This window comes from Terrapene carolina, unplaced genomic scaffold (assembly GCF_002925995.2).
Source record: "Terrapene carolina triunguis isolate 2854851 unplaced genomic scaffold, T_m_triunguis-2.0 Scaffold374, whole genome shotgun sequence".
Lineage (NCBI taxonomy): Eukaryota > Metazoa > Chordata > Testudines > Emydidae > Terrapene > Terrapene triunguis.
In genome coordinates, this window is record NW_020664725.1 from 5181422 (window position 1) to 5253510 (window position 72089).

Consider the following 72089-nt stretch of genomic DNA (forward strand, 5'->3'; position numbering starts at 1 on the left):
CATTAAGCATCCTCCTGGTTATTGGCTCCTGGAGACAGTCCCTCCAGCCAGCTGCCCACAATCCAAATGACCTCTGCTCAAACAGTTATGTTAAAGGAATTGTCTGGACTGAGTTTCTGAGGCTGCAGAGTTCTCTACTGCACGGGGATGTTATGAAGATAGATACATTAAAGATTGTGCAGTGCTCTGATACTACAGTGATGGAGGCTGTATACAGAACTGGATGCATTTTGGGGGGCGGGGGGGGGGGCAAATAGAAATTTAGCTGAACATTTATTTTTGGGAGTTCCAAAACTATTCATGAATTTGGATCAAATGTGACAAATAGTTTTAAACAGAAAAACCTGAACCATCAAGAAGCCTCAACGTTTCATTTTGGCTTTTCATTTCAAAACAGCATTTTGTTTTCAAATTTGGCCAATTTAAACACACTCACGGCCCCCAAAAGAGGGTGAAAAACACCTGAAAATTTTTCAAATCAAAATGAAACACTCAGGGGGAAAAAACCATGATGACTTGACTGAAACATTTTAGTTCACTAGAAACGTATCGAAAACCCCCAACATTTGTTTTGAGTTGACCTGAAACATTTCAGCTGATTCGAAAACCCTTTTTTTTGATTCAATGAAAAAAGATTGTTTGGGTTTGAATCAAAATGGATTTTTTTTTCCAGATTTTTCGATTCAGCTGCCGAATTCAAAGTCAGTTATTCACTCAGCTCTAGCCAGATAAATCACTTAGATACACTGAAAGAACTTGAGCTCTTTGGTCCCAAAGCACAGAACTCTACCATTTGAGCAAAAAGGAGTTACTCCCTTAGCAGGCAGTAACAGTAGGAGGCTGTCATCCTCTGTGTACCAGTAGAGGCAGATGCAAAGCACGACTTTACAAACATATTACACAAGCAATACACTATTGGCAGCTCAGCCCCATAGCAAATGCATGACTAATTCCATCCTGTGCAGATAGGCAATGAAAATAAGTGGTGGGGAAAGCCCCTTTGCTCCCAGAGTATTGGGAATGTGGAGGAGGTAGAAATGGGAAGGCTGGAACCCACAGGTTGTTTTGTCCTTATTGCCTGAGCCAGACAATGACTGTAATTTTACATTTATGAATTCATATTGGGGGATTGCTGGCTAGGTCTGTAATTGCCTTCAGGATTACTCTGTATGAGGGATAGGGAGAACATTCCCAGTGTTATTGGATGTCATCTCACTGCAGACTGAACAGAGGGAAAACATTCCGAGTGCAGCTATGACATATCTGTGTGTGGGAGGAGAGGCTTTCAAGCTACAGTCTTCCTCTGCCGAGACTGTTACAAAGTCAGCTGGCGCTGCAGATGCAAATATGCCGAGAACAAGATGTACAGATGTGCTGGGAGGCAGGGACCCAGGCATGTTGGCATCATCAACAGACCTGGATCCTGGCCAAGGTAGACAGCAATGAAGACACAGCGAGGTTCATAGATCTGTGCAGCAAAGCATATTTTTATCAGAATTCACACTACAGTGCATCATTTGACATTTTGGAGTCCTGGCTTCAGCAGACTGAATTTTATTTGGAGGGAGGGAAGACTCTTCTTATTAACGTGCTACATATTCCCACAGCAATGATCAGAGGCTATTGTAGGCCTAGTGAATCGACTACTGGCCTACACATCAGGAAACCTAAATTGTATTCCTGTCTCCGCCACTGATCTGCTGTGAGACCTTGGGCAAATCATTTCATGTCTCTGTGTCTGTTTGCCACACACACTCTTTATCTGCCTAGAGCAATATGAACATGCTACTATTAATAAATAATACATCTTACAATGGTTATTTGCATCTATATGCCAGCATGAATGGGAGCGTTATATATAGTTAGATTAAGTTTAGAGTTGGTTTTACTGTTGTTACAGAATATCATAGTATTTTTCTCCTTTTAATAAAGGCTAAATTATGTTGGAGCCATGAAAATTCCTAATATTTCATTGCCTCTAATTCCCTCCATCATGCCTATATCAGCCCACTTATCCTTCCAGCAGATGAGTTTTGGATGCCTTTCTTTCCATATAGAAGGTGTCTGTATTAAATTTATCTTTAGACTGGATTACCATCTCCAAGGGCTAGATCAAGGTATAGGCACTGGAGACCTGTGATTAGGGGCCCAGCTCTTGGTGTCATGTGATGAAGGCAGGATTTCAGAAGTGAGTTTCTCCCATGTGGGTGCAAAGAAATGCTTGAAAGTATGATCCAAATCCCTGACCAGCTCTACTGAGTGTCTTGTGCTAGAATATAAAGGAAGTGGGCCCAATTCTGGGTTCCCATCTGTTTACTTTACACTGCTATACTTTACACTTTACAAAAGATGGCTTAGTTGCCCACCTGGGAACCTGGATGCAGCCATATCAAATTCTAGAGCAGTTATACCTGACTTCTTCAGGATGGCACTGGGTCTGGAACAGGGTGGCTCGCCCCATGGACTGGAGAGCCTGGGGCTAAGCCAACCCTGATTACAAAATGAGCCCAACCTGAGATTAATCAGGTGATTCCAATATAGAAAGAGCAGAAAGCCCCAGGAGATTGGGGGGTGGGTAATGTTAGTAGGTGCTGCAGGGAACAAGAAGGTGTTGGAATTAGCTGAGGAAAAGCAGGACAGAGTGAAGAATGCTCTCCAGGCAGGGAAACCAGGGGAGAGAACCTATCCAAACAGGGAGAGACTGGAAAGACCTGTGGAGAAGAACAAATTCTGGTGAAGGAAATCCTAGGAAGCAGAAAGACAGTCCCTCAGGGAGGTGGGGCTGTGCCAGGAAGAAACTGGGTTGAAGGCTGTGTGTGTTTGTAGTCTGTTTGAAAGATTGTTATTTTGGATCACTGGGGGGAGGGGGAGATAGAGACTGAACTAGGGTTGGAATCTGGAGGGCCAGTATGAACCTGAGATGTAAATAAATGGGTCCCCTTGTGGGGGTGGTTTGAAGTGTGAGATCTTAAAGGAGCCCTGAAAAGGGGGGAAATGAGGGTGGGGGGTGCTGTAGAGTGACCTCTGGCCATGAGAGGGGGCTCAGGAGCTGGCTGCCCATGTTACAGGGTCTTATGGTCTGTGGTTTGGCTCCTCTATAGAATGCTTTGCTCTCCTGATAGAGATGGGCAGTCTCCCTGATGTAGTGTGTTCACTGCTGAGCACTAAAGAGGTTGACTTAGGTCTTTGCCAGGGATGGGAACACTGATTTCAGGAGTAGGGGAGTAACTCCCTCCTACTCCTTAAATGCCTACTCATTTCTGGAGCTGAGCTTTCTGTGTTTCTAAACTGTTTGCTATCCTTTCATTGTTACTTACAGTTTCAGCAGCATCTGCCTCTAGCCAGGACCAGAAATGACTGTGCTGGAAAAGTCTGTTCTCAAGTCATCAATAACTCACCCACAAGCAGCAACATAACCAAAATCTCAGATGAGAATCTGCTAACCTGGGAGGTTTGGAGAGAAGAGAGTTGTGCTCCTTTTGAGGATGCTCTGGTACTCGATTATATTGAGGTGAGAATGCCCAGTGATGGGTACCTTGGAAATTATTCCAGCCATCCTAACCTTTTGGGAACTGAGCAAGCCCTATCTCAAACCTCTTGAGGTTCTCGGATCAGTAGTTCCAGCTGCCTGTCCTTTGGAGTCCCATGCTCTATTCAGTCTACCATCCTGCAGTTAGGACAGTCAGTTCCCAGATCTCTTTGTGGGGTCTGAGAAGGAACTCCACAAAGTCTCACCCTTTAGGAGATGGGAGCCCCTATTAGAAGTCAGCTGGTGCTTCTAATTTCATAAATGAACGTGCTTAAGGTCCTCCCTAGTCCTTCACGTGCAGTTGGTCTGATCTTTCTGGTGCTTTTTCACTGTAGGATGTCTGTAGGGATGTGGTGTGATTTTGGGGGGGGGGGGGGGGGCGGGTCTGAACTACACTGCTGCTGGTTAATAGAAAGAGACTGAACCATGGTTGCAAAATGAAACCTATCCTTGACAGCTAGCATTAGCCTGCCCAGTGATTCAAGGAGCCAAACTAACATTTGAATGCTCTGCTATCTTTATCTCCAGGGATGTATTAGGAGATGGATAAGTTCCACTCGCAAGCAACAGTTTCTGTGTCATAGCAGAGGCTGTCATGTGCCAAAGGCCAGGTACATGGTAATGTTAATGTCTGTTGCATTTGGTAACCTCCCATCTATAAAGAACTGGCTTAGGGTCAAATCTTTTCCTGAGGTGCATTCACAGCTCCTGTCAACTTTGGTAGGGGGAGGGAGGGAGACACACACGCGCTAAGGGCAGAAATCATCCCTGACTCTTCAGAAACCTCAAGTGCCCTAGGGGATCACCGGTTCCTGTAGGAAAAGACAACTTCACTATGGGAATACATTGCATTTTGTTCCCTGGTAGCATTCCTCTTTTCCAGTTGTACATGGCTGTCACTGAGGCAGAAATTTGCCCTATGCCAGTGCAAGCTGTATGCACCACATAAATCCCGTAAACGTGGATGGGTGCATAGGCTTGTGCATGGGGTGGAAGTCACACAGACTGATCTAGCCCATATGGTGTTCAAAATGGTGTCCTCTACCTCTTCCACTCTCACTCTGTCTCTGGGACCCCAGAGAGCGGCACGACATAGCATTCAATACACAGACCTATCAGCCAGCACTTCTGAGTCCCAATCCCAACCGTGCAGTGGTCTTTCCTCTTTAGCCCTGGTCACATCACTTAGTCTGTCTGACTCTATTTCCCCATCTGCAGAAAGGGAAGGCTAAATGTAGAGCACCTAGCATAAATACTACAGTATTAATCAAAATTGAGTGGGTGTAGATTGTAGTTATACCACTACTTCACAAGTGTTGCAAAAATTAATGCTTGTATGCTGGTAAGTACTGTTATTCTTTTAAGGTGAAATTCACCTGTGTGCAGAGGACCATCACAAGGTCTATCTGCCACTTGAACCCTCATGTTAGGGACCTTTCTGGAAAATATGCTTTAGTCAAACATAAGTTATAGGGCTATTAGGAATAACTGGATGAAATTCTCTGGCCTGTATTACACAGAAGGTCACACTAAGTGATCTATTGGTGCCTTCTGGCCTCAAAACCAGGGACTTCAGTGGTGCTTAATCTTTGTGCTGGGTGAATTTCACCCCAAATCAACATGTATTCAGTGGGCACTACTGCCTCATTGATGAGGGAAACATAGTTTCCTCAACATTTCCCCCCCCCCCCGCCCCCAATGCAATTCCTTTTGACAGTTATTTATGTGAACTATGTATGAATGACTTAGCTGGAAACATTCATCAGTCTATGGTACTTTTGAAATATTAATGTATTTTTATTGTGAATTTTATTTCTTCTTTACAGTCATTTATGTGCTGCTGCTGGGCCAGGGGATTCTTTCATGCATTTATAAATGTTAGATTTTGCTGCATGGCCTGGAAATAAATTCTTGAAATGGTTCCCTTAAGTCCCAAGTTGCTTGAAAAACTGCTGGGAATGTTCCCAATGGCTGCTGATGCTGTGGAAGGCCAGAAGCTCGCATGCCACCTGGTATAACTGGGTTTTTCCAAGAAACTGTCATAGGCCCTGCATCTAAAATAGCATCTATACAGTAGGAGTGTAGTGTTTAATGGATGTAGACTTTTTTTAGGAACAGGAATGTGTCAGTTAAACAATTGTCCTGGTTCTTGGAGGCTCCCAGGAATACAGTGTGCTGGGACACTCAGTTGAGAAATTGCACTGAAATTCAGCTACATGCAAGAGAAGCTGGAATCTGGCCACAACTGGCCAGCTGAGAATTCTCTGGGCAGAGCTAGTTGCTGTCCCAATATAGCAGAAGGAGAGGAGATAGGGAAGAAGAGTGTTCTGCTGCTGCAATTCACAGCAGGTGTATGGTGCACAGCCCTTAGACTGATCTAACTGATGCTGGGGTGGGAGGACATAAGTGGCTCCCTGATGACCCACCCCCCAAACCCTTCCTATACCAAATGGAGCTGGTACAAGAGACAAACTGGCCTTTCTTCTTAACAAGGAGATGGATGTCTTGGGAAGTGGCAATGGGACATGGAACCATGCCCTCTCTAACAGATCTCTAGTTCAAATGAAGCCCAGGTTAGCCATAAGTGACCCTTTCCCTATCTCTGGTCAATGTCTAGTGACCTTAGTGCAGATCTCAAAGAGCCAGGCTCCATGTTCCAAAAACCACCACCACAAACTGGCACTAATGGCAATAGAGAAGCCAAGGATTTATTGGTCAGGCACTGTAAGCTCATCTATGTACGCTACACCCATCACCGAAGTGTCTGGGTTCCTTACAGCTCTCTCCTGGCTCTAGACCTGGTCCTGTCCAGTCTCCTGGATAAGGTTGGGACCTACTGCCAGTGCAGTGTGGAGGAAGCTCTGTCGCCATGTTTAGGACTGAAAAGCATTGCCTCTAGAGTCTATCCTCTGGAAATCATCTCTGGGCCAGCTATCAGGGTGCCAATTAAACAGCTGCTAAATCTGTTAGTAGCTTTTGTTTTATTTCCCCCCAAATCTGTAGAGTGGAAGGCTAATGAGCCATTGCATCAGTAACGTAAAAATCCAGTTCTGCCTGGGAGTATGCATTGCTGTCCTCTGAACTCATTGGAGTCATGCAGATGCCTGTGATGGGGGTGTATAAACCCCATGCTCCTAGCCAAGTGGAAGGAAGAGTGGGGTTGAAGTGGAGTCCGGGGGGGTAGAGGACATAGAACTGCTGACTCGTATTGTGTTGGATGCTACTTGTTTAGGACACTGATACCACTTACGAGGCAAGGCTGTTTATGACCTGATGGCAGGGCTGAGTCACTAAAAGAACCAGACCCACTGCAGCGTCTGAATTACACCTCTACCTCGATATAATGCTGTCCTCAGGAGCCAAAAAATCTTACCACGTTATAGGTGAAACCGCGTTATATCGAACTTGCTTTGATCCGCTGGAGTGCACAGCCCTGCCTCCCCCTCCCCCGGAGCACTGCTTTACCGCGCTATATCCGAATTCGTGTTATATCGGGTCGAGTTATATCAGGGTAGAGGTGTACTATAAAGAGACATCTGAGGGGGAAGGCCCTGCCACGCCATGCCCAACCATGAGGGGGTTTGCTGACTGGTGAGTCACTCTCTTCTCCAGTGCCCAAGAGCAGAAATTTGCAAATGACCAAGCTATGTAAGGCTAAGTCGCCTAGGGTAGAATGTAGAGCTGGAGTCAACTCCATGCCCTGCTGGGTTTAGTGGTAGTAAAGTGAAAGAGCTATTGAACATAAGAACGGCCATACTGGGTCAGAGTCGTCAGACCAAAGGTCCCTCTAGCCCACTATCCTGTCTTCTGACAGTGGCCAGGTGCCCCAGAGGGAATGAACAGGTAATCATCAAGTGATCCATCCCGTCGCCCATTCCTAGCTTCTGGCAAACAGAAGCTTCATCTATGCCCATCTTGGCTAGTAGCCATTGATGGGCCTGTCCTCCATGAACTTATCTAATTCTTTTTTGAACCCTGTTATAGTCTTGGCCTTCACAACATCCTCTGGCAAAGAATTCCACAGGTTGACTGTGTGTTGTGTGAAGAAATACTTCTTTTTGTTTGTTTTAAAACTGCTGCCCATTAATTTCATTGGGTGACCCCTAGCTCTTGTGTTATGAGAAGGAGTAAATAACACTTCCTTATTTACTTTCTCCACACCCGTCATGATTTTATAAACCTCTATCATATAGACCTATATTGGCTCATCCTTCTGTCTGTTTTGGGAGAAGGATGTCTGAGAAATGCCAACAGGGAAGAAGCAAGGTCGAGTCCCATCCCACCCCAGCCTTATGGGAACCCGAAACCCTGGATCCAAATATCCCTACACAGTGGGGGTGGCAAATCCAACCACCGCTCCAAATTTAGCATCTCTATAATGCATCGGATGACAACCTCAGAGCCCAAGAACCCTGGGGTGAAAACCCAGCTCCATTGAAATTAATGGGAGCTTTGCCTTTGACTAAGTCATTGATGCCAAGATTGCACCCCTGGACTCCAGGGTGTACATATTTCCTTATCTGGATCAGAATTTTTTGTCTTTTGAGCCTGTTTCTACTGGAAAACAGTGCTGCAGGATAATCCTACTTAGGGAAGGGGTAGGAAGACAATCGTCCTGTGATGAAAACCCTGCTATTCTTGAGAGGATGTAGCAAGGGGATGAATAAAATGCAAAACCCAAAGCCTATAGAGGGGCCTTAGTGCTGGAGGACATGCAGCTGCCTCCCACTCCGTTTTCCCTTGGTCCTGATTTATGCCTCGAGAGCAGACGTTTCCACCTGCGTCTTGTTAGTAGTGGCTTTCCTCCCCAGAGGTGTAGCTGAGCTGATAAACCTTAAACAGCAACAGAGAGTCCTATGGCACCTTCTAGACTAACAGACGTATTGGAGCATAAGCTTTTGTGGGTGAATACCCACTTCGTCAGATGCATGTCTGACATCAGACATGCATCTGACAAAGTGGGTATTCACCCACGAAAGCTTATGCTCCAATACGTCTGTTAGTCTATAAGGTGCCACAGGACTCTTTTTGTCACTTTTTACAGATCCAGACTAACATGGCTACCCGTCTGATACTTGAAACCATAAACAGTGTAAAACGGGGCTTAAAAATTTAACCAATGTACATTGTATGTAGCACCTGATGGCCTAAGGAAAAAAGGAAGGATGGTCCCGTGGCTGGGGCAGTAGCTGGGCTTTAGGACAGCTGGGTTCTGTTCCCCGCTCTACTACAAACTCTGTGACCTTGTTTAGGCCCAGATCTTCAAAAGTATTTAGGTGCCCAACTCCCAGTGAAAACATCTACATCCCTTTGATCTGGGCCTTAGTCTGTCTGTGCCGGAATTTTCCATCTGTAAAATGGCAGTAATACTACTGTCTATCTTACAAGGGCATTGTGAGGATAACTACAATACAGACTGGAAGGCACTCTATATGCTACAAGAATTAGGTCCATATAAATACCTTCATATAGACAGGACACAGAGGTGGAACCCATCTTATAGGAAGTGGCTAAAGAGCTGGAATAGGTTGGATCCAAGGAGCAAGTCAAGGAGGAGAACCCAGGGTGAGCTGGAAGTGAAAGTTTATGCAAATAAAGTACCCAGATGAAAGAACCAACAAACTTGCTCTTGTCAGTGATTGCTTTGAATCCTGGCAACTTAGGGAGGAAATTCAATCTATTTTCATAAAGTTGTTCACATTATTGCACTGCTGCTAATGCGTTTTTGTCTTTGTGCTCATAAACATTGATAGCTAGACAGCCCTAGAGACCAAAGTCATGGCTTATCCATAGAACGTGTTCTACGCAAACAGTGCAAGCGTACACACCCACACAATGTGCCTCAGCCCCGGGCCATAGGGACACCACTACGGCTGCGAGGGGAGCTCATGCTCCATTCGCTTCTCTGCTGAGTCAGCAAAACAAGGGTCCCATAGGTGTTGAGCATGAGGGGGGTTGAGTTAGGAATTGGACTAAAACTAACACACTTGTGAGTGACCAAACCATTAAAAAATATCAAGTTTAGATCACTGTTGTTTGGCCTGGATTCATACCAACGGTCCTGTATATCTTTAAGAAGAACTGTCTATTTCCCTAGGTTAACATTAGCTTCTCATTACCATATCAAAGGCAGTGCAGGCAGACTCCTCCACTTGTTCCTTAGCAGAGGTGGGTGGAACACTGGGAGTTCTGATTCTCAGAGATTGCTACAGAAACTTTTTTCTTTCCCTGGTCTGCTCACGTTCCTGTCTTCCGAGTTTCACTTGGAGTTTGAGGATGGAAGGAGTCCCAAAGCACAGAGCAACCTTGAGCCAAAGAAGTTGACTGCCACTTAGTTTTCAGTCACTTAGCTGAGATTCCTGTGAGCTTCATTGAAACCTCAGTCTCATTCAAGTGCATTGAGGGATATGGGAGTTGGAAATGATGATCTAAGAGTCCAGTGCTGATTCTTCTGACCCTTCGCCCTCCCCCCCCCCCCAATATGATGCCAGGTTAATGGCTGACAAATGGGGAGTGACATCCATAGTTCCTGGATACCAAATTGCATAACAAATTAAAATGCCCCCTGAGGGCACCCGTACTCTCCTATCCCTGTGCTAGATTTGAAGCTGCAGACAGATGCAGCTGACTCAGAGCAAGCTATAGATCCTGTCATTGGTGCCCATGAAAGAGACAGATTTGAACAATATCCCTTATGGGTAATAAGACAGTCTATTCTCATCAAGGGGGATGTGTGATTGAGCCTTGGGAGAGGGGGTGTATTGCCCATCTCCACGAAGGCTCACAAAAATTTGGCCACACCATTTGAATTCTACAGGAACCAGAATAAACCCAAACTGGTGTTTGTGATTGATTTTTGGAGACTTTTATTTTTTATTTTTATTTCCTCAGAGCTATTTACTTTTACCAAAACAATGTTCTGTAATGCTATTTTCACCTTCCAGCAACTAAAAGTTCCATGATCTCCCACAATTTCAGCCCCATAAATGGCTCCCTGAGGCCTTTACAAAATGAAACACACATATTGGCATTGGGGTGCACACCTAATAAAGCTGAGAGATGAGATCGATCCAATATTTGGCACAACCCCATTGCTATCACTTATTTAATAGCATGTAGCCTCAGGCAGCCAAAATACCCAGAGAAAGGGTCAGATTCTGGGCTCTTACTGGTGTAAATTGGGAGTGACTCCATTGAAATCAGTGGAAAACTCCCTGAATTTACACCAATGTAAGTGAGCAGAGAATCAAGCCCAAAGAATCCAAACTTTGTTCGTATGCTTCCACATCCAGTGGTTAAAGTAGAGAAATGGACTCTGAAAGGCCATTAATGTGGATTGAAACAGGACACCTAGCTCTGACTGTATAAGACAATGGGGTGGGTGGAATTGTGGGGCAATGTGACTTCCTCGAGCCAGGGATTAAAGCGGGAGCTGTGCTAGTCCATGCTCCCATTCATTTTAACTCCTATCTCCTCCCCCCCCCGCCCCGCAACCCACCCCATCACTGTTTGTGGGCAAAGATGAGTGTCAACACCACATAGCACCAGCAGATGGCACTGCCTGTTAATCGCTAGAGCTTCAGTCTCTGGACAGGGAAAAGGTGGGAACCAGCTCGAAAGATGGAAGGTTTTTATTTTAACTGTCTGAAAAGCAGTCACACGTCGCTCATGCAAAACAGTGTGAATTAGGCTGGCCGGTCGGAGTCCAGTTGTAGGTGGGAAGGGGCCCACGTCCCAGAAAGAGCTCTATCATTGGTCCGCTTGTCGGCATTTTCAGTAGACAGCCCGAGGACTGGATGGGCCATCGAGCCTGCATCCCACTCTCACCTTTAAAGGGGGTCCCTTCAGTTCAGAGTTGAGGTGTGTTGGTGGGGGATGTAATGGGGCAAGCACGTCTTCATGCTGCACATGCCCTCTTGGCTCTGTGGATATAAAGGACCCCGCGCTCCACAGCAGTCTGTCTGGCAGCTTTCCCTAGCACGAAAAGTCATTTCAAATTTTATTGAAAGGTTTTTTAGAAAGAAGCAGAGCTGATGCCTGTGTGAAGGTGACACCATCCTCAGTGCTGTGCTGGAAACAGCATCCGGAGCCATGTCCTGGTCCCAAAAGAGGCAGAGCCAGCGCTCCATCCCCACTAGGAACTTGCTCTCTGAGAACATAAACAACTCCTGCCACAGAACAAAAGGGGAGGCACTGCAAAGGTAAGTGATTTTATTTTACATAAAATCTCATAGGATTAAGAATGTGAGGTCAGCTGGATACATACATATCCTGTCTGTGAGATTTCTGGTGTGAGATCTTGCTTCACCTGTATCAAGACTTCAGGAGGTTCCCGCTCCTTTGATACGCTGTCTGTGACATTCCGCCTACCGCAGAGGAACTGCCTCTTTCTGCAGCATATCTAGCCAGGGTGGGCTGGCCTCTATCATCAAAAGCCAAGGGTCACACATGCATAATGAAAACTATTCAGTGTTAATGCAAGGAATGTGCAAAGGTTGTCTTTAATGAACATTGATCCCTGCATATACAACACTTGCATTCTTCCTGGTATGTGGCGGGGGGGGGGTTGCTCTACTCGGGGCCTGTTGGTGGGAAAGCTCTGTCTTCTGCACCCATGGCTTTCTTACTCCCAGGGCTGATGGTTCCAATTCAATGTAGCTGCCATGGAGAGGGTGGGGAGGTTATGATCATGCAGGGCAATGCTCAGGTACTGGAACTTGAACTAGTCTGATGGAGGGATTTTGAAGGTAAAGGTTGATACCTTGAATTCAGCCATGTATTGAATGGTAAGTCAGTGCGGAGAGTGGAGCGCTGGGCAGATGGGTTCTCCATGGCCTATGTTGCTGCGTGGATGGGTTACTGCGTTCTGCACTAATTGTAATAAAAGTGGGCAGCCTCTACAGAGCATTTCGGCGACGAGCCATGGTGATTCGCACACTTGCCACCTCCAGGTGGCAGTCTGAATCAGACAGGAGGAGGCAGTGTCCTCTTGCTAGCTGTAGATGGGGAAAAGACATTTCATAGATGTGGTATTTTATATATCCAGAAGCTGTGGACCATGTTAATAATCTGAAGGCAGATGCCCTCAAAGGAGGCCGATTTTTACAGAGGTGAATGCCCAAAAGTATCCGCTCCACCCTAACTCATCCAATTCCCATTTGCTTTAAACCAAAGCCTCTCCTAAACTGAACTGTGTGGTTAGGTCTCCCCACGAATCATTTCCCAGTTGCTTCTCAAATACCTGGACCCACTTCTTCTTATCCAGTTGTTGATGTCTCCCAAACATGTCTAATTAATAGGACTGTAGGTATCATTGCTCAGTATTTTTTCCAATAGGCTAAGTTTGACTCTAAATGCGGTAATCAGATCATTTAGGCCCCAAACAAAGGTTTCTGTAAGCTAATAACCTCATAGTTCATGCATCCCATTTTTGATGGCATCATAAGGAAAGATATGGACCTAGATGGTAAAAGGAGGTCTTGCTGTGAAGAACATGCCCAGCAGATGTTAAATCTCAGAAGGGACAACACTGATCTCTTGTTTTCTAACAGGTGGGAGTTCTAACTTCTAGCCTAATAATAACCAGAGATTTTTCATTAACCGTGCTTTTAAAACCTCTCTGGAAACAGCTTTGTTATTGGTGGTGCATGGATTTAAAGAGTCCTCCGCAGTGTTTGTATCCCAGACATCACAACGCTGGCCTAGTGCATGAACGCCAAGAAGTGCAACTGACTAGTCTCATTGTCTAAGCAGTGTGAAATGCAAAAAGTAACATTCTTTCACTTTTACTGGTCCTAAGACATTGGTAATGAGGCTGGTAAGGAAGTGAGTTTAAGTACATGATTTTGAAACCCGAGTGACCCTCTGATCCACGTTTACTGAGCTTTATTTAAAGCTGCGAGTATTTCCTATTGATTAGTGTGGCCAACACTTTTTGAAGTTTCAAAACTGATACTATTCCAGGCTGGCTGTGGGTTGGATAAGAAGGGGTTTATGCATTGCACACTAGAGTGGGATTTTCCATTTTGCAAGAAATTCCAAAACTTCCCCCCAAAAAATTGCTCTGAAACAGAACACAAATATTGAAATTTCCCACAAACTGAAATTCTGGGGGGGAAATCATTTTGGATCAATCAAACTGTTCCATTTTGGTAAAACTGAAATGTTTCATTTCAACTTTGACTTTTTATGTTATTTTATATAAAATACAAAATTTTAAGCAATTGAAACCAAAGGTTGTTTCAAAACAGAAAATGGGAACATTACATTCCAGGATTTTTCCTAAATGAAATGTTGTCAAAATCAACACACTTCTGCAAAATGTTCTGCTTTTAATGAATTGGCATTTTCCAAAGGAAAAACATTTGTTGGAAAATGTCCGACCAGGGCCAAATTCAGGATTGATTTATAAATAAAGGCACTCGCCCTTCCACTGTTTGTTTCTCTTAGACCACTTACCAGCTGCTACCAATGTGTAAGGGAGTTTCAACTGGTATAACTTACATACAAGATATAAGAAGATGTAAATGAAAGTAGGGTGGGGGTTCTTACCTTGCACCATCTTATACATTCCCTGGGCCTTTAGCACGTGCCTCATGCCAGCTTAGACTCCTATGCAACTCCCTTAGGCCTGGTCTACACTAACCCCCCAAGTCGAAGTAAGGTACGCAACTTCAGCTACGTGAATAACGTAGCTGAAGTCGACATACCTTACTTCGAACTTACCGCGGTTCAGACGCGGTCCACACGGGGCAGGCAGGCTCCCCCGTCGACTCCGCGGTACTCCTCTCGTTGAGATGGAGTACCGCAGTCGACGGCGAGCACTTCCTGGTTGGATTTATCGCGTCCAGACCAGATGCGATAAATCGAACCCGGAAGTTCGATTTCCAGCCGCCGAACTAGCGGCTAAGTATAGACCAGCCCTTAGACTCACACCCACTTGCTAATGTGTAGCTTACAACTCAGCACATGTCTGAACTTGGCCTACTGCATCTGAGTGTCAGGGAAAGTCTATCTAGCTCCATCCTGAGCTCCCTGTAGACTGACTTATACTCACTTGTGAATTTGGCCCTTAGTCCCTGCAGGTCTCACCTGCTAGAAAACAAGAGATCAGGATTTCCTTCCAGAGGTAATATCTCCTGGGCATGTTCTTCACATCTTTCCTTATGATGCCATTGAACCTGGGATTAATGCACATGACATTTACACTTTGGATGAGGGAGCGCTTTTTTCTGGTGCCTGCTGACATTTGGCAGCAACAAAGAGGAGTTAAACAGCACAAGGGAAATGTGTCCATGTGGACTGGGAGACTGAGAGCCAGTTGCCCGGCAGCTAAGCTCTGACAAGCAGCAGTAGCACACGCCCACACAAAATTCTCACTGCTGGCAAAACCAACAAACCATGGCCAAGGTTTGGGAGGTTTGCAAACAGAGCAAAATGCTTTTCCGTCCTGCCTCAACAATTTTGCAGGGGAAAAAAAAGGGAAGTTGGGCATGGGGCGGAAGGGAACAACGCAACTTTTATTCATTGCTGCAAACGTGATGACATGATCTGACTTTCCCCTGGAGAAAATTCCTGGTTTTGCTCAGGGGAGTTTGCAAGTTCGGTGCGAAAGCAGCAGGAGGGATGCTGCCAGGCACGGCGGAGGTGTGTCAGCAGGGCTATGTGGGGACAGAATGACTGGAATAACAGTGAGTGCAGAAGCTCAGGCGCGACATGCGTTGAGAGAGACGCATGTGAGCCCAGGACTAAAAAACGAAGTGGGGCTCTGGGGCTAGGATTGAGGAGCTCAATGGGGAAGTTGGGCTGGTGTGACTTGTTCTGTGGCTACCCTTCAGTCTCCAGGCCTCAGTCAGACACCTGCAACTGGCCTGACATTTGCTTGCCAGAAGATAAAATCTCCTATTAAACCTAGTGGGACTGCTCGTGATATTCTCAAATGAAGGCTATACAAATCAAAGCCAAGAAAGCAAGCTGGCCAGGGGGAGCATGGGGAACGTGCCTCTTGATCCAGCTGGACCAGAGGGAACCCCCGCTGCAGGGCGAGTCCTTGTGCAACAATCTGATAGTTGACATGCAAAAGACAAGCTCCAGATAAATCACTCTCTCCCTCTGCCTCCTCCCCCTTTCCACTCCTTGATCCATCCCAGAAGAGAAACCCACTATGCTTTTCACAGCACTGATGAACACACACGAGTTCTCTGAAAGCTCTGCAGCGCTCCAGCTACTGCATTTCCCCTTCCCTTCCCTTTTAAGATCTGCCTTTGTTTGCATGATTTAAAAAAAAAATACCAGCACAACAGAGGAGGGCACAGGAAACGGGGGAGCTCAGAACCTTGCAGACAGACAGGGGTGCTGCATATGCATTGGGTGGCAGACACGCACAGAATTAGCAGGGAGAGCAAAGACCATGCAGTTGATAGGGGAGCACAATATCCTTTGCATTTTGCCAAGGAAATGAAGGAGCCTCTTATTTCCCCCAACCCCTCCCCAGACTGGCCTATTCTGTGCAAAGACGTGGCCCAAACCCCTCCCTCCCCTCGCTGCTTTCACTCTCAGCCACCTTTCCCTTTCCTGTTCATTCAGAACAGATGATGCTCCTGATCACATGTGCACAGCTCTTCTCCCTCCTCCCTTCCCCGGCCCTTTAAGTAGCTTTATTACTCGGAGAATTCATTTGTACTACACACTGCCAGAGAGAGGGAGCAGGCAAAGGGAGGGAGATTTAACAGGCAAAAGTAGCACCATGGTCTGGGGAACCATGGCATCTCTGTCAGAGCCAGCAAAGGCCTGGGATGGCTAGGGGCAGAGGACGTGTGCACTTAAATCCACAGCACAACATAAATGTTCTGTAATACCAGGCAGGAGGCGGTAGGGAGGGAAGAGCCTGGGATAAGAAGACCCCAATGCTCTGGTGATGGCATGGACCGGACGCCCTTCCAGCGACTGTTTTTACCTTCCTCCCAGCTCTGTCTCCACCGGGTCCCCCAAAAGCATGAGGGAGCAAGACTGATGCAGAGCCATTGTTAGCAAGTAAGTTACCCTATTGTTTATTTGCTTCCCATCTCTCTCTCTCTCTCGCTCTTCTCTGGCTGCTGCCCAGAAGGCAGGAGGACTTCAGTGGACCGGTTCCTCGGTCAGCCAAGCACAAGGATGCTCTACCCAGCCGCGTGAGGGAGACAGCGGGTAAATAGGTGCTGTCTAACTGCCAGGCGACTATTGGGGAAGATGGGAGCCGGATTCTGATCTTGGACACGCCATTGTCAGCTTTGATAAGGGTGTTGTGAGGGTAAATTGTGAGGCACCCCCATACTATGGTAATCGACATTGTATAAGGACCAGAGAGAGAGTTGCTGCCCAGCCCTGGAGCCAATGGAGCGACTCTGGGTTTGCACCTGGGGTTAAAGGTTAAACTGTAAATTTAGGGCATTTACTGTTTCATTTGGGGTTCAAAGAGCAGATGGAGTTTAGCTTCTGCTTTGTTGTTGTTGTTATTAAAGCGAATCTTTGAAGTGCATGAGGCTGCTTAGTGCCTGGGGAATCCCAGTTGGTTCTGTGGACATATGTGGCCATGCCGCATATCAGGGTGGCCTATTTGTCAGCTGTCTGAGGTGATTGCCCAGGGCACTCTGACTCCCCCGGCTTGGCAGTTTTCCAGCATGCTGGACTGACCTAATGTCCTAACTTTTATTCAATCTATTTTTCACTCCTTGGTGAACTGAGTGTCATGAGCCGCCTGGGAACCGGCAAAGCTCTAACACTTCTGAGCCAGTTCCCAGCAGAATCATGTCTTAGGGCTAATCACAGGACTGACTGATCAGCAGTCGGAGCCAGCTTGATTTGTTTGGGGTTGACCCAGGGTGGAACGTCAGGGCCAGGGTCTGAGCTGGCCTTTACTGCGTTGGTTAATTAGTATTATTATTCAATATTTGTATTACTGGAGCTCCTAGGGGCCCTGGTTATAAACCAGGACCCCACTGTGCTAGGTGCTGTACATACACAGAACAAAAGGGTGGTCCTTCCCCTAAAGAGCTGACAATCAGGCTTCCCAGCTCTGAAATCCTGCTAGCAAACAGAGCCTGCGCCCTAGATAAGGAAATTATTTTGTGCTAGGACTGTAGTGGAACAAGCTTGAGGGTGGGGAGAAGTGAAATTGGACCTTCGCACTAGCTCTCCACCATGAATTGGCCAGTCCAGACAGCTAGAGAGGATCTAAGTAAGTTTCGTGTCATTCAGATAAGCGTGTCTAGAAGTGGAGCAGGCTGTCTAACTTCTTGGGCTCAATTCTCCTCCCCCTCGCCCTGAATTCCATCAGTGATCCCAGGCTCAGAAGTCTTCCAGCCCAGTTGCGCATCCCCAGGAGCTTTGAAGAGTCCAGAGAAGCAGGCAGGATTCTAAGTGCTGATCCAAGCCAAATCTCTGAACCTTTTAACGTTAGAGATAGCCCTTTCCTGTTGGTCTAAAGAGCTGCCTAGACGTTTGCAGTAAAATCTGAGTTCCATCTGCACCTTGACACTTAACCAGCTGTGTAACCTTGGGCAGGTCACTTCACCTGTCTGTACCTCAGTTTCCCCCTCTGTGAAATGGGGTTAACAGTACCATCCTATCTCACTGGGGGGTGGGATTGCTTAGCCAATTCATCTTTGAAATCCTCAGAAGGAAGGTGCTGTAGAAGTGCTAAGCAGTGGTCATATTATCGTCTGTTTTCCAAGCAGGAACAGGATTATATAGTGACTCTCGATTACTATTGGGGATGGGAGAATTGAATAATATATGTGCTCAACAGCAGAAGTATTTGTGCCTGGGTTTCCCCATAGCCTGGGTAGGGGAACGCCTTAACCCGGTTCTCTTTTGGGGCATCCAGAGAACATGAACTGCCAGTAACAGGATGATGGTCAGTAACTCATGATGAGCTGGGAGATGGGGCATTGGCAGCCCCCCAAAGACATCAGAAGGGCAACAGGCATTCCCAGAAGTAGATAGTGGGACAAGTGTATGGGAAGCGGAGCTGCTTCAGGGAGAGCCCAGCCCTGGGGAGAGCCACTTCCTTGGAATAACGCTGGATCAAATAGGCTTATTTTCAGGTTTGGTTTATGGGGAGCCAATCATCAACTGAATATTAGCGAGTCAGTTAAGGATCTCTGAACATCAGCTTATGCATGCATCCCTCATCATACTGTGTTTTATTCACACTCTCCACTTAGTTATTTTGTACTAATTACATTCCCCCATCCACCCCTTGCAATATTTACACTCCCACTGAGCCAGTCATTATACCAGGCAATATACACTCCCTGGTCTTTATATTATGGTAACTACATGCTCTCCGGTCATTATTTTATATAAAACAGCACTTGCTCTGTTAATTCACAGGCTGCTTGCGGGGTCATTAGAACAGCTCATAAAGCATTTCCCAGTCTCTATCTTTTGTGAAAAATACAATTGTTTTGTTTTTCATTAAAATGTTAGCTCCTTTGCTGTATTTTTATTAGAGTAACCTCAGTATATTTGTAATACACCCACAAGTTTGTATTTTACATATGATTTTTCATGCTTTAATTCCTGCTGGAAAAATGCATTCACAGCCCCCTCCTACTCTCCACAAAGCTGGCATAAATAGAAATAAAATAACAGATTTTATTTTTTTAGTTTATTCCGTTTTTCAAAAAGCTAGCAGTAAAAACAGAATTTTTAACCCCTAGCAATCAAAATAAGATGTCAATTTGTTCTGTCTCATAGAAGGACAGCGGTCAGATTCTCTGCTGGTGTGAATGGGCTTGACTCCATTAAATCTGATGGAGCTGCAACTGTTTACATCAGCTGTGGATTTGGCCCCTAGTCTAATTAGGCAGAGGCCATTATTGGTGTAAAATTTTCTGAAGCAGTTCTGGTGAAAAAGCCCTATCTAATTTAGTGGGTATGAGATGCTGTAGAAAGCTCTATAGAAATTACTCTAAAAATCTATAGGATTTCATAGAAAATGATTACAAGTTTCGTTGAGCAACTGAAATTGTCTATAGTAGGAGTATAACTCAATTAAATTGTATATAGGATAGTTCAGAAAACCTTTCTGCCATTGAATCACTGTTTGGTCTTGGGCCAGGCATTCTGTGCCTCCGTTTTAGCCATCTGGGACGTTGGTTCAGTACTGACTTAAGAGTAAGCATCACCTATTCAACAATCAACACCACTTCCCATGGCAACGTGGGCAACTTCCATGACCACATGCACTTGGAATTCCCTTGCTCTCCCATACCAATACCAATCAGTCCTGACCCTGCTTGCAGGTGAGAGCTAAGGGGCTCTTTGCAGAAGATGGTGTGAATACAGATCATTAGCTAGAGCTGTATTTGTACAACTCTGAAATCCATTGGGCATTCTGTATGAAGATAATATATGATCAGCTGAAGATATGTGATCAATTGTTCTTCATGTTCACTGAAGGTAGGACAAGGAGTTATGGGCTTAATCTGCAGCAAAGGGGATTTAAGTTAGATATTAGAGAAAACTTTCTAACTCTCAGGGTAGTTAAGCTCTGGAATAGGCTTCCAAGGGAGGTTGTAGAATCCGCATCATTGGAGGTTTCTAAGAACAGGTTGGACAAACACCCGTCAAGGATGGTCTAGGTTTACGTGGTCCTGACTCAGCGCATGAGGGTGGTCCCTTCTCCATGGGGTACAGGAGATGTTGCCTTTCTTTTTCAAAACAATTTTCAGCCATACAAGAAACCGTGAGGCTTTTATTCAGTGGAAGGAAAGGAGAGAGGGCCAGTGTTCAAGACACTACCCTCAAATTTGGGAGTTCTGGGTTCAAGTCCTTGCTCTGACACAGGCCTCCTGTGTGACTTTGGGCAAGTCCTTTAGCCTCTCTGTGCCTCAGTTCCCCCTCTGTCAAACGGGATGTATAGCATTTCCCAGCCTCACAGGGGTATTGGGAGGATAAATGCATTGAAATGGCGAGGTGCTCAAACACTATGGCAATGGGGCCATATTGGAACCTGACTGAGGACAAAAGACCTCTGGAATATTAGCATGCTGATCATCCAGTGTTGGGCAGAGGGCTAGACAAACAGGAAGAATACCGACAAAGAAGTGTAACTACCCATAAACTTCGTCTCTCCCCATAGTCTGCCAACTTTCTGCCCAGAGAAATTTTCTTACCACACATTTTCTGAAAGACCGAACAGCCTGTGTTACAATATTCCTAAGCATAACAAACTCTGAGCAGACAAGCAGTCATCAACCTGGCTCTGTAACAAGCAGCAAAGCCATCTCATTTCCTTTGGTAGCTGCCCAACTAATCAATCAGCCCCCTTTTTGTTTCCGTGGGTAGGTATCTCCTGCAGCCCCAGTGGGATTTCATTGTAAGTCGGCACTCAGTTTTGTCAATGTGTTAGAAAAGTGATCCTGCCAAGCTAATGAAAACTCAGAGGAAATGAAAGGAACCTTGATACTTTGGTGCTGAGTGAGATTACACTTTGAAAAGGAATTATTGGGCAGGAGGAGAGAGAGAGACAAGGTAATTCAGCTTCTATGCTTTGAACCACATGTTTATCACTGAAGTGCTGTCAGTTTCCCTCCTATATAGTTTTTCTTAAATGTTTTGCCTTGTCTATTAATAACAACAGAGTAGCTCTTACACAGTATTTTTCATCCATAGATCTCAAAGCACTTTACAAAGGAAGCAGGTCTCATTAGCTCCATTTTACAGATAGGGAAATGGAAGCATAGGGAAAAGAATTGATTTACCCAAGGTCGGTCGGGTCGGTCTGTTTCTCCCATGTACTTTCACTTAGGTGCCACAGACAGATTCACCCTCATGAAGTACAGGCAATAAATGAAATAAGTGAATGGAAAGCTACCTTCTTTCAGGGAAATAAAGATCCATTTGGCAATAATCATCTCTCTAGCCTGCATCCACTACCCAATAGATTTGCAATGGCCAGCCCTCCCTAATGGCATTCCTCCATTCCACCCTGGCTTCTGCTCAGTTTGCCTTCTGTGAACTTTTCTGTTTCAATCCATTTGCCTGCAGATCTGTCTGTTATCTATTCCTGGTGATAGGGATCCACCTCTATGGGCCTCCTTCAGTCAGGTACTTTAATTTGATTGCTGTGATGTAACAAGAAGGGACTCTGCATCTCAGATTGAGGGCTATGGCTGCATTCGATGTGGCACAGGCAGAGGGGCAGCAAAAGAACAGATCTTTCAGCAATAATCATTCTATCGGAGTGTTTATCCAGCAGTCTATTACTGTACCTGACTGACTGCCTGTCCCTCTGCCCTGGCCTCTCTCTCAGACTCCATTCCTGTATTGTTATTGTGCAGCCTGGCTTCTACAGCTTTGAAGTGATCAAATTTAGAAAGAGGCATAGTGCAGACAGGTGCAGCATCCACACAGCTCTGCTGGTGCACCACAGTCCTGACCTGCAGAACCCTTTGATATTCCAGTCCGGGGCTCCACGCAGCTCTGCTAATGCACGTCAATCCAAACCTGCAGAACCAGCCCTCTGCTCCCATGCAACTACCAGAGCGTCTCAGTCCTGATCTACATTGCAGCTCCCCGGCCCACTATTCCAAACCCCTCTGGAACAGAGATTGGCAGTTCTGCTCCCTAAGGGGTGGTAGTTTTATAAATATAAACGTCTTATTGTTAGTGGACAGACGGTTCACATGGCTGTGGAAAGTTTTGAACGATATGTTTCTGTTAAGGAAAAACCAATTTGACTTACCATTGTAATAAGGTGACAAAAGGGATTTGTTTCGATTTTCCTTCTGTTTTTATGATTCTCTGGATTCTCACACAATACATTGCCAGATTATTATTATTATTATTTATTATATTATACAAATAATTCCCACAGTGCCTAAAGGCATCAGCCATGATTAAGATCCCACCATGCTAGCGCTGTACAAACACCTGGTAAGGAACAGTCCCAAAGGGTTATGAGTCCGACTGCCAAGACAGAAGAAAGGGTGGAAGAAAGGAAGAGGTATAATCCCCACTTTATAAAGAGGGAACTGAGGCACAAAGAGATTAAGTGATTTAACCAACGTCACGTAGGAAGCCTCTGGCAGAGGTAAAAATTGAACCTAGCTCTCCTGAGTCCTGTCTCTTTTTGCCTTAACCATAAGGCCATCCTTCCCCTCCAAGAAAAATGTTAAAACCTGTCCCTATTGAAGTTAATGATGAAATCCCCATTGCCATTAATGAAATCTGGATTTGACATAAATTCTTCACAAGAAAAAAAAAATTAACCCTGCTAAGAAAACAGAAGTCCGCTCTTGACTTTTTGGGGGTGTTTGTTTCGGGGGCGTGCAAGAGGTACATCGACTCTGTATGGAAGCAGCCATGGGAAAACGATACCCTCTGAAATTCATCTAAAAGCCATCTCGTTCTATTTCAGCAAACCTAAGATCCTTTCCCTTAGTGCCCCCTCCTCTCCTCAAGTCTGGCATCTGCACAAAAGCTGAGCGATACCGAGAAGCCTGATAAAAGGCCTCTTTGCCGAACTGATAATGCACCGACTCTCATCTCCTTTTGCAGCAGCTCCAGCAGCCTGTCTAAAAGGAGCATGTGGCTTTGTACAAAAGTGACATTTTTATTACCCTGGCCTTGTTTAACCAAGGACAGTAAATGCCAGTGAAACATAGTGGTACCTGTGACTGACCATCAGAGGCAGTTCCAATCTCTGAATCTACTGCTAGAGAGAGAGCAGTGCTTCACAAACTGAAGACTAATTCTCCCTTGCCTGCTTGCACTCAGTTACCATTAACCAGGGGGGATGTGTGTGCATGGGGAGCGTAGTTATGTCTGTGGAATAAAGGAGGAATTCAAACTTATATCTGTACTGTTCTCCCTTTTTGCTATATGTTATGTTGACAAATGGGCGATTTCAAACCTCTGTGGTCAGGGGAGGTTCCCTACAATTATATTTGCCTAGTTTTATAAATAGAAGTAGCGTTAATCCCCCATTTTACAGATGGGAACTGAGTCTCTGAGAGGGGAAGCAATTTGCTCAAGGTTACAAGTCGGTCATGGACAGAGCCAGAAATAGAACCCAGGTTGGTCTCTTGATTCCTAACCCTGTGCTCTAACTGCTAGATCATGCTTCCTCCTTTAAGAAGAGAAATTAATCTCCTACATGAAGAGGACTGTGATCGATTACTTGTATCACTCAGCTAGAAGAGACTTAAACTGCAACAGAGGAAATGAAGATTAAATATTAGGACAAATTCTAATTACAGTGAAATGGGCAGTACAGTTCACCTGCAACAGGCAACACTTCTGCTTTGAGGGCTCTCTTTTAAGTATCCCCAAGATTTCCCGAACAATTTCACGTGACCTGTAGTTAAAGACCAGCTGTCCTAGCAACCAATTTTTGCCAGTCCCCTGGGTGCTTTTGCTTATGGCAGGTTTCAATGTCCTTTCATTAACAGCTAGTCTCTCCAGGCTGTTTTTCACGAGACAGGGTTGCAGGGATTTTTGATTTCTGACCAGATTTTGATCTTTTCCTGTCTTGCATTGTATAGAATCTAATCCCTCATATCTGTGTCTTGGGCTATGCTGTGCTCTCTTTCAGTGTCACTGACAGCAGAATTTCACTTCACATACCCTTAACAACTAAAACTATTGTCTTTAGTACAGTTTCTTTTTTGACTGAAATCATGCACAAATTTGCCTACAAAGTGGACACTTTTTTTTTTCCTTTCCACACCCCTCAAGCAACCAGAACCTGTTTTGGTTTTTAGGTTTCAATAATTAGGTTTTTAGATTAATAAAAAAAAGGGGGGCAAGCAAAGAAAGAATAAAGGGAAAGTCTCTATCCAGTGTGTTTCTTCTGCACCTATCTCCACTGCACTGAACCACTGTTTCTATGCAGATTCTCCACTGACGTGCACCTGCCACTGGCATTTACAAAGGGAGGGTAAACGGACCCTGCCATTCTGACACCCACACTGGGCACAGATGTCAATGGACACGCATTATGCAAGGCGGCAGAGAATCAGACCTGACGTTGCAAGAGAGTTAAAGGGGCAGTACACAGAAAACATTAGGCTAATAGCTACATAGCTCACTCTGCCACCAGTCATCACCAGGCAGGCTCTGCAATGCTGGGTATTCTGATGCTTCAGTGCCGGGAGGGCAGGAGAGTTTGGTAAATGATGGCAGAGGAGAAGTTGGGTCCAGCTGCCCACTGGCTATAGCTGCAGTAACAGTATTTCTCTTCTCCCCCTTTGCAGAGGGGGACACCTGGTGGCAGTAACATCTCCCTTTCATGTGCTTCCTTCTCCCGTATAGGAAAAACTCTGCTGAGGGAGCCAACTTGCCATCACTGGGACTAGAACCCAGGTCTTCTAGACTCTCAGTCTCTTGCTCTAACTACAAAGGCAGGTTGTTATCTTGGCTCAGGTGACTAGTCAATCCCTGGCACCCATGCTGTAGTGAACCAGTAGACGTGGCTCCATCAATAAACTCTGGCTGCTTTTTGGAAATGCTGATTTTGGTTGATTTATGTAGCTTTGATACAAGGGGTAAGAGAAATTCCCTGCTGGGAATTGCAGAACTGGCTGCAATACAGTGGAAGCAGAAATTCGCTGCCTCGTTTATTTGTCTTTCTGCTTCCTTCCCACCCACCCTTAATACTTTTTTATATTGAAAAACTGAAACCACTTTGCTCAGCCTTAAGCTTTGTCTTTCCCAAGACACTCTTAATTGTATCTCTGTACCTCTTCCCATTCGCAGATGCATAAGAAGATTAAAGATAGAACTGTAATAGATTTGGTTAGGTTTTAATAAGATTTGCTAAGGACACTGCAGAGAGCGCATATCATGGAGAATGTTGCTACTCTTTCTCTTTGATATACTGACGGCTTCTTAGGCAGCTCTGCACAGGAAACTCTTTCTCTTCCCTGAGTTTGAAGATGGAATTCTTGATTTTCAATAGAAGAAATAGTTTCCATTAAAGAAAGCAATATCTACTTTATAATTTTAATGTTCGGTGAAGATGATTTTACATTGTAACCTGACAGGAGTGACGGGCGCTCATATCATCCTCTGTTTATAATTAGTCAAGAAAAGATTTTGACAAAGACCATGGGCCTTTTAGAAGAGATCTAAGAAACTAGATTTTTCAAAAGTGACTAGTGATTTTGGGTACCTGACTTGAGTTGCCTTCAAGGGCGTCTGATTTGCCGAAGGTTGGTGTTCGGCACTTTCTGTAAACCAGCCCCTTCAAGGTCTCTTAAGTTGAGCCCCCAAAAATTGAGGCACCAGAAATCACTAGTCCCTTTGGAAAATGTCCAAATTGTCTTCACTTCTCATCCCTCCCTGCCTTGTATAAAAGAAGCCTAAAGAGCTTTTATTTAAAAAAAAAAAAGTATTGACCCAAATCCGTAACAAGGTACGTGCAAACTTACTACCAAGGGAAAGGGGCCATTCAAAGCAAGTAGTTCACCACTCCTGCTTCACTCCGTTAGCATTCTCTATAAATGAGGTCATGATAAAGGTGTTAAATAATTACTTCTCATTATTTAACCTTAAAAGAGGCATCAAAAATAATACCAGAAGAAGGGAATGGCCCTACCAAAAAGCTCCTCTCATGCAGGATGCACTTGTGCCCAGCATTCTATGATTAGGAGACAAAGCGTTTCAATATGGTGTCAATGTTGCACGGTGTGCTATCACCCCTTTGTGTAATCTGACAGCAGCACTGGTTTGGCAAAGCTATTTTCCCGATGTCTTAAATGTTGTTTCCTTTTACCCTGCCCTAGCCCAACTATGGCTGGAGATTCTAGGATCTTCATGAACCAGGACATGGAAATTGGAGTCACACCCATGGATCCCAAGAAGTTTCCCAGACAGCCGCGGGACTATGTCCCTATCGCCACTGACCGAACCCGTCTCCTGGCAGCAGAAATCAAGAAGCCGCGCCAGCGTTACATGGAGAAGAGTGGCAAATGCAATGTGCACCATGGAAATGTCCATGAAACCTACCGGTACCTTAGCGACCTCTTCACTACTCTGGTGGACCTCAAGTGGCGCTTTAACCTCCTTGTCTTTACCATGGTTTATACTGTCACATGGTTGTTTTTTGGGTTCATTTGGTGGCTTATTGCCTACATCCGGGGAGATCTGGACCATCTCGAAGATGAGAACTGGATCCCCTGTGTTGAAAATCTCAGTGGATTTGTCTCCGCATTTCTGTTTTCCATTGAGACCGAGACCACAATTGGGTACGGCTACAGGGTTATCACTGAAAAGTGCCCCGAGGGCATCATACTGCTCCTGATTCAGGCTATTCTAGGCTCCATTGTCAATGCGTTCATGGTAGGGTGCATGTTTGTCAAAATCAGCCAACCAAAGAAAAGGGCCGAGACCCTCATGTTTTCCAACAATGCAGTGATTTCTATCAGGGATGAGAAGCTCTGTCTAATGTTCCGGGTCGGGGACCTGCGGAATTCCCACATTGTTGAGGCTTCCATTAGAGCCAAGTTGATCAAGTCCAAACAGACCAAAGAAGGGGAGTTTATCCCCTTGAACCAAACGGACATCAACGTGGGCTTTGATACGGGGGACGACAGGCTATTCCTGGTTTCACCACTCATCATCTCACACGAAATCAACGAGAAGAGCCCCTTCTGGGAGATGTCCCGTGCCCAGCTGGAGAAGGAGGAGTTTGAAATCGTGGTCATCTTGGAAGGAATGGTCGAAGCAACAGGTAAGCTTTGCCAAAAATAACCAGCACAGAGCAAAAAGACAATGCAGCTGGAATTAAAATGTCAACATTTGCCAATGACACCTAGGCTAAGAATATGGGTCTTTGTCCCCCGCTCCTCCTAGGGGCTGGTACATATAAGTGAGATGAGTCTTATACAGCTTCTAAATACAAGAGGGGGTTCTGTGTGACATCACACTAAGCATGGGAGGGGGACCCAGTTTGGGGAGAAGTAAGAATGCCCATGTACTTTGTCCACAACTCAAAGCAAACCTGGACTTTCAATGTTCCGAAGTGTTTGGCTAAAAGGCCATCTCTGGCTCCCACCCAGAGGGAGCTAAAGGAGAGCTTCTGTGGCCCTCTACCCAACATGCTCTTCTTAATTGTGTAGTAGGTATGGTGGTCTAGTAGTTAGGGTGATGGGCTGGTTTTTAAGAGACCTGGGTTTGATTCCTGACATTCTTCTGCTGGAAGCCATTAGCCAGAAGCTGGGAATGGGCAATAGGGGATGGATCACTTGATGATTACCTCTTCTGTTCATTCCCTCTGGGGCACCTGACATTGGCCAGTGTTGGAAGACAGGATACTGGGCTGCGTGGACCTTTGATCTAACCAGTATGGCTGTTTTTATGTTTTAGCTCAAATAGTTGTGACTGAGGCATTTAGTTCTGTAAGTCCTGGGTTCAACCCCAACTGTTGTCATAGTTCTATCCTGTATTTAAAATAGGCTATGACTGAGCTATTTTAGATATCTATTGTTACTGTTCAGTGATGATCCCTCTGCCGTCAGTCACCACTCTGATGGAGGAGGAGAAGGGTAGATATTTGTTACCCTTTACATTTTCACCAGCGGGGTTAAACTAAACGTTTCAGAAGCATAGCAGCTTTCTTGTGTGTGTCAAGCATAATCATTAGGTGTGTTGGAACAACAGATGCAGAGCTGGAGTTAAATGGGGATTGTGATGTTCTAGTCTGGAATAGTCGCCCAAGGGAACTGGTGGGAGGTTTGTTGCCTGGGTCATTTTAAACCGGACTGAGCAAAGCAAAGGGGTATACGCTGTAGGAAACCATCAACTCTGCACTAGCTAGAAGTGACCTAATTAGAGAGGGGGCCGAACAGTCACAGAGTCCTGATTTTGAATACTCCCATGTTCAGCCTGTTTTGGATCTGAGGGTTTGGTTGGGGACCTTATCTTTTGACTATGGGTCTTTTTCCATCTCTTGTGTCTAATAATCTATTTAAAACCAAGAATTCTGGTAGAATCTCTATACACCGAGTACTGGTTGCGATATAGGACAGAACTGGCCAAAAACTGGATTGAGGGTCAGTAGTCTAAAATGGCTATTAATTTGTATTTACTTTATTTGCATGTATGTAGTATATCTCATGATACATTATAGGTACATGATAAAAGATACTTGATTTCTTCACAAACCTCTTTACAATTATGCAGAAAATACATCTCAATGAGGATCAGAGAGAGAATATGTACAGATCATTTCCCCCCTACTACAGTACAACCACCTCTAGGTGGAATGTAGCAGCCGTTAAACAGCACAGAACAGCACCATGTAACAGATAGGATGGGAGAGATATGGCTGGCTGAGCTTTCTTTCCACGCCAAAGCCTCATTGCACATGGATGTGTGGTGCCAAATCTGCAGCTAAAAGCAGTGCTGACTTTCTCAAGGGGAGTTTGAAGAGGGTGCAGAGAGACAGAAAACAGACAAGTGTTATGCAGTGTCATCGGGTGTCACCCGGTGTCAATCAATTGAGTCCCAGTGTCCTCCCATGGATAGGTGTTTCCGGACAGTTCTTCCCAAAACTGGAATGCAAAAGTATTTGTAGCACAACATGAAATTATTCAGTGTCTTTAAATCCCCGTCTCACTTTCCAGCAAGTATGAAAAGGCAGATGCATAAGGGAGTCCTTTTAGATCAGAGGGGCTGGAAACAGTCTGAACTCCCTGGAACACAGGAAGTGACTACTTGTTGGCTACTGTAACATCTGTTCCTGATGATTCCCTATGCAACACTAAATATACACGCACCCATTTTCTAGGGCACATTGTTTGTGGAGTGCTCTGTGTAAGGTGGAAAGCGTGTCTCTCTCACCAACAGAAGTGGGTCCGGTAAAAGACGTCATTTCACCCACCTTGTCTCTCTAACATCCTGGGACCGACACAGCTACAATACTGCATACAAGTTGTCTCCATGTCATTTTCTTCCTACCTCACCTTAATAGCTGGCATCACGCTAAGCATGGAAGGGGGACCCAGTATGGGGAGAAGAACTCCCATGTGCTTTGTCAAAGCAAACTTGGACTTTCAACATTCTGAAGTGTTTGGCTAAAGGCCCATCTTCGTCTCCCACCCAGAGGGAGCTGGAGGAGAGCATCTGGGGCCCTCTACCCAACACTCTCTTCTTAACGGTGTGTTTGGCACCGTGGCCTAGTAGTTAGGGTAGTGAACTGGGTTTTAAGAGACCTGGGTTTGATTCTTGGCATACTTCTGCTGGAGGCCTCCGGGTCTCTATTTCTGGCTATTCTGCTGACTCTCGGTGTAACCTTTGGTCCCTAAAGTAACCTTTCTGAGACCCAGTATCAGATGGGGGAAATGCCTGCCTACCCCACCCCAGGAGTGCTCTGAGTATTAAAGTGCTGGGTGAGTTGTGAAGGGCAGGGCAGGTCTTTCAATGCTCCCTGGAATAGGGTAGGGGTATCTGCAGCCATGTCTGTCCTAAGTGTAGCCTGTAGGGGGCACTACCCAGCCAGCAGCATGGAGCGTTAGGAATTAAGTCCCAGCTGGGGAATTCAGAGTTGGCTCAGTGAGGCTGGGAAGCAGAGATGCACCTGAGCCTTGGTAAGTTCAGGGCCTTAGAGTGTGGTAGGGCTAATATCAGGAGAGAGGAAGGCATTGTTATCTAGAAGCAAGGACCAAGCCTTCTGGAGGCAGAAGAGCCACCGTTAGTATTGTGCGTTTATAGGAAGATCAGCCTTTTGGTGTTTAAGGGGTTAAGCCACAGGAGAGGACTGAGGTTGGTGACTGGGATGAGTTTGGGGGAAGGGTTAGCCCTGTACAGATGGACTCTGAAATGCCAGAGAGGGCTTTTTAACTTAACCTGAGTCCCCTGCAAAGTTTCTCTCCCTGCCCCAGTGTTACTATCATGCCTTACTGGTGGTGCTTGAATGGGCTGCAGTTATTCCTGACTCTTAAAACAACCTTCACCATACCACTTGGTGCTTTAGCTTCCAAGTTTAAGGGGGCTAGGGGTGGAAAAGCTAACTTCTATGAAATTCTCTCCTCCCTCCCTGGTGGCATTCAAGAGCCACTTCTGCGGCCCCCAGAGATATCTGTTACCATAATTGTGTCGGGAATACTCAAATGGACAAATAAGCAGGTTTTTAACCAATCAAACGCTAATTAAATATGACTGCATTGTGCCTTGACCCTGCCAAATCTCTGAGCACAGACAGTCCCAGAGATGGGAGAGCACTGGCTGCCTATTTCAGAGTGTGCTTTAGCACAGATGCAAGCAACCCGCTGGTGAAAATTGGCAGAGCTACGTGGGGTTCACTGGAGCTAGTCCAAGAGTTCCAACCGTTTCACCCAATCAGCTGCAAACGGGTTTGATTACTTCCCGTTTATGGCTATCATGCCGTTCGCCACCAGGGGGCTCCATAATTCCCTAGAACAGGGGTTCTCAACCCTTGGGTCAGGACCCAACATTGGGTCGCCAGAATGTTTCAAAGGGGCATGTGGCAGCTCCTGTCCCACGGGGCTGGCTGGACTCGCCTCCCTGCTCCACGCACTGCAATCTCTTGGGTCCCAGCACCACTCAAGTTTGGCCCAGCTGTCATAATGAGGGGAGCCCGGGTAGGCCAAATTTGAGTGAGTGGCTCTGCAACATCATCAGCCAGGTCACAGCTCCACTCACACAAGTTTGGTCCAATCAGGCTGCCGGGGACAAACCTGAGCAGCGGTGCAGCCACGGAGATTGCACCGCATGGATCGGAGAGCAAAGCCTAGTCCGCCCCACAGCAAAGGAGCTGCAGGAACCATCATTGTGGGATGAGTGCCGGGCAGGATGCAAGCCCCCGCTCCCCCCCCATACACACACACACAGGGGACAGGACCTGACCAAAACCACACCAGGGCTTCCAACCCCAGACTATTTGCTGGGTCGCGACAGGCCATAAACATTTACAAATGGGTCCTGAGCTCCAAAAAGGTTGAGAATCACTGGCCTAGAAGGTTTTACTCCAAGAACTCACAGCAAGAGTCACCTACCGGGGCAGACTTTGCTGCAACAGGGCCTAGAGGAAGACGATCCCTCAAACCGCTGGATCCCAGACCATCCCTGGCTTTCAAATTGTCAGCCACACCTCAGAAGCAAACAGGACACCAGGACAAAGACAAGCACAGGTGGTGCCCCCAGCTTCTTTCCTTGGTCTTCGGGTGGGTAGCGGCCCTCAGCAATAGCTGCAGCTTCCAAGCAGAGTTTGAGGATAGTCCTGAATCGATTACATGGCAGCAGTGTAACCTATTTGCAATGCATGCAAGGGCTAATGTAGCATTACTAGGGTGTATTCTTTTACCCGCGGTATATTGTAGAGATGGGCCAATATGCAGATCTGGATGCGAACATTACCAAAGCTCATGAGAATTGGAATGGCAGATTCTACTTAGAGACCATATCGAGTGTATTGGGCTGTAGTGTAGTGTGTTGGTTGTGTGTCTCATTGGTGTAAGAGTGCAGTAGAATAACACTATGTTATAGCTACTAGCAATCCGGGCCCAATTTTCCACTCATTTACAGCAGTATAAATCAGGAGTCGCTCTACTGATGTCAATACAGTTACAGCAGTGTAAAACAAAAGGCAAATCAAGTGCCTCGCCTAGACACTCTTGCGCATTATAAAAAATAACAGCATTTCAGGGTGTTATAGAGGAGAGCGATTGATAATGGAATTTTATTTGGTAGTCCTGGGTTGACTGATATCAAAGAGAGCCCTGCACTGCAGTTGGAGGTTAATACCTAGAAGTACCTCAGTGGCCCAAGGCCCATTTCACGATCACAAATTAGCACCATCAAGTCCTGGTTGAATAGATACCCTGCAGCTTTAGACTGTACTTCCTCTGACAAAAAGCTCAGCCACTGCTAATGATGTGCAAAAGGAAGTCATTACCAGTAACAACCTCAAAATGAAAAGCATGGCAGAGGAATTGGATTGCTTTACAAATGGACTCCTCTCCCAGTGGGATTGCCCAGACCTGGGTGTAATGACATTAAGGAGCTTGGATCTATGGAAATTAATTACTCCCGTCTCAGGAGACAGTGGCGTATCTGCTGTTAAACCCAAAATATGGAGCTGGAAGAGCCCTTCCCGCTGGGTCTAGGGCTGGGCGGACGTCAGAGTGCGCCAAGGTTTGACTAAAGCATTCAGAATCCAGGTGGCTTTCTGTATGGCTCATGTGTAGCGTGGTGGGGAGACATCTCACCAGAACAGGGTGTCCTGAAATAATGCAGTGTGTATCTCTAGTTTGGGGCTTTTGCTAAGACTGCCCAGGAATGAGCTTATACTCAAATAAATTTGTTAGTCTCTAAGGTGCCACAAGTACTCCTGTTCTTTTTGCCCAGGAATGGTTCATCCTTGTGATTTTCGTGAGATGAACTCCTGCTATTAGGAACTGAATGAAGGTCCTCAATTTAGAATATTGCATAGACAAATGAACAATACTTGGTCCCTGTCAATGTAATTAGATCCCCTTTTTTTTTTTTTTTCTATGTTAATTATTTCCTGATATACTGCTTTTACTTGACCTGGGTGGCATTCTAAGCTAGGGCAGTGACAAAGTTAGCCCTGTTACAGCTGACTGCTAGGTACAATATTTATACAGGTGGCCTGATATTTGGAGATGAGGCTAGAACCTGTCAGTGGTAGATAGGTTGATGTTGGAGAGACCAGACCTAATGAAATGAACACTGCAGACAGGCATATTAATAATTAGTTTACTTTTGGTTTACATGGAAGCTTATTGAATACAAAATTGCTCCAGTTAGACTAGATGGGAAGAGCTGCTAGTCCTCATTTCTGCAGTCACATTTCAGAGAACTATAAAAATGGCAGCCTCGTGGGGCTCAATGGTTATTGTTTCTCAATCACCGCAGAGCAATTCGCTCCGTTTACAAGGAGCAAAAAACATTGGTTGGGATTTTTAAAAAACTAAGGAATTTAGAGACACGGCTCCTACTGAAAGTCACTGGGAGCAGAGGACCAAATTTTAAAGGTATTTAGATGCCTGAAGAAGCAGTTAAAGACCCAGTAGGATTTTCAAAAGCACCTAGACACCTAACTCCTATTGATTTCAGTGGGAGATAGGCACTTTTGAAAATCCCACTGGGCACCTATCTGCATCTTCAAAAAAAGAACGGGAGTACTTGTGGCACCTTAAAGACTAACAAATTTATTTGAGCATAAGCTTTCATGGGCTACAGCCCACTTCATCGGATGCAAGCCCACGAAAGCTTATGCTCAAATAAATGTATTAGTCTCTAAGGTGCCACAAGTACTCCTGTTCTTTTTGCGGATACAGACTAACACGGCTGCTACCCTGAAACCTATCTGTATCTTAAGCACCTAAATACTTCTGAGGATCTGGGCCTGAGTATGTACCACCCTGAGCCTGCTTTTAAAATCCCACCCCATTATTTCTACCTGCCAGTGCTACCAACTCAATCTGGGATCCGAGAGCAATGCTGGGTTCTTTCCTTCTCACACATGGCTGTCCGCACTAGAAGTGCAGCAGGCCAAATTGTGCCCTTGTTATCACCTGTGTTATCCTATTAGCCTGCAGGAAGAGGGCACCGATGTAGCTAATTAGAACTAAACCATTGTATTGATGACGCAGAAGAAGGAATAGACTGCAGCTCCCTCTCCCAGAACTGGGTTGGTTCTGCATTGGCTGGCATGGGTACAAATTAGTGGAAACTCACTTTAGTCCCTGCAAGAGAGACATAGTGGTTGAGGTAATATCTTTTATTGGACCAACGTCTCTTGGTGAAAGAGACAAGCTTTCCAGCTGCACCGAGCTCTTCTTCAGGTCACTGCAGTCACCAACATATGTGACTATACACCTACCGGGTGAGGAAGAAGGTAATATTGGTTTAGTCATTTTTTCAAAGCACTTCAGGACTGATTTTCAAAGATATTAGGTGCCTAAAGATGCCCATTGGCACTTAATGGGGTTTTCAAAAACCCCGAAGCAGGTTAGGCACCTCCCTGCCATTGAAAGTCAATGAGACTTAGGTGCCTATATTTATGAGATAATTTTGAAAATCCCAGTAGGGGCCTAGCTGAATTTTTAAGATCCTAAATACCTTTGACAATCAGGCCCTTCAAGCCTGACCACTGCACCATATAAATGGCTAGAGGCATAAGCACATAACTAGAACTGGTCAAAAAATCGTGAATATTTTTTCATTAACATTTTGTGGGGAAAATGTTTATTGCAATTTCCAAAAGTTTCAACCAGCTGTAGGGGAAAAAATTAACCACTAATTCCCACTCACACTCCAGTTTTCATCCCTGCCCCATTTCCATCAGACACACTCCCTTGCTGTAGCATTAGTCCTATCTAAAGCAGCATCATGTACAAACAGTAGATCAGTTTGTGTGCCTTGGCACTACTGGCTCCAACGCTTTGAAAACACTAGAGAAAGGCTCAGTTCCTGGGCAGACCTGTGCTGATTATTCCCTGAGTGAAATGACTGTAGCAGGGGCTAAATCAATACAGGTGACAAGCATTCCAGCATCCAGTGCTGCTTTTATGGGCATCTTGAAAGCCACAGAATCACTTACAGTACCAGCTTAATGAATTGGGCACAGCAATGACTTTAGGGAGTTAATTCTCCCTTGCCTTATCTTAAAGGTATACTTGTAAAGATTGGTTGGTCCAAATTTGACTTGCAAGGGAAGAAAATGGGAAGGAATCTGTTTGTAAAGTTCATGCAATTTTACTTTCAATGCTCTTTCTTTCTTTCTCTCTCACCCCATGGCAACAAAAATCCAAAGTCGGTAGTCCCAGTCCACTGACAGAATTAGGCTGGCCTGTTGTGAGCCATAAACATGGATGTGCCACTGACCTCTTCATTGCTTAATAGAAGAGAGAGAGTATGAAGCAATGCTGCCAGAGACTAAAAAGCAGTCGAAAGCCAATCCCCCACGTGCACTCAGCTTCATCTGAGTTGTGAGATGAACGACTTGGCTGATTCAATTAGAGAACATTAGAGAGCCCAGCTTTTTCCCCTTAAGCCATCATTCCCTATGATGAAGGAGTCTGCGTATCTTATAAGTCTTTCTGGATGAGTCTTGTTTCCCTCACATCTTTTATCCTCCTCTCCTCCTTCGCTGACAATTAACCAAAGATTGATTTATCAATATAGCTACCTTGCAAACCTCATTCGGTGCCTACCGTCGTCTTCGTCTTCTTAGCGTATGCGCAATGTGCCTCAGGTGACTCGTGACCAGGATTCATCTCCGAATTTGGTCTGCTGGTTGGATCATTAGCTTCCGCGGTCCAGGTACTGACGGGGAACGCAACATGAATGCTGATCCATGCCCCCTTGCCTACCAGTGCTGTTGCCTTAATGTGATGCTAGGTGATCACTGGGCATTCAGGAGCCATCAAGACATCTTATTTCACCGCTGGTGTTCACTGGTTTTCTTTGACTCCCCCCCCCCTTACATTAAATAGACAGTTGGAGATAATAGAGCTGACTTGTTAATCCAGTGACCCAATACAGTATTAGCACACGGTTTCAAAAGGACAGAACTTTACTTAGACATAGTTGGAAGGAAGATGGTCTAATGGTTCGAGCAATTGGCTGTGAGTCGGGACTCCTGGGTTTTATTCCTCATGCTGTCACTGTGTGTCCTTGGGCAAATCACACCCTTTCTGCGTCCCAGTTCATCCATTTTAAAAAAGGATAGAATAATATTCCCCTCCTGCCAAGGTAGAACAGTGTGAAATAATCACAATGAAGCTTGAAAGTTGAGGGATTTGCATTTCAGTCTGATGTCCTGAAAGTAATCAAACTTTGCATGCAAAACACAGTAAAATTAGCACTAGCTTGTTGGTTGGTTTTGCTTATCCAAAGGATCATTTTCATTCTTAAAAATGTGCATCAGTAAAAAGGGCATTATAGTACCTTCCTCTCACAAAGGGGGTATTGTGATGTAAACTGATTCATATTTGTAAATGTCTTTGCTATCCCTGGCTTCGAGGTGTGGGAATGAAGTAGAACTAGATTACCACCGACTTGCCCTGAAAAGAGTGCTCTTGCTGAACTATTTTAGCTGCTTATTAAGGGCTTTCCCTTCACCCTTCGCCTGGTCCTTGTAACACAGACAGAAAGCAGAAGACTGGAAGTCCTAAGTGCAGGCAATGTGATGTTTATTCGGGTTAGTTTCAAGCAAGCATATCCATAGCTCTGACACCGCAGAGCCTTTCTTCCCAGTGTCCCAGGTTCCCCCTCCTTAGCAGGCATAATTATACTTGTAGTGTCTGCCCTTGGTCCCACCCCTTACAATTTATGGCCATGTTCCGTTTTGGAAGGTCATGAGTCGGGGGCTTCAGTACCACCTCTTTTGTATCCCATGGGAGGGGTAAGGAGTGAGGTTGTGCTTCAGTCAGGGACAGGCATTTCTTTGGCTTTTAGTGTTTTGTATCCTCCTCCATCCCCTCGCCCCTGCTGACTGGTTGCTTGACCTTGGCTCGAGATAGGAGTCGTATATTAAACTCCCACCAAAACCAGCAAAACTTTAGCTCTATCTCTTATCTTTTCTCACTAACAAACCCATCTGGCTGGGCAGAAGCAACACACAGTGTCTTTGGTCTTTGTTCACACATATTAGTAAGAATATAAAAATATTAAAAGTTAAATGGGCAAACAAGACCCAAAATTCTCTCAGGCAAATATACAGGCCTGACTACTACATTATCATCACTAACATGCCTAACGGTGCTTATATGGCTCCCTTTACCATAGTATCTGAGCATCTCCCCATCTTTAAAATACATCCAATACCACTGGGAGGTAGGACAGTAAGGTACCTAAATAAATGTTGACAATCTGGGCCTATGTGATTTACAAGGTCACAGAAGTGATATCTGTGACAGAGCAGAGGATTAAACCCAGGTCTCTCACCTAACCCCTGACCCATCCTTGCTCTCTCACAGAGCAACACATTTCAGTGCAATTGAAATTTCAGTTCATTTGTTCCTCTGACAAATCCAAGGGTCTGATCTTTGAGGCGATATGTCAACCTTGTGCCACCGCTTCCTGAAACATAACAAGGCAAGAAATGATTGATTAAATGATATAGTAGAGCATCAGTAATTTAATAAAGTGAAGTCATAATATAAAGAAGTGAATGTGGTCTCTCTCTCTCTCTCTGTCTCTCTCTCTCTTTTTAGTTTGCCAAGTTTGCTATCTCTGTAAACTTTTTTGCATATTCCATTTCATTGCCTACATTAGACCCTTACCTCTTTTGACTTTCCAACACCCAAGAGCATTCCCGCGCCTGGAGAGCATTCAGAAAAATTAAAATTTCAGTCTTCCCCTCTGGCATGAAAATCAAAGCGAATCAAGTACAGACGTGTCCTCCTCCAAAGAAGATGTGCAGAAATAATTGGGGGACCATGCTCCCACCTTCTAATATTCCTTTTGAAGTCAGAGGAACAATATTGGTTTTGTCATAGGCCAGGGTGTTCTTTGGACTAATTAGTATAAATGGCCCAGCACTTTCTACAACCATTTGAGCGATACTTCAGCATCTTTGATGCTAATTTAAGGACGTGTATTGCTTAATTAGAATAATAGGATTTTAAATATTGATAACTATTCCCTGCCACCCTAGCTAGCCATCAGTGTCCATTCCACACCATCTTCTCTCTCCATGCTTTGTCCAGTCCCACTGTAGGTGAAATTCACCCCTGAGGACTTAAATGGCACATTGGCCTTGCACTAGCCCTCTGAACAGGGGTGAATTTCACTCTCCATATGTGTAAAAAGACTTTGTCATTAATTTGCTGTACAGGAAAAAGAGAGGAATGGACAGAGCTGGGAAATTCATTCAGTATGTGTGTGTGGGGGTGGGGCGGGATTACCAGTAACGCCTGGGTCTTCATTGTAAAAAGAGCCCATCTAGCATCGCAAGCGTAGAATTAGCATCCACATGACGTCAGATAACAGCTTAGAGCTCAGTGTGATGCTCTGTACCTCGGGGGAGCACCCAGCACCCCCATGTTCATCCTTGTAAAATTATTGTGTGGTTTCCAATGCAAAGTTTGTCATGTTGGGTGTCTTCGGAAGGCTCATGATCTACTGAGCATTGTTGTTACAGTAAGGTTATAGGTTATAATTTCATGTATGTAGTTATGAGGCTGAAAATGTATCCTCATGGCTTAAAATAAGCCCAGACAAAACTCTCCAAGAGCTGAGAGGCAGTTCACACCACATCAGGGCATGTACGGGACAAACTCAGTCCAGCCTCACAGGAACAAAGGACGCTGGCCTAGGCAGCAACAAAAGAATCTGTTGGACTCCCAAAGGAGTCACCCCCCTTCCTTTGGTCAGATGAGGTAATGCTCACCTGACTCTGAAGCGGGGGGGGGGAGGGGCAAAGCCAAGAGGGAAGAAAGAACATGCTAAAAGGGAGAGACGTTTGCCATGCTCTTCCTCTCTCTCCCACCTACATCTTCAGACACCACATCAAGCGATTGAAGCACTGATCAAAGGGGAGAGCCAGGCTGAAGAGCAACCAGCCAGCCTGTGGTGAGAAGCATCTAAGTTTGTAAGGGCATTGAAAGTGTTAAGATCAGCTTAGAATGCATTTTGCTTTTATTTCATTTGACCAAATCCAACTTGTTATGCTTTGACTTATAATCACTTAAAATCTATCTTTATAGTTAATAAATCTGTTTGTTTATTTTATCTGAAGCAGTGCGTTTGGTTTGAAGTGTGTCAGAGGCTCCCCTTGGGATAACAAGCCTGATACATATCAATTTCTTTGTTAAATTGACAAACTCAGATAAGCTTGCAGCGTCCAGCGGGCATAACTGGGCACTGCAAGACGGAGGTTTCGAGAGTTGTGTCTGGGACCGGAGATATTGGCTAGTGTCATTCGGTTGCACAATCCAAGGAGCAGCTTACATGCCAGAGGCTGTGCGTGAACAGCCCCGGAGTGGGGGTTCTCACCGCAGAGCAGGGTAAGGCTGGCTCCCAGAGTCAAGGATTGGAGTGACCTAGCAGATCACCGGTCCAGATAACACCAGAGGGGAACGTCACAGTCAGCTCTATGGCATTTAAATAAAAAAAAGTTAATTTTATGCTGGTGAAAAATTTTGGCTTGACAGCCCTAGAGGCTGGATGTTTATATCCACTGAGCAGGTCTAGCCAGGTGGCAGTAGTGAAATCTTTCCCTACCACCATCCCGTTGATGTGCTTCAAATTAAACTTCTTAATCTAGGGTACTGCTAGTTAATTCTCCATGATCCATTCAATACTTGTCCTCTGTAATGAAATAGCCAACAAGGTTGCTATCTGCGATGGTATGTTTGATACAGGCATCTATGTCCTCCAACAACTAGACTAAGACCATCAACTAATCTGTAGCCAACCTAATGCCCATGAGATAGCAGCAACGTTGGCTGTTGCTGAATGGAGCTGGATTTGAACTGTGACCTAATAATTATATAAAAACCTGTCACTCATGAGCAATCTCCTGCAGAATTTTTCTTTTCTTAGCAATGTAACAGAGCCAGAGGCTTCTATTTTAGCTGCATAATCAGTGACATTGCAATCAGTGAAAGGTTCTGAAGTCTGCAGCCCCCATTGAGTACCTAGTGGGAAAAAACAGACTTCTTTCTGAGGGGGCCATCAAGATTCCCTTTCTTCTCTGCATATTAACATTCTCCCTTCTTTGAAATAGTGTGAGCAGCTTGATTCTGACTGATTTTGATGTCAAGAAAGTGTCTTCTTGGTACAGTTCCCTGACACCTATTTTACACACCAAAATTGCTTCTCCGTGACTTTCCCTGCTTTTGAATGTAATGAAAGAAACCTGTCTTTATTCATTTATTGGAAACCAGAAATCCAGCAGTTTATAAAACACAGCATGTATGGCTGCCCCATGTAGGAACATTCTCGACCTCTGACATTAATACTCTGAAGTCGGACTCTAGCCCAATTGACTAAAACTTCACCGCTGAAGATTGCAGGACAGTGCACTTAAAAATTTAAACCTCTACGAAAGTTTTATTACAGAACTTGAAACTGAGGAATACTCATCTGGCTTCTAGCTTTGCTACAAGCCTGAGACAGAGCACAGCCTCTTTGTAAAGGTGATGCATCTGGGCCCCGTTTTATGCAAAATTTATTCAGGTTACAACTTAGTTTCAATTTTATTTGCACTGAAACTCAAGCTGGTGACTGCAGAGAGGCGAAAGATCCAAAGCTTACATCTGAAAAGCCTGACATTTGAGGTTTTCCCATTTCATTTCAAATTGTCTAAAATCAACTGATTTTGCAGTTAAAAATTAGGCATACTTTTTTTCATTTTAAAATAGGACAATTTGTGAACCATTTCCATGGAAAATATGGTCATATGTTCCAGAAAAATAAATAAAATTAGAAAGTATTTTTTTCTGAAACTTATTCCAGATGAAAATGAATTTTCCCACATTTTGAATCTTTCATGCATTTGATCAAAGCATTTTTTTCATTCAAGTTTTCTCATTGAAATAAAATTTCTGGGTCACAAAATGCCCCAAAACAAAATTAAAAAGGGCAAAAAAATTACTCTCTCAAAGCTTTACTAGAAACTTCTTAAATCCAAAAGTTCATAATTACCCTCCATTTTGAGAACAAGGGCTAGGAAACTATGTCAGCACCAATGGCCTTCTGGGATTTCCCCCCCAAGGAATTCTGGAAGTTTGACACCTCCCACAATTCCTCTGCATGCTCAAAAGGCCTTTTGAAATCTCCCAAGAGCCAGTGCTTCAAGCAACTGTACTGGGGGCTATGGCCTATCTACTTAGAAAGCAGTGATACTTTAGAGGTGACGTACAACAATGGCAAAACGGCTGTGGTCCTTGTCTAAGGTGAACACAGTGCATTGTGGGTAATCATGTCAGTGAAGGTTTAGGTCTTTATTACAGATAAGGCCCGTGAAGTGAAACTGCTGATTTCTACTAATAACCACAGCCGAATTGGAAAGAGACTGGTCCAGCGAGGTACACTGCCCATTGCAGAGTTGTATTCTGAATGTTCAGCACGCACAGGGCCGAGGACGCATTGTGTGAGAGCGGAAAGCAGCTGCACCCCATTCTCTTAATGAAAATAAGGCTTATTGTTTTCAGCACCTTCACTGTCATCTTCTTTTAGCTAGAGGCAATAATTAGCTAGGGCCATTACAGACACATTAATTAGCCAGGCTGGAGAGCAGCACTTAAGGGAACATGCAGCCCTGACAATGCTGTTGTTTGCTGTGTGGTGTAGAGGTTGCCAGGCAGTCTGTCCCCATGCAATTAAATTCCGATGCACATGTGCAAAAAAAAAGAATATCTGAATGAGATTATGGAGTGATTGCAAGTTGTCTTATTGTGCTGGCTCTGTGCACCCCTAGGGTTACAAAAAGCAGATACTGCAGGAAGCCGGCAGTATGCAGTCCTCGGTGGATGAAACGTTTCCATTGTTCCTGTCTTAATTGAATACTTACAGCAGGAGATAAATGTGATTGTTTCTGTGGAGCTCAGGATCAGGGTGAGGTATTCCCCCAGGTAAAGGAGCTATTCCAAGGCAGAAGTTCCTTTTACATGTCTGAGGCTGACTCTCTCTGGTAGTAAGAGGGGACTCCCTTCTAATCTGATCATAAGCAAACTAGGGAAATGTGGTCTAGATGAAATTACTATAAGGTGGGTGCACAACTGGTTAAAAGATCATATTCAAAGAGTAGTTATCAATGGTCAAACTGGGAAGACGTATCAAGTGGCGTCCCACAGAGGTCAGTCCTGGGTCTGGTACTATTCAATATTTTCATTAATGACTTGGATAATGGAATGGAGAGTATGCTTATAAAATCTGTAGATGACACCAAGGGACAAGCACTTTGGAGGACAGGATTAGAATTTAAAACAACCTTGAAAAATTGTAGAATTGGTCTGAATTCAACAAGATGAAATTCAGTAAAGACAAGTACAAAGTACTACACTTAGGAAGGAAAAAACAAATGCACAACAAAATGGGGAATAATTGGCTAGGTGGTCGTACTGCTGAAAAGGATCTGGGGGTTATAGTGGATCACAAATTGCATATAAATCAACAATGTAATGCAGTTGCAAAAAAGGCTAATATTCTGGGTTCTAATAACGGGGAGGGATAGCTCAGTAGTTTGAGCATTGGCCTGCTAAACCCAGGGTTGTGAGTTCAATCAGTGAGGGGGCCATTTAGGGATATGGGGCAAAAATCTGTTGGATGATTTAATTGGGGATTCGTCCTGCTTTAAGCAGGGGGTTAGACTAGATGATCTCCTGAGGTCCCTTCCAACCCTGATATTCTATGATTCTAACAGAGTGTTGAATGTAAGACACAGGAGGTAATTGTCCTACTTTACTCAGCACTGGTGAGGACTCAGCTGGAGTACTGTGTCCAATTCTGGGCACCACACTTTAGGAAAGATGGGGACAAATTGGAGAGAGTCCACAGAAGAGCAACACAAATGATCAAAGGTTTAGAAAACCTGACTTATGAGGAAAGGTTAAAAAATCTGGGCATGGTTAGCCTTGAGAACAGAACATTGTGGGGGACCTAAGAACAGTCTTTAAGTACAGTGAGGGCTGTTATGGAGAACAGTTGATCATTGTCCTCCCTATGTCCAGTGAAGGTAGGACAAGAAGTAATGGGCTTAATCTGCAGCACAGGTGATTTAGGTTAGATATTAGCAAAATCTTTTGAACTATAAGGGTAGCTAAGGTCTGGAATAGACTTCCAAGGAAGGCTATGGCATCCCCATCCTTGGAAGATTTTAAGAACAGGTTGGACAAACACCTGCCAGGGATAGTCTAGGCTTACTTTGTCCAAGCTTAGCACCGGGGGGCTGGCCTAGATGACCTCTTGAGATCCTTTGAGCCCTACATTTCTATGATTCAAAGAGCTCTGAGATTTTATTATAGAACACAGTGCTCAGCAGTGGGAAAGCCATGCTAGGAGATGGCTCATCCACTAATAGTGCCTAATCCTGCGAGGGACAAAATGCCCTTTTCTCCCACTACCATTTCCGGGCATTTGGAGCCCGGCGGAAGCATTTATGTACTTTAGTGGATTCTAGTTATGTCCGAGGAGGAGCATTGCTCATTTTAGATCCAATTTCAGCCCTCTAAAGCCCAGATTCTCAAGGGTATTTAGGTACCTAACTCCCATTGAAATCAAAATCCAGCATGAGGTGCTAGATATGTAAAAGGTACCTTTGAGCCAGTCCTGGCATCTCAAATATGTACCACCAGGTTTTAAAATGGCTCTCAACAAAACCACTCACCAAGGGATAAGGAGGGTAGGTAGAAGCTAGTGTTATTTGGTGGTGGGTGGGGACGGTGGAGCGACCCACATCTCTTGGAGAAAAGCATGTGAGTACTCAGCAGCATGACAGGACCTGAGAGCTACATAAGTCTTCTGCTGTTGAAAGCCAACCTAGCATAAGGGAATGAATGTCAAGCACTGTCTATCCTTGATGGCGCAGTGCGGTAGCATCTATGTCTTGGCACTCGCTGGCTTGCCCATAAGAAGCTTGTTACTAGAGATCTGCCGACTGTTTTGTATAAAGCAAGGGTGGCCCTGTTCCTGAATGGTTGCCCAGATCTCAAACAGACCCTCTCCTCAAAGCTCAGAACAGTTGGGATAACTTTCCTCCTCCCTCATTTTATTTTTCACAGCAGCCTCTGCACTTCCTGGTTCCTGCCAGTCCAGGAAGCAGAAGTGCCAGAATACTGTGACTAACACTGTACTTGTTGTTCCTGCCTGGAAGCAAGTAATTCTGGAAATCTCCTCGCAAAGAATTGTGTGAGAAATTTCCAGCCCTATTTTGCAGCCCAATCCATGGATGAAGGGAAAGAAAACCAACGGAAAATACCCACAAATAAAACAGTACGGATGGGGTCCTGATGGACAGGCACAGCTCAGTCATGTTAATGTGAATTCCACAGGCGCTTCCAAAGGAGAAGGACCCTTGAGGCTGTGAGAGGAGAGAATGATAGCCAAGGCTGTTCTCAGCTCTGGGAGAAGAGGTACCTTATGTCTTCCCACACCTGAGCTCGACAGGATGGGGACATTTCCTAACCCAATTTGTTTGTCCCCTGATGTGCCCAGGACATATGGTATATTTCTCCCTGAACCATAAATGCCCTGGCACTAACATTTTCCCCCGTCACAGCCTTCATCTTATGGTAATGTCCTTTGGGTTGTGAGAAAGAGATCGGGGAGCGTTGGCTTGGAATTGAATTGAATAGATGTTTTGATCTCATTCCAGGCAGGCCTCTCTCTCACTCACCAATGAGAGTGTCGGGAAGTCAAACTTTCCACATCTCCCTGGAATGAATTCCAGAAGCATGACCCGGGTAATCCAAACAAAAGGCAAATATTTGGGACAGAATTCAGCCTTGTAATAGGCAGGTGATTTCATTTATTCCAAGACTGAATTTTTGCCCTTGAAAGGATTTTCTTCAGACTTCCCCAAAATATATAAATATGTAAAATAAGCACTCGTCCTTGGGCTGAGAACAAGCTTGACAAATTTCAGTCTCATTCAGTGGAAATTCTCCCATTGTCTTCGGTGGGCTTTGGTTCAGGCTCCTGTAGCTAGCTCTGGGCACCCAGTGCCTAGCACACGCAGGTGCTGTAGTGGAATGGCAGAGCAGGTGTTGCTGCAGGTGAGCTGAGTTTGATCAGGGAGAACTAGAATTGCAGGGGGCTGTGTAGGTCTCTGAGGGACTTCAACAGAGCAGTCGGGGGAACCAAAGTTAGATTAACAAGGTGCTGCATAAGCCAGGTCTGATGTGTTTTGGCAGAGCCGGGGGGAGTTCAGGGCTGGAATAGCGGAAACACTGCAGGTCAGGGATGAGGTGTATTTGCGGGGATGGTGCAATCCTAGCACTGGACTAGCCAGAAGGTCAAGACTGACCTGCATCAGCAGAGCAGTGAGGGGAGACAGGAATGTAGCACGGGGCCATGCCGGAACCACTCTGACCTATATTTAGTGCCATCAAACCTCATCCCCCTGTAAGACCCAGGTTCAGGATTGCAAACATCCCAGCTGTCTGCAGAAGCTGCAATGGGGCCATTCAGTTCCCTGTGTTTGAATACTCGGCTTTTTGTGCTACAGCCTGTTCTGAGGCTCGTTAAGAGAAGACCTTTTCCATGACCCAGAACCAGCAGGTATGGAAATCCACCAAAGCACTTGTAAATGGTAGCAGGATAGCGTGGGCATGCAATAGAGCTTTGCATTTAATATGCCTTTGTCTCCTCTCCTGACGCAGGGATGACTTGCCAGGCCCGGAGCTCCTACATGGACACGGAGGTGCTATGGGGACACCGCTTCACTCCCGTCCTCACCCTTGAGAAAGACTTTTATGAAGTCGACTACAACAGCTTCCACTGCACCTACGAAACCAACACCCCCACGTGCTGTGCCAAGGAGCTGGCCCAGTCTTTCCAAGAGGGCCGGCTCCTCCGCCACCTCTCCAGCGCCACCCTCCTGAGCGGGGGTGGGGAAGCAGAGACAGCAAAAGAGGAACAGGAGGTGGAAGAGGAAGGAAGGGAGGTGGCTGGGCTGAATGGAGCCAATGGAACAGCAGGAGAGGTGAAGGCAGATATGTCTGTATAACACGTGGATCTGTACTGGACAATAGACAATACATATGCTCCTACTGGAGAAACAGTGGGATCCAGTGGTTAGGGTACTAGCCTGGCAGTCAAGAGACATGGGTTTTATTCCCAGCTCTGCTACCCACCTTTGGGTGGCCTTGGACAAGTCACTCCGTAGCCCTGTGCCTCAGTTTCTCCCATCTGTAAAACCAGGGTAATGGTACTTTATCCACATTTGCAAAGCATTTTGAGGTCTATGGACAAGACATGCTAGCTAAGAGGTGTTATTACTGTTGAAGTTCCCCCACAGATTGCTCTGGAAGAGACTCCTTGGTTGGTCAAAATTATTTCCCTTTCAGGGGATATTTTAAAAGAGAAAACATAAAACAACCTAACAATCTCCCATCTCAGTAAGAAGAATGTAGTTTCATATCTTCACTTAATTTACAAGTCAATGCATTGTAGATATTATTACTGCTAAATTAAAAGAGAGGAAAGAAAAATCCCCTCCTGTTTCCAACTTCCTAGTGATTGCACATGGTGTTTTAGAGTTTTCCTCTTGAACTGTGTCCACCATGATTCATTTCTGACAGGCTGAAACACCTAACAGTGGGATGGCGGGTCTCTCTTCTGAGATAAATCAGGCATTTCCCACTCTGGCTTTGTGTTGTGGCCTCTTTATCACATGCATCCGACTGGTCAGGCTTTCCTCCCAGACTGGTACAGTGCCATCTCAGGTGTAGTTGTTTTGGACAGCCATGCTGCTCAATGCATTGCTTGTCATCATGGGATGTTTAGATCTTGCCCATGATAATGGTGTTTGGACCTGTGTGTCCCAGGTTCAATCCCCAATTTCTTCCATGGCAATGAGTTCCAGGTCCCTCTGTAACGTCTGGTCCAGGGGTAGGCAACCTATGGCACGCGTGCCGAAGGCGGCACGCGAGCTGATTTTCAACGGCACTGTCACTGCCCGGGTCCTGGCCACAGGTCCGGGGGGCTCTGCATTTTAATTTAATTTTAAATGAAGCTTCTTAAACATTTTAAAAACCTTATTTACTTTACATACAACAATAGTTTAGTTATATATTATAGACTTATAGGAAGAGACCCTCTAAAAACGTTAAAATGTATTACTGGCACGCAAAACCTTAAATCAGAGTGAATAAATGAAGACTCGGCACACCATTTCTGAAAGGTTGCTGACCCCTGGTCTGGTCTATTTAGAGGATAAAAGTGTACTACTGCTACCCGTTAAGATGTATTCCTTTTGCTTATCGATTTCAGTGGAGATATTCCAGATGTACACAACTGTAACAGAATAGAATCTGGCCACATGTTGCTTCTGCGAGCAAATGGGGTGGGGAGGAGGAAACTCAGGGCTATCTACACAGCTCCATGGTTTAGACAAAGGGGGTGTGAATTGTAGCATACATTCTCATGCTATGCCGTAACTCCCCTGCGTGGATGCTGTGGGCACAGGCTAACAGGTAGCTCGTTCCCATTAACGTAGTCCTGTTTAAAGATGGCAACATTAAGGCAAATTAGGTATCTTTTAGTTCGCACCCACAGTGTCCACATAGGGGAGTTACAGCATGCTAGTGCATGCACAAGTCACCCCTCCCCCCAAAGTCCAAACTGCTGGGTCATGTAGGCATAACCTTAATCTGTATTTCTGTGCCCACCTGGCATTGATTCTGGGTTTATATGTAATCACTGGGTGAAATTCAGCTCTTGCAGAAGCAGCTTCGATAGAACTGAAATCATTGGGATTGCATCCACTTACAACAGCTCTGAATTTGGCCCCCGAGGCTTTAGAAATTAAACACATGCACACACACAAATCTGTGTTACATGATCTCTGGGGTGATAACCAGAAAGCTGAACATCAAGTGGATCCAGTTAGGGGCAGAGAGGTGCCAAAGGTGACCTTGTTATTCTGCTTCACTGTATGCAACGTTCTCTGCTTTTCTTTAAAACAAATGTTTCAATGCTGTTTTTCCTTATGGTTTCTTTAGACGATGGAAATTTGCTTTCACATAAGTACAGCCATGTAGTGAAGCCAGTGTAAACACGTGGGCCCTGATTCTCAACGGTATTTAAGGCTTACAATGGAAATTAGGAGCCTAAACACCTTTGAGAATCTGGGTCATGAGTTGAAATCCTGGCTTCACCTAAATCAATGGCAAAACCCCTGTTGACTTCAAGGGGGTCAGGACGTCACCCTTAGTGTAGACATACTGCACTGGTTCAGAATGGGGCTCACATGAGTGTGATTTACCCCAGTAAGCTGCATTGTTTATCACAGGTTCAATGTGTCCACATTAGGTGGCTTCACCAGTTTAACTACATCCAGGTATTTCCACTGATACAAAGAGGTACTTCCCTCAGATAAAGATCCCTAACTGGACAATCGAAGCCAGTGTCCTAGCACTCGTGAGCCATACCATCCCAGGGTGTTCACGAAGGACTCTTTGGTAACATCTCAGTGGGCTCACCATTGACCTACCAGTTACATCTCCCAGTATATTGGGAATGCTTTGTCTTGGAGATCACTTATCCCCCAGTTAAAGAGCTCCTGAAGCCCCTGGGAGTTCTTGGTCATGACTACTGTAGGAGCAGGATTGGGCTCTAGTTCCACGAAGCAGGACAGAAAAACGACTAAACCCAGGAGGGGACGGGCAAGCTGCCTACATCTAAGAAATAATTATCTGTGAAAATTGTTTTCCAGGAGCCTTCAGTCCATGGCTCAAGTGCCCTCCTGATGTCAGGGAGAATAATGGAAAGTGAAACCAGAGCTGATCTTTGCAAGGCAGAGGTAATTTCAGACCTTCGCAGAGGAGCAGTTAAGCTCTGCATGATGAACTGACCTGTCCAGTTTAATTCAGCATTCAAGTCCTGGGAAGCTGGGGCTTCCCGTGTGATTATAGGGACGGGGAGCTTTAAAGATTGTACTGGGGTTTGATCCTGAGGCCTCAGCTCAAGCCAATTGCTGTTCTATACCCTCCTGAGATAAACTGGCCAATTCATAAAGGGCCCATCCCAGGCAACGTGGAGCTTATTCTTCCACACTGGGATGAGGACCATCACTTGGTCCCCTGTGCCATATACGAGACCTTCTGTTTCCCTGGGGCCTGGGTTTGGTTCTCCCTGCCCAAACTCATGAGCTCAGTGAGCTTTTCCCAGATAGTACAATGGTCCACCACTGATTCTCCAGCAGGAGAGGCCTTCCCCTCCCATTTGTCCCTCGTCAAGTCCAGGGGTCCCCTCATTCTCCTCCCATACAGCAGCTTGTAAGGAGAGAACCCTGTGGATTCCTAGGGCTCAGTGCCCTGGAAAACTGCTTTTGAAAATAGTGTCAAACCTGCAAATTGTGCATCGTATGCTGTTAGGATTCTTCCTAAAATCAAGCACTCCACACCATCGACCACAAAGGGCTGGTCTGCGCTTAAAATATAGATTAACAAAGCTATGTCTGTGCCAGCCTAACCCCGGTGTAGAATAAGCTAGGGCAGCAGAAGAATACTTCCATCAACCTAGCTACTGTCACCTGGAGAGGTGGATTCCTACAGTGATGGGAAAACCCCTTCTGGCGGTGTAGGAAGTGTCTACACTATGGCTCTACAGCAGCATGCCTGTGGCACCATAGCCTTGCCCTTGTAGCGTCCATAGTGTAGACAAGCCCTGAAGCTGGTTAAATGTAGCATTGTGCCCAATGATGGCATAACTCTACCTCAGAATGCATTGGCCTTTCGGCATGTCTGATGACACAAGCATCTTAATTTCCCCGCTATTCAGCAGGGTCCTTAGATGATTGATTTGCGTGGTCCTACTCATGGGTTTCAAATTAAGCACGTTTAAGTACCTTACTGAACTGGTGCCCCAAGCCTCATCAGTGTGATTTCTGCTATTAGAGCGCTTCATTGATTCCTATACTGGAAAAAAATACCATTCTGTGGTTTTCTGTGTACTTTTAATACGTTCCGTTAAGCTGATGAGATATATAAGAACTACTGAGACAATAGATTTATAATAGACCTATCTAAAGCAGGCCAAACTTTCACACTTGAACACAAGAGAAATAACTAGATCTATCTATCTAACCCCATACACCCCATCTATCAATCTATCTATCCCCATACACTCCATCTATCTATCTAATCTATTTATCTGTCTAGGAACTAAAGTAGCCCTTGTCAATGTAGTATCTGCGAAGCACTCCCTTATGACAGTGTAATTCCATTGACTTGAAAGGAATTATTCCAGAATTGCAGTCATTGCAGAGAGAGCAGAATATGATCTATTGACATCACTGAGACTTTACACTGAACTCTTTGGGGCGGGGACTGTCTCTCACTATGTGTTTGTACAGCACCTAGCGCAACAGGGTCCTGGTCTCATTTGAGACCTCTAGGTGCTGCCTTAATTCAAACAATGAATGATAATAATAATACTAATTTGAGCAAGAATTGTAAGATCAGGTCCTAATTGTAGTAGAAGAAATATTATCAACACACTCTTGTTGGCCTCAAACCAGCTTTGTGTATATTTTGGCATGTTCAATAATGTGCGCAAATGAAACCATCCTCTTCCGAATGCTCTCCCATCCTTCGCTATTTAAGGGTCAAGTTCTGCTCTGTTACACTAGTACAAATCTGGAGTGCTTCATTGGAGCCACTCCAGATTTACCTGGGCCTGGCATAACCTAGAGCAGTACTCGGCCTTGACTTTATATAACAAAATACCAATGGCCAATTCTCCTCTAGCTTACATCAGTCGAAGTGTACTGGAGTTATTCCTGATTTTGTCATCATGCATGAGATCAGACTCAGGGCCCTCTATATTTGTCATCCTTTCACTGGCCTTGAAATGGGAACTGCAACCACTTTTATAAATGGATTGAAAGCTCGTCTAGTTTCTCTGTAACTTAATTAAATATCCTCTCCATCATCTGCCAAACTGCTGCTTAATACGTTCTGGCAACAATCCTCCCTCCCATGAATTGTAGCAGATATGGCTGGCAATGCAGGAAGGCTTATCATGTGATATTAATTACTTGAGCATAAATAACATTCTCCCTTATCTCAGCTTCATAATTCAGTGTTTCTGATGGAAATAAATTCATAATAATAAATGAGAGATAACAGCAAGGGGGTAGATCTGGGTCTAAAAATGAATGACAGCTCTTGCAATGGCTGGAAACTGAAGCTAGACAAATTCAAATTAGAAATGACAAGATTTACAAAGGGATCTCACAAAACTGGGTGACTGGGCAACAAAATGGCAGATGAAATTCAATGTTGATAAATGCAAAGTAACACAAATTGGAAAACATAATCCCAGCTATACATATGATGGGTCTAAATTAGCTGTTGCCACTCAAGAAAGAGATCTTGGAGTCATTGTGGATAGTTCTCTGAAAACATCCATTCAATGTACAGCGACAGTCAAAAACGCTAACAGAATGTTGCAAATCATTAGGAAAGGGATAGATAACAAGACAGAAAACATCATATTGCCTCTATATAAATCCATGATATGCCCACATCTTGAATACTGCGTGCAGACTTGGTCTCCCCACCTCAAAAAAGATATATTGGAATTGGAAAAGGTACAACAAAAATTATTAGGGGTATGGAACGGCTTCCATATGAGAAGAGATAAGTAAGACTGGGACTTCTCAGCTTGGAAAAGAGATGACTATAGAGGTCTATAAAATCATGACTGGTGTGGAGAAAGTAAATAAGGAAGTGTCATTTATTCCTTCTCATAACTCAAGAACTAGAAGTCACCAAATTAAATTAACAGCAGGGTGTTGTGAAGCCTATAACGGGGTTCAATAAAGAACAAGATAAGTTCATGGAGGATAGGTCCATCAATGGCTATTAGCTAGGATGGGCAGGGATGCAAAGCCACGCTCTGAAGTGTCCCGAGCCTCTGTTGGCCAGAAGCTGGGAATGGACAACAAGGAATGGATCACTTGATTACCTGTTCTGTTTATTCCCTCTGAAGCACATGTCATTGGCCACTGTTGGAAGACAGGATACTGGGCTAGATGGACCTTTGGTCTGACCCAGTATGACCATTCTTATGTTAAATAAGGTGTAAATTTTAACAGTGCGGACGATTAACCACTGGACCAAACTACCAAAGGAAATGATGAATTCTCCAACTCTTGAAGTCTTCAAATCACGACTGGATGCCTTTCTAGATGATATCCTTTAGTCAAACACAAGTAACTAGGCTCAATACTGGGGTAACTGGATGAAGGTCTCTGGCCTGTGTTATATAGGACAGAGTAGATGAGCTATTATCTCATCTGGCTATACAATCTATGAGTCTGAAAGAGGAACAGATGGGGGAGGGGAACAATGGCCAGGTCTACTTTTTTCTAAGTATATTTTAGCAGCAGAGGCATTAGACAAAAATAGAAGGGTTTAAAAAATCCTGCACTGGGGAAAAAACAGTGGACAAAGGATTTTAAAATGACTTTGCTTGAGAAAAACAAGAGAAACCCCCCTCCACAAACCAAACCATGCTGAACAAGGAAGACTTCACAGTAAGCAATTCTCTCTTTGTATCTCCTCTCACAGCTCATTAATTCCCCAGCATTAGCAAGGTGTTTCCTGAATATCCTGCCACAACGAGAAAAATGCAGGCGGACTAAAAAATGAAGCAAAAGCACACAGTAAAAATGCCTTTGTTTGATCCAAAACTATTGTAATGATCACATAGTGGAAACAAACAATTGAAATTAAATTTGTTTAGAATGGGGGGCCTGTGCTGGTGCATGCTATGTGTATGTGGGGCTTGGGCTGTTTGTGTGAATGGGTATTGAGTAAGTCCTTGATTGTGGAGATTTGTGTATTGGGGTGGGAATTGATACGTACCATGTGGTGTATTTAGGTGAATAGGTTTCCATGTTGGTATGGATGTGGTTGTGTACGCCTTGTGTGTGTGTGTGTGGCTACTGGTGTGTGTTGGTGTGTGCATAGGGCTCATGTAAGTAGTGTATGTGGCTATTTTTGAGCAAGGAGTGTAAATACAGCATGTTTGTGGGGGATATTCAGGATATTTGTGTTAGTGTGAGTGCATTCAGTTATGTAATTTGTTTGTGTGTTGGTATGTTTCCAAGGTAGCAATAATTGCAGTGTTTGTTGTGTGTGTGTGCAGTGTGTGTAGGGTGTACGCAATTAGGAGTGCATATAGGAGTGATGTGTTTGTGTTTGTTGTAGTGTGTTATGTGATATTTTTGAGTGCATGTGGGGAGTAGATTGGTGTGTGGTACGTGATGCGTGTGCATGTGTGTGTATTGATGAATATGGGTTTGCAAGACAGAAGTAGATCCATATTTAAAAGTTAATTACAACAAAGCTTGGGTCCATTATTCTTTGTTTCCATGATTTATTAACAAGTCAATTTTTTTATTTTTTATTTTTTTTTATTTTTTGGAAGCACCAGGGAAATTGGTGGTATGTGCAGAAACCGTGCTTCTGGGGAGGAGGTCCTCACTTATCTTCATAATCTTTTAAAATGCTTAATAAACCAAGTGTCTCCCTGGGGTGAACTACAGGGAAAGAAGAGAACAGAAGTAGCCAATGGCAGGGGTCCCTTTAAAGTCCTTTGGAATGGGGATGTTTTACCCTATGTTACAAAAGAATTTAGTTTAGTTCACGCCTCTGTCTTCACTAGGTGAAATCAATCATCCAAAGTTTGGATCCTACCCTGCAACCTTTCCCTGTGTGATCCCTGGGAGTAGATCCAAGGAAATCTCCAGAGCAAGGGCTGTGAGATCAGCTCCTGTAGTTATACTTGATAAGCGATTTTCAGTTATCACATGGACAACTGAATACGCGAAGGGAATGGTGATGAAGGGGCCTGTCTTGCCCTCATGGCTGAGAATCACAGGAGCCTGTTGTTGCAGAAGTGGCATGGTTCTATCACTACGCACCAGTGATGAGAACACAGGGTTGAATTTGGGGCTTCCTGCCTAGAACTGGGGGCAAAGGATGTCGGCTGAAGGGTCTTTGTGCCTGTGGAGGAAGGGTAGTGGGCTCTCAGAGGCTACTCCAGCCTCTAAGATAGAGTAGTTTCACAGAACATCTCAGGGACTTGTCCCTAAATAGCTTAATTCCTGCATTTTAAATGACACTGACACTGACATTAAATTTTCACCTCTGTAAACCTGGATTCCAAAGTGGACTAAAAGTGTAAATAAAATCAGCTCCTAAACCTCGCCCTACAAAACCCAAACCCATTTGGCATCATTATTAGTTCCACACAGACAATTCTTTGGAGATGGGCAGGGTTGGAACATCAAGAGGATGCTAAAGAGTGTGAGCTAACAATGACCGGCAGAACTGTGTGGAGAGCGCCCAGGACTGGACTGCAGAGTCCTGGAGATCAAAACGGAGGTGCACTGCTACAGACTAGGGACCAAGTGGTTAGGCAGGAATTCTGCAGAAAAGGACCTAGGAGTTACAGTGGACAAGAAGTTGGATATGAGTCAACAGTGTGCCCTTGTTGCCAAGAAGGCTAATGGCATTTTGGGCTGTATAAGTAGGGGCATTGCCAGCAGATCGAGGGACATGATCATTCCCCTCTATTCAGCATTGGTGAGGCCTCATCTGGAGTACTGTGTCCAGTTTTGGGCCTCACACTACAAGAGGGATGTGGAAAAATTGGAAAGAGTCCAGCGGAGGGCAACAATGAGGAGAGGCTGAGGGAACTGGGATTGTTTAGTCTGCAAAAGAGAAGAGTGAAGGGGGATTTGATAGCTGCTTTCAACTACCTGAAAGGAGGTTCCAAAGAGGATGGAGCTAGACCAGTGGTTCCCAAACTTGTTCCGCCGCTTGTGCAGGGAAAGCCCCTGGTGGGCCGGGCCAGGTTGTTTACCTGCCGCGTCCACAGGTTTGGCCGATTACGGCTCCCAGTGGCCGCGGTTCGCTGCTCCAGGCCAATGGGAGCTGCTGGAAGCGGCACCCAGTACATCCCTTGGCTCGCACCGCTTCCAGCAGCTCCCATTGGCCTGCAGCAGCGAACTGCAGCCACTGGGAGCCGCGATCTGCCGAACCTGCGGACGCGGCAGGTAAACAACCCGGTCCGGCCCGCCAGGGGCTTTCCCTGCACAAGCGGCGGAACAAGTTTGGGAACCACTAATCTAGACTGTTCTCAGTGGTACCAGATGACAGAACAAGAAGTAATGGTCTCAAGTTGCAGTGGGGGAGGTTTAGGTTGGATATTAGGAAAAAGTTTTTCGCTAGGAGGGTGGTGAAGCACTGGAATGGGTTACCTAGGGAGGTGGTGGAATCTCCTTCCTTGGAGGTTTTTAAGGCCAGGCTTGACAAAGCCCTGGCTGGGATGATTTAGTTGGGGATTGGTCCTGCTTTGAGCAGGGGGTTGGACTAGATGACCTCCAGAGGTCCCTTCCAACCCTGATATTTTATGAAGAGTGGAGCAGGAGGAGATGCTGCAGAGCCAGGGAAAGGAGCGTGGACGGAGCTCTGTGAGTATGTGTGTTACGAGGGTAGAAGACAAGAGGGGCATGAATCTTGAGGGAGATTAATATTCAATATCTTGGATCAAATTTTAATACACACCTATGTTGAAAACAGGGACATGCACCTTATATACTGCCCTAAAAGGCACCTACAACCCAGAAATGCTTGCACACACCAAAGCTCTGCATTGGCATTTGCCAAGCAGCTAATTATTCATGGACATACCAAGCTACCCGCATTGTAGGTGCAACTACCAAGTTTTTGCACACAAATGACTCAAATTACAAAGTGTATTTATGTATACAGTGGTGGTGTAGCCCTGGTGGTCCCAGAAGAGCTCTGTGTAAGCCTGAAAGCTTGTCTCTCTCACCAACAAAAATTGGTCGTCTCTCTAAAGTTTATTTAGATATTTCCATTGTGCTGAAGTGTAAAAGTTTGGCCTGCTTTAGATAGGTCTATTATAAATCTGTTGTCTCAGTAGTTCTTATATATCTCATCAGCTTAATGGAACCTATTAAAAGTAAACAGAAAACCACAGAATGGTATTTTTTATACCATTCGATAGATTGGCTAGATATAGATGGTGTGTATGGGGATAGATTAGAATAGATAATGATGGTAATCAGGGCGAATACGGTTACTCCAAATGAATATACACTGGTGTAACTGACTGCAGAATTTGGCCCAATGGGACGACTCACGTGAGTAAAAACTATGGACCAAATCCTGAGCTCTTTTACACCAGTATAAACCAGTAAGAATGAGGCCTTATTCATGTGAGGATTGTACAATTATGCTGTTCTATTCACATGCTATTTGAATGTCAGCCCACCTTTGGGCACTGGTAAAAGGGAATGTCAGGGTCATCTCTGCACATAAAGGTACACATGAGATGGTCATTTGCTAATGCCCAGGTTACTCGTCAGTCTAACTAACCCCTGGAATGACAGGACTAGCTCAGCAGATGGATAGCCACATTCTGACAGTGATTGGGGGCAGGTGCAGCACTCAGCAGAAAGCTGAGCCTTTAAATTAGCGCTACGCAAACACACAGAGAAATAGCAGGGAAGAAACAGCCTCGCCTGAGCCACTGGTAAAGTAGCACAGAACTAAATAAACAAGTTTCCATTTGCCAAGAGAAATGGCAAAGTTCAGAAGCTCCTGAATGAAGCTGTATAGAGTGCATCCAAAGCAATGGCCCGAGGAGCAAGGATGGGGTCATGAGCAAGAGACAGCACAATTGCTAGCGGTTTATTGAGTATCTATTGAATTTAATTGAATCTCATTTAACATTGAAAAGGAAGAATTGTAACACAGGGCGAATCCAAACCTAAACGGCTCCATTCTTTGGCTCCCTAATTTTTGATTGAAATACATATAAAGCGCCTACCAATTGTGAAACCCACACTGGAATATTAAATGGCCTGATTCTTTTTTTCAGTCACGCTGGTCCCAGTGCAATTTTGTTGATTTCAGTGACATTAGTCCTGATTCACCCCTGGTGTGCAGTGGTGCTAAATCAGATCCTCTGGGAGAAATCCTGGCCTCATTGAGCTCAATGGGAGTTTTGCCATGGACATCAATTGCGGCCAAGGTTCCATCTTATATTGGCCAAGGAGCACCTTCCTCTGTTAAAAACATTGTTCCTTTCAGATGTTTGTAGGGTTTGTTTTTATGTCATCAGTCAGCTTACCCAGCTCCGTCGATTCACCTCAATCCTGAGCTGCAACACGCTCTGTTCTTCCAGTCTTGGCTCCACACACACAGCTCTACCAGTGCTCCTCAATCCTGACCTACTGCACCCACCGCTATGCTGGTCCTGCTCCCCTTCCACCCGTAATAACTCTGCCAATGCTCCTCATGACTGACCTGCCGCAACTTCTGATATTCCAGTCTTGGGTTTCCAGACAGCTCTGCCAATGCACCTTGCTCTGACCTGTAGCATCTCCAGCAGTTTCTCCTCAGGAGACTATTAACCAGCTCAAAGGATGTGGTGTTTTAGTAACATGCGCAAATAGGCCCAAATCCTCAAAGGTATTCAGACTCCCAACTTCCAGTGATTTCAACGAGAGAAGGCGGGTGAGGTAATATCTTTCTTTGGACCAAGAGACAAGCTTTCGAGCGTACACAGAGCTCTTCAGAAGTTAGGAGCCTAAATATCTTTGAGGATCTGGACCATAGCCATTAGGTTAAGAAACCACCAAACTCATTGTATTTGTGGCCTAAGGCATTTTGAGGTTCTGGTCACAAATGAGAGGCACTAATAACTTATTCAAAAATGTGCTCACATTTGCTTGTCTTAGTCCACAAGTTGCCACTTTGATTTAGATTTTGCATACTTAAACGTTACAGAACCCTGGGTTAATGAAACATTCCACAAATTTCTGTTCTCACTCCAGTGGAGACCGTTCGAAATCAAATACTTTAGCCCTGCTGCTTTTGCAACCCAAACATTGCAGCATGGATGGAGCTAGTACATGAGAACCTAAGCGTGGAAATGACTGGAGAGCAAAACTGATTGGTCGTTTTCGTTGCCTCAAGGCAAGAGAAATGCACCATGGGAAAGCACTTCACTGGAACTGCTCATTGAGTAAGGTACTATTTAGCATGTGTCAAGATGGCAAAATGAGACTAAATATTGAGGTAATAGTGGCAGTTGAATGACAGTGAAAATCACAAGAATAGAAACAAATATGACAAATATTAAAGGGAGAAATATTAAATAACAATAGCCCCTCCCTGTGCTCATCTCTCACTGTTCTTCATCATTTGTCCATCATTTTTGTGCCAAACAAGTGAGCAATGCAATCACTACTGAATTCACGCCCCATCTGCCTCCCTCACATACAGCATCTGAGCTCAGCTGTTTCTGTTCCTCCCAGAATAGCAAGAGGAGAGACAGATGCCAGGCACAGACAGGGAGATTCTTTTCCTGATGGAAGGAAGCAAATAGAAGCTCATTTGGGTTCTGTTCTCCCCAGAATGTGACATCTTTTCATCACCAGGCAGGCCACATAGTTCAAGCAGCGATTAGCACAGGAAGGAAGTGGGAACTCAGAGATCATGATTCAGGCAGGAGCAACTCCCCAAATGCCGCATGAAACAGCAGCAGAAAGAAGTGCATGTGATTGTATTGTGGCATATTTAATTTCACAATCTTTAATTTTATTGATTCATAATTGTCTCTTTGTTACCCTGTGCTCTTCCTGTCTGTCTGCTTTACCGGCCTGTGGTCTGCCATCTTACAGTTAGGTTGTAAGCTCTTTGGGGCAGGGACTGTCTCTTTGTTATACCTTTGTACAGCACTCAGCACAGTGGGGCTCAGGTGTCCAGATGCTACTGCAATATAAATAATAAACATTTAGACTAATGATGAACTTGATGTGGTGGTTTGACTGAATAGCTAGCTTAGCACAGGGTGCTACAGCTGATTACATGTAGTGGCAAGGGTTGCTGTGTGGCTCAGTGGCTAGGCCAGCAGCTGGAGAGCTGGGTTCTGTTCCTGGCTCTGCCACTGACTTATTGTGTGACCTTGGGCAAGTTACTTTCTCTCTCTGTGCCTCTATTTCTCTTCCTTTCTGTTCACTATCATGTCTACTTAGGCTCTGAGTCAGGAGAATACATGAGCATATGTTTAGCTTTAAGCCTTCCTGAATTGGGGCCATTGACTGTAAGCTCTTTGAGGCAGGATCTGTCCCTTATTAGGTGTTTGTACAGCACCTAGCAAAATGGGACACTGTCCCAGGCTGTAAGCTAGCCCTTTAAGGGCATCTGGGTTGAGCCTCACCTGTGACTAGTTTACTTCTCCAAGCAGGAGTGTCCTGTGATAAGGGAGCCCGTGGTTAAGAACCAGGCCTGCTGGGAGATAGAAGGGCAGCCTGGAGGCAGTCAGGAGAGAGATGCAAAGGAGAACAGGCCTGGGTGTGAGTGTTTTAGTAGAGAGCAGGTGCTCAGCCAGGAAGAAGCCCCTGGAAGGAAAGGTTATGAGGTGCACAGGCTGACTGTTTAGAGTTGCAGGGCTGGTGACCTGTAGTGCAGGGTAGATGTAGATTCCCCTATGTTAGCACTGTAGGGGGTAGGGGAGCCATGGCTGTGAACAAGGAAAGAAGGGGTTAAGTCAGTGCTAGTAAAACATTGAAGCTCCTTCATAAGAGCACCGCAGCAGCCCACAAATGACTGCTGAGAGGAGAAACTGAGGCTGGGAAGAGGCCTGAGGCCAGACTGGGTAAGTCTCTGCTACAGGCACCAATTTCAAGTGCGACTTCTAGAAGTGACAAGAGTGCAGATACTTAATAGGGGAGGTGCAAAGCCACAGGGGTGGATATTAATGCAGGGCACAGAAAACATTCTGCTAGCACCACAGCTGTGTGCACCGTGCACGCCTTGTATATTGCTGTACTCGACAGCTTCAACACTTCAGATGCAGGCTAGTTGGCAGACTAGTGAAGTGAGACAATAACAACAGTCCACCTGTTCTGATGAGACTACCCACAAATACCTGAAAAGGAGAAACAAAAAATTGAGACCAGAGATGTGTATGTAACAATAGATGCATAAAAATGGTGAGCAAACAATGGTGCAGAACTAGGGATGAAAACAGACCGGGGCAGTAACTCAATAACATTTATCAATTTCATATTGCTGTAATATTTCTTGTAACTTACAGTGCTAATGGAAGCACGGAAAACTACTTCAGAAATCTCCATATGGGGAAAGAGGCACTTGAGGTTAAGACCCTGAACTGGGACTTGGGGAAAATTTGGGCTCAGTTTCCAGTTCTGCCACAATTCTATGTGACCTTGGGCAAGTCATTTAATCTTTGGGCCTCAGCTCGCCTCTAAACGAGAGTACAGGCTTGTTACACAATGTGTTAGTCTGCACCAATGGGGGTGTAAGTTTTAGTCTACACTAAATAGTCTATGTGGACCCTGCTGGTATGTGCTGAAAGTTCTCTATTGTGTATTACACTAATTACAGTATTATATTAATATGCACACAAGCAGGGTCCACATGGCCCAGTTAGCGGGAACCACACTGGTGCAGACTTAAACTTAAACCCTGCCGATGTGGACTAGTGCACTGTGCAGAGAAGCCCCAATATTTCAAGTCTCCCCCACTTTCTTTGTCATGTCTGTTTGTAAATTTTTGGAGGCAGGGACTATCTCTTACAGTGTGTTTGTCCAGGGCCTAATGCAATGGGCTCCTGATCTCAGCTGTAGCTGCTAGGTGCTACAGTAATTCTAACAATATTCAGATTACTTGAGAACCAAGCAAGTGCTTCTGGCTAAATATCTTGAAGATGAACCAAAACTCTGACCCAAACATTCTTATACTGGGGAAATCCAGATCTAGATCAGAACTTTGTGGAGTAAGCCCCTCTCTCTTTAATTAGGCTTCCTCTGCCCTTGTCCCTCCGTTCACTTTCTCCAGAGACAATTTGTACTAGCATGACTCAGCAGCAATTCTGCATCTTCATGCAGGGTTCAAGCCCACAACAAGCTGACTCAGAAGAACCTTATATGGGATCCCAGAGTTTGCCAGCATTGCTTTTATTGTTGATGCACATGAACGTCAGTAATGTGGATGATCATAGCCCTCCTCCCTCCCTCCTATTTAACTTTTGAAAGGGCAAGTGTGGGTCAAGGTGGAAGTGGGTTCTTCTTCGAGTGATTGCTCATGTGTATTCCACAGTAGGTGTGCGTGCTCGCCACGTGCACCGGTGCTGGAAGTTTTTCCCATATTTGGGAACAATGGAAAACCAGCCAAGGGGGGGAGGGGAATGGTTCCCATTCCAATCCTCTGCTCCATTTTGGAGGTAGGAACTACTCATGTGAACCATAAACAGAGCTCCATCAGAAAATATCCTATCATCCCTTAGCCTCGCTGAGCCCTAACATATACGCACAGAGCAAACAATGACTACTTAAATCATTGGCTAGGGACTATCATGTGTCTGAACTGTTCAGCTCCTCTTTGGTTTGTTGTTATGCTAATAAAACGAACACACCTAAAAAGGCTAATTGTGTCATGGAACAAAATGTCTCTAGGCTGTTTGTGGTCACTGAAGGGACTGTTATTGCATCCATGGTAACTTTGGCAATATTAGCATAATTTGCATTCCCTATTAAATCAAAATAGAGAAGATTCCATCATTTCCAGGAAAGCCTTGTGAAAAGGAATTCAAGGCAGCACCTTCTTTATATCCTTGGGACCCTTGAGTTGATATATGATCATGTCTACCTGTTCTGACCAGTGCAGATTGTTCAACATGCCTGTAGATAAATGTGGTGGACAGCTAAGCCAGTTGCAAAGACCAAAGTGTAGTGCCTTGACTAAGGTCACATATCAAGTCAGTTGAACTGAAACGCAGAGTCCTGACTCAGTCCAACATGACTTCCACAGACACGCCCCAGCCATGATGCTGCCCTGTATTTATATCAGCCTAAATCAACCCCTCTTTTCAATTTTTGCACCTTCATAGGATTCAGATGAGCTGAGGCATGCCTCAACTCAAGATTCTGAAATAGGCCGGGGCACCAACTTCTTGTCAGGGCAAGATTTATCTGTTTTAGATCTTCCAGGACCACGGACAGTAATTTTCACAGCTCAAGCCATCCTTCTGCCCCCTTACTTTACAGCAGGGGTATCAAACCTTTCCAACCGGAGAGATGAGTATATTATTTCAAAAAGGTCAAGGAGCCACAAACCAAACTAGTAATCCAACCAGGGAGCACAAAGGAGGTAGAAATCACCTGCAAATGATTCCCTCAGGGTAAGACATCCCCAGTAGATCTGTAACTGGCTCCTGCCCCTTATGCTCTGTAGTGTTAGCTCCTTCCATAAGGCTTGCAATCTGTTCCCACCTACGTGGTGGATGATCTCTGGTCCTATGGACATTTTCCTCATCAGCAACAGGATAGCCCAGGGGATGTTCCTCTTCCTCCTACCACCTGTCTCCCTTGACAGAGAGAAGGAAATTGTATCTCCTCTCACTTACAACAGTTCCACAGCAACACAACTCCATTAACTTCAACAGAGTCACTCCTGGCGTATACCACTACATGTGAGAGAAGTATTGAGTTTTTGCTGTGTAATTAACGCTGCCATCTGTCACTGACTAATGTGCCAAGAGACTTCAGTGAGAGTCCCATTTGCTTAAGCGAGGCTGAATTTGGCCCTAAATCAGCTCAAACCAATTTTTATCCTCATAGGTGTGTGTAAACCAAGGTTATATGGAGCGAATCACGCTCTTGGGTGGTTAGTGTAAGACCCCTTACAGCAGGGCCTGGGTTTTCAGAGGCTGGTTGCTAAGCTCTTTGTGAAAATCAAGCCCTTTCCAGATGTATCGGGGTGGGCACCCAAAAATGGAGGCACATGAAGTAACTAGTCACTCTTGGAAATCTCAGGTGTAGAAAGCTAATCAATGGTGTGCATCCTAATAAGGAATCCTCAGGGGTGATGATCAATTCAATTCCCACTGACTTTATAGGGAGTAATAAGCCATACCACAAAAGCACCCAAAATGTGCTAGGTGTACTACAGACATATAGAAAGGCATGGTCCCTACCCTGAAGAGCTTATGGTCTAAAAAAGGAAACTTCACACCGCTCTGGATTTGGCTGTTTAATATAGGTCAAGAGCCTCCACTAGTGTAAACTGGCATATAATGGAGCTACACTGATTTAATCAACTGAGGATCTAGTCATCAATTATATCTGCCTTTTCCAAATACCCCCAGTTAAAATTTCTCTGTCACCAGTAAGTGGGTGAATATTTGAAACTCTGGAATTTTGCAAGGACAGAAATTCCAATTTTCGACCCACTCCAGTCACTGCTAATTTACATTGGATGGAACATCAGATCTGCTCCACATTTGAGAGCATTAAAATATGTTTAAGAAATACTACCATACAAATGACGATTTTGGTCTAACAGCTACTTTTGGCCATGCAAAATTAAAAGCACTCGCTACGCATTTTTCATAACTTAAAAAAACCACACAGTCAAGCTGCACTTTTATAAAGTGGTTTTGAAATGGAAAGGTTTAGGTGTCATCTGTGATGTATTTTCACCCTTATTTTTGTTGGGGCAAAGTGGGTAGACAGTAGTTCTGCATATATTTAATATGCAAATGTGAGACTGGGTTAGAGAGAGCGCATTTACGGATTCTTATCTGTTCATAATATCTTCATTGTGTTTGTGGCTTTCTAAGACAGACACCACGTTAATTCTTTGAGGCAGCTGCTACAGTATATTTGTGTAATATAATATCTCATGCATGTACTAAAGCAAACTTTTCCCTTTTTCAAATGAGGAGAGCCCCCAATCTTAATAAATATTTTATTATAAAAAGCCTGTGTAGGGAATGAGTTAATTGTCTTTCCCTTTCACCAGCTGCAAACTGCCACATGCAATGTGTGGGACAAACTCTCCAGGAAAGAGGAACAAAATGCAAATGTTTCCCCTGTGGGTTTCCCTTTTTAGACTTGACGGGACTGTGAAATTCACAGGACACAGCTCATTAAAACCAAGCTGCCAATCTGTGACCTCTTGACTAGGAAGATAAGATCAATGCAAAAACCCAGCAGTTTTGATTGTTAGATAATTCAACTACAGATCAGAAGAATTTGCAGATCAGGCTGTTAACCCAATAGATACCCAGGCATATTGCTCTCTATAAAATGGGTCTTGAGGAAATAGAAAGCGAACTGTCCATGCACGTGTCTAGTGCTACTGCCTCTTGGCTGGTACTCAGCCATGGTTAATAAAAGATACATAACAGAAGTCAAAGACACACTCCTCCTGTTATACTGGAGACCTAGCATTGCTGAGTGGGTGGGAGAATGAGAGAAATTGGCCCTCAGCTCTGAGCCTTCCAACACACCTGAGTGGAATGGATACTCAACAAGGATGAAATTCACCCACATTGCCAGTGCAGGCCTGGACATCACTTGAATTCCACAGCAATTCTGAAACTAGGACTTTAGAGGGACTGAAGTGGAGCACAGGTCTTGTGCTAGCTGCTCTGCCCTGGGGTAAATGTCGCCCTACAATTACCTGCCTTGGGCCAGATCCTCAACTGGTGTAAATCAGTGTAGCTCTAGTAACTTTGGTGTAAATCAGCATAGCTCCCCCAGCCATGGGTCTGGTTTCTACAGAAAACAATGCTAGATCAATACTGAATACAGACATACTTTCCAAATCTGGTAGCCCATATTTGTCCTTGATGTACCTCCATGAAAAGTCACTGCAGGCTTCACCAAGGATGAGTTTGGCCTTTGGATTTTAATATAAGAATATTTAGAATCTGTTTCAATGGAAAATTGGGGTTTTGGCAAAATGAATAATATTTTTTTTTGCAGAGTTTGGCTTCTGCAAAAAAATTGGACTTTTTGTTGTTAAAGCTGAACAACCAAAATGCTTTCAGGTTTCAGCTGAAACCCCCCCACAAAAATCATTCATAAATGCTGCCAAAATGCCTCCTGGAAGTTGTAGTTCAGATGTCTTATGTTCCATCCTCTTTTTATGGGCCAGGTTCTGGAGTCAGACTACATCTCCCATGGTGCGTTACAGTCAAGGACACCCCGATACCTCACAATGGCTCACCAAAGGAGATCGCATGTAGTCCACCCAAGGAACCCAGTTGATTGAGAAGAGCAGGGGCATGAGGTACCTGAACTGCAATTCCCATGAGGCATCCTGATAGCACTTCAGAATCCAAATATTTCCTTTTGACTTTTTCCATCAAAATAAAAATTTTTCCAAGCAGCTTTAATCTTTTGTTTACTGAGTTCAATGAAGGGTCTAATTCAGTCAGACTGAAATCCATCCCTATACAGGGCCATCAGAAAAGCTATTTCTTCGGATTTATAAATTATATTTGAGGCCTTACGTGGTGCAATGGACCATCTAACAATGGCTGAATGTCACCCTTTATGCACAAGACAGAAGGTTGCATTCCCATTCTCAGCTCTCCCATTGTTCTCACTTTGGATATGCACTTTGTAACCATTCCCTCTCCTGCAAGGAAAGACGAGCTTTAAGGGAGACTACAATCTGGAATTCCATCCATCTGCTGACCGTGACCATTGAGAGCTCCCTGCTTTGAAGGAATTAATTAAGCCTTGCTCGTGGAAAATTCGCTGCAGAGCGAAATTTCTCAGCTGGTGTAAATCAGCCATAGTGCTCTTGAATCAAGCCCACAATGTGATAGAGAGCAACATCAGGATCTGTGCTTGCACCCATCAAATTTGCAAAACTCATGTTGACTCAAGTGGGAGTTATGTTCTGTTTGCAGATTCAGTCTCTGATGTGTGGAAGCCAGAGCTGTTGTAGCCCCGTTCTGGGTTGAATAAGGTAGAAGAAGGGCTGAATAGCATTAGCTTCTCTGCAATATTCGCCTTCTCCAGATGATTTTCCAGGAACTCTCTCCAGGGTGCAATTCCCATGCTACCAGAACCCAGAGAAGAAAGAGTGTGGCAAAGATTCATGTTACTGCTTGAAACAGAAGCTTTCTTGGTAAATATGTTCAGTCCCTAATGTGAGCCTCCAATCCCAATCTCGGATGGTCTTTTTAAATTAACGAACCTGCATCTTAATTCTAAGCCCGCCGAATATTAAACTAAAATAGGGGGGAGGGATAGCTCAGTGGTTTGAGCATTGGCCTGCTAAACCCTGGGTTGTGAGTTCAATCCTTGAGAGGGCCACTTAGGAATCTGCAGCAAAATCAGTACTTGGTCCTGCTAGTGAAGGCAGGGGGCTGGATTCAATGACCTTTCAGGGTCCCTTCCAGTTCTAGGAGATGGGATATCTCCATTTATTTATAATTTATTCAGTGTCAGTTCTTTAAGGTGGATGTCCTGAATAAATACCATGAAAATTGTAGCCCAGTTGGAAATGTGCAACAAAATAACCTCTTTGAATTGAGCGTTCTGTAGCTCCACCCAATTCCATGTTTGTAACATCAGTTAAAAAAAGAAAAGGAAAGATGGCCATAGCGCTTAGACCAATGTCATTCTGCACGAGGCAGAACAGAATCCAAATACAAAATAAAGAGCGAGAAATAAGCACCATACTGCTAGCCTATCAATGCTTTGGCTTTACTGTGCGTAAACCAAATAGAGCAAGATACTGGGGACGGAACCCAGGGGTCATGATTTTCAGAAACGACCAGTGATTTTGTGTGTCTCCATTTTGGGGTGCCCAATACGAGACAGCTTAGAGGCCTGAGTTTCAGAGAGTGCAGAGGCAGCTGCTGAAATCCAAGGTCCTTTAAGATATCCCAAGTTGGGCCGTGAAAATCACGGCCCAAGTCTCTCAGCTCCCAAGTCTAGGAACAGGCTTCACCTGACACATTAGAGTAGAGGTTTGCAGACACATCTACAGAAATTCTCACATCAGCCGTGTGGCATTGGTTGCCAGGCAGACGTTCTGAGATTGTGAATAGGAGGGCAGGTGCCTATGTGGAAAAGTGACACTTGTCACACACACAGGGAACAGGCACAGGGGTGCTGGAACAATTTGTATAGGGTAGGGGGGTGCTGAGCGCCACTGAACCAAACTGTAAACCCTGTATATGACGCCAATCCCTTCAAGGTGTCCCCCCGTTTTAGCTCCAGCACCTAAGAACAGGCAGAGGATGTTCAAAAATCAAATGACAGACCAAAAAAATGCAACATAATCTTTAAAAATCTCAGGATTTGGGAGCCAATCTTGTGATGATGGTGCCTAACTCATGGGTTTTGCTTTTAACTTTTGGGGTTGGCAACACTGTCAGGAAAATATTTGTCACTACTCTAATAAGCTTGGACAGCTGCAAACCAAGAGGAGGAGCCAGCGCCATGCGTCCAGCCACTCGTCCATGGGCCACCAGCGAGCATCCGGTAGTGAATGGTCAGTTTGGAAACCACTACATTTGCCCGTCCACCCAGGCAAGTTGCTTAAATCTCTTTATCTATCTCATCCCCTATGGCCTGGTCAACACTTAGACGTTTTGCCATCATAGTTTCAGGACTATGTCAGTTAGGAGACTGGGAAAAAATCACACCCCTAATAGACATAGCTGTGTTATCAAAAGCCCTGGAATAGACATAGTTATCCTTTTGTCAGCATACCTCATATTTTTGGGGTGGGGGCATCTGGTATAAGCTGTACCAGCAAAGGCACTCTTTTGCTTATACAAGCTGCGTCTCCACTCTAGGCTTGTTTGCTGGTATAGCTACGCCAGCAAATCTTTTCTATTGTAGACAATGGGAGCAATGATGTCTGAAAATATATGGGATTCAAGCTGTCTGCAGCACAGGTTGGAAGGTCGGTATTTTCCCCAGGGTGTAGGTTTGGTAACTGAGGCAGAGAGAAATTGAACAGTTTACATGAAGAGATTTGTGGTCTGGAGCTAGGGTCTGATCTATACAACCAGAATGAGAATCTGACCCTGACTTGCCATATGAGCTTGGGCAAGTCATGTTGTCTATGCCTCAGTCTCCCCATCTGTAGAATGGAGACACTGATACTAACTCATGTTTGTAACATTCTGTAGAATCATACAGGCAGGGGGCGCTCTGAGGACAGAACACAGCAATTCCTGGTTCCCAGCTCTGCACGCCTCTGTGCCATGTGGTTTTTGAGGGAAATGAGCTGTGACTTCCATCTTTCACAGGCTTTTCAAAATTCACAAGTGTGAATCTTCAGGCCAAAAAAGTGACATTGATTTTCCTTTCTTCCCATCCCTGCTCCCCCCAGGCTTCACTGTGAATAACATTCAGTTCCTTGGAATTTCACAAAAATTTGCCATTTGAAAACAGATTTCAAGGCCATAAAAACCACATGAAACAAATTGTCAAAAAAGTTGCATTCACTTTTTTGGGGGAGCAGGGGCAATTAAACTGGTGATTTGTTTTGTTTATTAAAAACATTGGTCTGAATTCACTCCTTGTCTAAACCTTATTGATTTTGGGGGGTGATTTTCCCTGATCCAAACCCACTGAATTCAGTGCAACGGCTGCTCCCCGATGTAATCCGACCGACTTCAATTGTTACACCAATGGTTCATTTCTGTTCTCCTTATGCTGTCTGACCCCTGTTTATTCAGAACAGTGTGGTGTTTGAGGTTGGAAAAGGGTTTCTTTAGGGGGCACAGGTTCCGATTACAACAGGCGTAGTGAATCAAGGGATTTATCTAAATCATTGTCACCTCACATCAATTAATTTAATATCTGCTAATCTATATGAGAACAGAGAACTGGCTCTTATACATTTTTTTAGTCTTTTTATCAGTAATTTGGGTAAGTGAGTTTCACTCTATCATAAGTAATGCTATCTGACAGGAGGCTTCCAGTTGCACTCTGCCTCCGAGGAAAGAACTTTTTTTGACTATGAGGTCCAAATGAAGTGCAAAATTCCAGAAGATGGAGAGAGTGAGGGCTGGGAAAGGAGATGTTTATTCTCAGGAAGTGCTAAATCCCATCCCAAATGGCCCCAGCAAAGCATTTGTACATGTTGTTCCAAAATGCAAGCATCTAAATGCCTTTCAAGATCACAATATCTAGGATATAGATTGGCCAACTTCTTCTTGGCATGTTTCATCGCAGGAACAGTGTCTGGGGTTTATTTTCCATGTGGGACTATTAATAACCAGTGTGAAGCGGGAGAGGAAAGCGAACTGTTGACGTTCATTGTAACTGTCCGTAAACACTAGGATCTGGGTAAAGTCAGCACCTAGGTTTCCATATCAAATGTCTCCATTGGAACTAGAGGCTTCCCAGGTCGGCTGGAGATGTGACCCACCTCCTGCCAATGTGGGCTCTGGTGTAAATGCTGGTGGTTCCAAGGATGACCTGGGCCTGATCCAAAGCCTATTGAAACCATAAGATCAGCCATACTGGGTCAGACCAATGGTCCATCTAGCCCAGTATCCTGTCCTCTGGCAATGGCCAATGCCACATGCCTCAGAGGGAATGAACAGAACAGGCAATCATCAAGCAATCAATGGGCTTTGTGTTTCAGACCAAAGGCCACTGAGGTGGGTTCCTGGGGAAATACTTTCAGGTCTGCTGTCAGGTCCGGTAACCTCATGTCGGTCATCTGTATTCAAAGCCTTAGCAATTATTGCTGGGGGGCGGTAATACAAACTCATTGTTCCCTGCAACAATCCTAACTAACTCTGTTCTCAGGATAGTTTAGCACAGTTTGGTGCTTCCTGATGCACAGACAACAGGCAAGGTGTAACCCTCAGCCACCTGTCTTCAGCTGATCCGGTAGTGCAAGGGGGAGGCTCTTGTGGTTCAGGAACTGAATTAGGATTGCATTCCCATAGGTGCTCTGAGTGTAATGATAGATCGCTTTATATAAGTAGGTGGAGCAGAGGCTCACATTGGCAATGTTCTGGAAGCAAGAAGTATCCACCAGTAGTTGAATGAAAGAGAGCACTTTGCAGGAAACAAGCAGCATGCTCTAAACCAAAAGAACAGGGCCTTGTGCTTACACAGTTCTCTTCTCAACTGGCTTTACCCCCACACGTTTGGGGCTGGGGAGAGACAAAGCGGAAACCAAACAGCAATTGTGAAGAATTGGGGAACTGGACTGTATTCCTCTGCCTGTTAATGGCAGAATGGATGGGAGCCATCTAGTTTCCCCTCCGTAGGCCCAAGTGCTGACAGCATCCCTGTTTTCCCCTCTTCCTATCAGAGCATGTGGTTGTCTAAATTAGGAATCCTTTCAAACCTATCTTAGAAGCCATTGAGAGGTGTTAAGAGTAAATTACGTGTGAACAATATATGAAGTGGGCACGCAAACCAGGCCCGAAGTGTTAATCACTTGCTTAGTAAAAATAGAAGGCACCAGGAGGTGATTGCAGGGCTGGCAGGGAGAGGTGTCTTCAGTCACAAGCCTGGCATTGGTGTCTGACATGGGTTGGGTTTGCTTTACATTAACACATCTCTTTGGTGTTCTGACCTTTCAGGGAAGGAGGGACAGTCTCCTGGCTAAATTACATGGCTCCTGTCAATCATAAGGGACACCGTCAAGCACCCATTCCCATTGGAATGGGCTCTAGTACCTTTGAAAGGATTGCTTGCTACTTCCCCTCGCCCCAGCCGGATTTCCCCTTCTGCACCTGAAACAAAACATGAATTCAACCACTTCCAATCGTTGGGGAAGTCTAGATCCCTCTCCAAACCTCAGGTAGTCTTAAGTTCAATAAAGGATGGAACAGGAGGGAGTCGTCGTGCCATATTTGCCGTAGCTATGGGGAGGAGTCTCCATTGCTGTGCAGCGACTGTGCGTGTCGCCGGTGTTGCATGACAGCCAGCTTCATTTGCGCAATGTTAGTACCACACTGTTCTGGACAGCATAATGGATCCAAATAAGAAGAGCAAATCCAAACACCCTCAGCCTCTGGGGAAATTCAGATCTCAGGCTGGGCTCTGCGGAGTAGGCGTATCCCTCCACTGAAGTACAGAGGCTGTGGATCTTAGTCTGTATTAAGATATGAAACTTCTCAGACAACTCTGAGGGAAGAGTCTCTTCTAGTGCTTTCAGCAGCCGGTCAGTGGGATCAGCACTCCTGGGGCCTGAAGGGAGTGTTACGTAAGCCAAGGGGGGCAGAGTCAGCTGCCAGGACAGTTCAAATGAAGCCCAAGCACTCAAATCAGCAGCAGAGATTCTCCCACTCTCCATAAGCTGGGAGGGGGAGGATAATTCCCCACCCAACCCTTAATAGCACTTTCTAGCTACTCTGGAGAGCCCCATCCTTGACCCTCTATCTCTCTGGCCTACCAGGCAGAAACCCTTATATCTGCCTTCTTGTTAGACACCTGCTCGCTCCCAGTTTTAAGGGGCTCAAGGGCTGTAACAAGAGCATTGGGCCACACATACCTGCTCCAAGACTCAGTGCTGTGTTACAGCTGTCTAGTAGCTACAGCAGAGGACTGAGAGTTGGGGTTCCAGGGTCCGTTCCCAGCTGGGGGAGGGTGTTGTAGAGACATTAGGACTGCAATAGGGACTTTCACATTTTATAGCTGGCTCTGCCACTGCTTGTGTGACCTTGGTCATGTCACTGAACCTCATGGTGCCTGCTATCTCAGGTGTGAAATGAGGCTGATTCATAACTATGACCTCCATCACCACAGTGTTTGAGCCGCTCCTATGCACTAAGGCATTTCCCCTCCGAATATCCCTATGAGGCAGGGCAGTGCTGTCATCCCAGTTTTACAGATGCAGGATGGAGGTACAAAGAGATCAAACCATTTACCCTTGAGCACATGGGATACCTGTGATTTAGTGGCAGAGCAAGGAATTGCCTCTATCACAAGGCCATTCAGCCTTCCACGGGGTGCTGTGAGGCTTCATTAATGTTTACGAAAAGTTTTGAGATCCTCAGCTGGATCCGTGAAGTGTTGTTATGCTATAAAGTGAAGCTGGCACATTTGGAT

The 72089-nt window shown here is 44.9% G+C and overlaps 1 protein-coding gene across 1 annotated transcript; it reads left to right on the forward strand.

Moving 5' to 3' along the window:
* Positions 1–26308: 26308 nt before the first annotated feature.
* On the forward strand, positions 26309–46181 carry KCNJ5 (potassium voltage-gated channel subfamily J member 5). Its single transcript, XM_024209636.2, has 2 exons — positions 26309–27248; positions 45835–46181. The coding sequence occupies exons 1-2, from the start codon at positions 26309–26311 to the stop codon at positions 46179–46181; spliced, it is 1287 nt and encodes a 428-aa protein (XP_024065404.1).
* Positions 46182–72089: the final 25908 nt, after the last annotated feature.

Bases quoted from the DNA above. Each gene is read 5' to 3' on its own strand.
- KCNJ5 (XM_024209636.2), top strand. From the start codon at position 26,309: ATGGCTGGAGATTCTAGGATCTTCATGAACCAGGACATGGAAATTGGA. The intron at 27,249-45,834 runs GTAAGCTTTGCC...CTCCTGACGCAG, and splicing joins AGGAATGGTCGAAGCAACAG to GGATGACTTGCCAGGCCCGG.